We start from the raw sequence: 72,089 nt of genomic DNA on the forward strand, positions 1-72,089 counted from the left end.
AACGAATTTAGCAGTATTTCACTGTCAGGACATATAAAACACATTACTATATGTCCTACCTTAACCATACACTGCATCCTGCCCTTGGGGCTACCTAGGGCCTACCTTGGGGGTGTCTTAGATGTAAGAAAAGGGAAGGTTTAGGCCTGGCAAGTGGGTACACTTGCCAAGTCCAATTTACAGTTTAAAACTGCACACACAGACACTGCAGTGGCAGGTCTGAGACAAGATTACAGAGCTACTTATGTGGGTGGCACAACCAGTGCTGCAGGCCCACTAGTAGCATTTGATTTACAGGTCCTGGGCACCTCTAGTGCACTTTACTAGGGACTTACTAGTAAATAAAATATGCCAATCATGGAGAAACCAATCAACAATACAATTTATACAGAGAGCATATGCACGTAAGCACTAGTTAGCAGTGGTAAAGTGCTCAGAGTTCTAGAGCTAACACCAACATGTTTCTACATCTGTGGTTCCTCCATCTGCTTGGCAGTCTCAGCATTCGATCGTCGCCTCCACATTCTTCCCCGGGGCCTGATCCTCCTACTCTCCTCTAGCCTTCCGGGCAGTCCCATGCTGCCTCCGGCATAGTGAAATAAAAGGTCTTCCCTTGCGCAACCACACGCAGTTTTGCAGGAAGAGCAATGAGTACTTCACCTCCTCCTCTCTCAGGAGAAAGGAACAAGGTTCTCTTTGACCTTTGAGAGTGATGTCCAGAAAGAATGTTATGCTGTTGTTATCACACTTAACTGGTGGGGCTCTATGAGCAGTCTGCAAGATGACATCCATGTCCCGATAGTTGAAGCTGCGTGCTATAATTGGGTCGCAGAGGGGCTCCCAGCTTTGGTGGCATGGCGGGTACTCTGTGAGCATGCTCAAGTGAGAAGTAGTTCAAGAGGCCATGGGGCTGAAGATGTTTGAGTATGAGATCTTTCACGAACAGATCAATTAATGGGTCCTCGGAGCATTCATGTACCCTATTTATACAGATTTTGTTTCTTCTTGATCGTCCTTCGTAGTCTTCCAGGCAGTCTTCCAAGGCTCCCGTACTTGCACACCGGACAGCCACTCGAACTTTCAATGGCTTCATCTCTGCCTGAAGAGTAACAATGGAGTTCTCCGCCTCCTTTACTCGCATACCCATGTTATGGAGAGCCACTCTTTACAGGGTAACGTCTGTGGACACCACATCTATTTTTACCTCCAGGGCTGTGCGGACTCCCTGTCTCACTGCCACAATGTCTGTCAGAGGGGGGGTCTCAGTGGTGGCCGGTGGTTGCACCATAGGTGGTTGCTATTCCTCTGTTGGCATTTTACTGGTGGTCTCCTTGGTTAGGGCAAACTTATCCAATTTGGTCTGGTGCACTCCGTAGGTACTCTTCCCACCAGTCATCATGGGGCACACAGCTTCACCCTTTTCTCCAGGAGGCCTCAGCGATGTGGCAGCGGGAGGATTGGAGGGGAGAAGGGTGAGTCAGTAGTTGCTGCCACCTGCCAAGGGGCAGCAGTTGAGTCCCAAGTGGCCAGTCAGGTTTTTCTCCTCAATCCTCGTGCCCTTGAGAAGAGTAGTCACTGGGAGTTTGGTATGTTAAGGTGGGATTCCTACAGAGGTGATTAGGCCCAATATAGAGTCTGTGCTCCTACAAAGTGTGGCCCCAGTCAGCGGGGGGGGGGCATCCAGTACCAGCGGCACCACTGTGCAAGATGAACATTTACTAGGGCTCCTACTGGACCACTGGCTCTATATAGGATAGGCAGCAAACATTCATGTGCAGTGTAAGGTAGTAATCCATATAACTACTTGTCCTTTACACTCCCAATGAGGAATCAGTCAGTCTCAGAGAGTTACATCAGGCCTGATAGTGGCACTGGTAGTGCTGGGCACAGGCAGGAGGGGCCAGGTGGCATCTTGGGGCTGCAAATCTGGTGGACTGTGATTGACCAAAGTCTCCCACAGTGCCACCGGATCAAACAGTAATGCGCCGGTATTTCTTTATCCCCCAGAGGCCCCTATCAGGGGCTGACTGCCCTCACCCCGGTCACTGTGGCTCACTGCCACTGAGTGCAGTGAGTTTCTGAGCTTCTCTGGTAGTCGGGGGCTGCCACTTGTTACTCGTCACCGCTCTTGCCAGCTGATACGGGGCAGTCTGACTTAAGTGTGCACACCTGGGAACACGGTGCAGCCGCAGCTCGATCAGGCGCAGCAGGGCCTCTCTTTTCACAGGATCCGCTCCTGGCCCATAGGTAGGGGGTTCCATGCAAATATTACACAATGTGGCCTCCTCACCTGCTGTACATGCTGTTCACTGGTAGTGACTTTAGTATTCTGCCTCCTCCTGATAAATCGAGTACTGACCGTTCCGTAGTCTCCTCTTGTATGGTCCAAAGTTGTCCATCTGAGCACTTTTGCAGCTCACTCTCCGCAACTCCTCATAACTTCAGGTTGTTGCTTTGTACCTTCGCACAAGCCACATTCTGTATCTTAGTGGGGGAAGCATCTTGGGGGGGCACAAACAATACGGCGGGGTCTCTGCGGGATGCAGGGTGTAATGAGCAAGTCCTGCGCTGGCAGCAGATGGATAATATTGTGGATGTTAGCCGATTACTGTGGCTTTGTTTGGGAGCTACTTCAGAAAGTGGCCATTTTCCCTGGCAGTTGGCCTATGTCAGTTATTCTTGTTATTCTCATTTTGCTAAGAGGTTTTATTTTGCTCATTTTTTTGGAGTGGAAACATATGTATATGGTGACTGGTTTACAGAAAAAGATTAAATCTTCACTCATAGAAGTACTCCGTAAGTGTGTGCAAATTGACTACTTTTTGGAATTCACAAACATTGGCTGTAGTAGGCTTGGAAAGCTGCTCCTGGCCCCAGACCACTAGCAATCAAACACCCAAAAAGTGATTGTATAAATGCCTGCAAATAGTTTAACAAGTGTCAATCGCTCAAGTACCATTCCAACCCATAATTTGCTACTCTAGATAGAGGCCCATCTAAAACAGTTCAGCACTGATCCTGTTCCTCAAGAAAAAAACTCCATCCTGAACCTTGGTCATCTCACCCTTCAGCCCGGGGTTTTTTTAGTTTGGAAATTTGAGGTTCACATACCCTAAATCTCACTGTCAAAGTCCCCTAGAAAAAAATACTACTCTATGAGTTACTCTGTCACAAACAGAAGTACCCTATCTCTTCAATCTATATTGTATCTGCACTGAAGCTCAACACAGAGTGCAGGGAAGGTTTCTCCATCCAGGATCCCTTCTTCCCAGTTTGCATAAATTAATGCATGATAAAGTATTGTTTGCTAGACATAAGTGCAAATTATTTAAACTATTCAAAAAGGAAAAAAACTTGCCATATTTCTTGGACGCTACCTTCATTTAGCTTATTCATGCAGTTTTCAAAACCACATGTATAATTTCTCATCATGGCCTTGAAGTCTCACAACCAAATTTACTTACAAGCCTATAACAAGTTTTCACAGTTCCAAGATAACATGCTTTGTTTTGTTTTATTTGTAAGTACTACCCATATTTCAAACCTATATTCTGCTTTTATTAAGCAATCACACAAAAGGTAGAACATCAGTGGATAATGAATGCATATTTTAGCGAGGCTATAAAATATTCACCATTATGAAAAGCACACTGTCACCTAGAAACCCCTTTTCCTAAAGTGTTGAGTATCATTCATGTAGAATGGCTTCATTTTGAAAACAATGTGGCATTCACACTCAGGTGTGGGCCGTGTGACCAGCAGTACCTGTGCGGCATTCCATGTAAACAGCAGACTGAATTAAGAGGCATCGATTTTGGATCATACCATTGTAAGCGGTCAGCATGAAAACGGAAAAAAGCAAACTAACAGAAAGCAGAGACAATATTTCAAATAATATAGAGAAGAATAACTTTATTAATTAAGAATTGTAACACATTGCTTTTCAAAAATAAAATCATCCATTTTCTTAGCTGAAATAAAATTCCCAAAGGGGGAATGCTGTGTCCCAAGAAATCTTTTTTCCACTGATCTTTCAAATGCCAGGGCAGCAAAGTTGAGGTAAACTTGAAACCTAGATGATGGAGATCAGATCGACAAGCCCAATAACTCTTCATCTATTGTAAAAAAAGAAAGTAGAAAAAAGGAGTTTACGAATTCATTGAAATTGAAAGAACTTTTTAACTCAATGGCATACAAGCCAATATTTCAGAAAAGGAAAGTGACAGTTTTCAAAAAACGAATGTGGAGAATGTATTGTCCCCATTGACTTCTATAGAAGCAGTGGTAATTTCAGTTGGCAGACAGCCAAAATAAAACAATGTTTTGCATCCAAAAATTTGGAATCTCTCGCCTGAATCAAGTCGCTTGACATGTATGCAACAGGTCTGATTTGAAAATTCTCCAGGTTATGGAGGAAATTCCAACTCTGGAGGAGAATCGAGTAATAGGATGTAGCCAGTGCTTAATTTGAGAGAGTGGTCTTCAGTGCTTGGCACCGGCTCTAAATTGTCAACACCAGCAATTATCATAGTGCACCATATGGTGGCGCTGTTTGTCTAATTTAGAGAAGAGCCCAGGCACAGTTTTGTGTTAATTCAATACACCTTAAAATGATTGATACCTGCCACCTAAGCCATTCATGTAGCTTTGGGGACCTGGAATTGTCTGAATAGTCACACTGATAGCAGTGTGATGGTTAGAGCTTGTTTCAGTACTGTCACTGGCAGCGCTGGCAGGGGCAATATGTGGTGCACGCTGTAGTGGCCTACTGATGAGGGCCCTGGCGCTTAATTTTTTACAAGCTAAGCACTGGATGTAGCCCACTAAATCATTAGGGGTTGGTGAACTTGGCCACACGAGGCTGTGTGGAGCAAAAAATATAGTGTCATTGTGTCACACTTTAGTTTCATAGTTCCTGTGATCAATTTTCAGTCCAAACCAACTTCTACAGATGGAGGTTTAAAAAAATGTAACCAAGAAGAAAATAAAAATTTCATGAAACATAATCAGGAAGTGCCCAAGGTTTCACTCACATAAAGAATAAGCATTGGCAGAGCCAATAGGTCTCACCTGTGCAAGAGCAATAGGCTTTGTCAGTGTTTTTCTAATTTTAAAGATGCTGCCCAGTGTGTGTCCTTATGCTGTAAAGTCCTGCAAAAAGCAACTGTCAGAGCCAGTAGGTCCCAAAGGCAAGAACTATCGGCTTAGCCAATGCTTGTTTACTTTAAGGCATGTTGAAGAGCACCCATGTTCCTGTGCAATATGCTTTAAAACAGCGCAGTGGGTTGGAGTTGTCAAGCAACCCTCTCTGGGGAGAGGATGTGGTGTTACGGCCAGTGCTGCTGACTGGGGAACCAGGTTTGATTGTCAGTGTCAGCTCCAAATCCTGTGATTCTTGTCAAATCACTAAATCTTCCCGTGCCGAAAAAACAAAAATAAATGCGTCTAATGTAATGTAACGGTGCACATGTAGAGAGCTCCAATGCTTTTGGGTCGAGTTTGTACTGTATAAATGTTGAGAAAGGAAAAAGAAACTTGTTTTGCATGGGTTTCCTGGCCTTTCTTCTTGCATAACTTGTTTTATTAGTAATGTTCTTTTAAAAAAAATAAAAATAAAAATATGTTGCTTCACAATTGAGATCATCTCAAAACAGCCTTTTCTCAGTGAAGTTGTTTAATATTAGGAGGGCTCAATGAGAAACACAAAGCATACGATTGTAGCGTGTGCAAACTAAAGAACATGCTAGAAGTCGTGGTTTTCTGCTGGACAGTTAACTCCTTCTAGTGGGCCATCTCATTACTGTGCTTGAATTCTCATCTTTTGTTCTGAGAAAGGAAAAACAAATTGTGTCCTGTTGGCAGAAAACCCTTTCTTACATGTTAAATGACGATACATACATATTGAGGTGGTTTGGGGGCATTGAAAGGGGGGTTCATACAATGGCCAGAGACGGAGATTGTGAAAACATGAGCACTCGTGTGAAGTGCTCATGCACAAAGATTTAAAAAAATAATGAAACCATTTGGATTCATTTTTTCAGAGTAGGCAGTGGTCCATTGGACCACTGCCTGCTCTGAAAAAATATTTTCAGCGACATTCACAAAGGGGAAGGGGTCCTATGGGGACCCCTTCCCGTTTGCGAATGTGTTGGTTTGCGACCGCTTTCGCGGTCAGAAAGCAACTCAGCATCGCGGTGCGGTCACAAATAGGAAGGGAACACCCCTTCCTATTTGCGAGTCGGAATCCCATTTTGCGAGTCGGTACCGACTCACAAAATTTGACTCTGCATCGCGATGGCCGTTTTGCATGTCGCAAACTGCGTTTTTCGCAGTTTGCGACATGCAAACCAGTTGCTACATCTGGCTCTTAATCTCTAACTTGAAGAGAGCTAGGTGTGTTAAATCTAATCTGCCAGTACCATGCCTATGAGAAGAGCCCCCCCAACCCTCATAACCTTGGAATGAGGCCTCTAGATCAGACTCTGTGGGGAAACGAAGGCAGGGTCTGCATCAAGGCGACATGTAACATAGATATCGTTGATATAATCTGGTAGGAATCCTTCTGATAACCTTGTCTGTGTGAGATGTATTTATGCAAATCTTGTAGGACCCCTGAAGCAGGTATGTACCCAAACAATAGATAAGAAGGCATGCTTGGGGTGGCAATTACATAAACAATTCCCTCCAAAAGTACATTATGTTCCTGTCACACGTAAGTGGGAAAGAACATGATGTGAATCCCTACGTCTATCACTTGTCTTTGACGCTGAGAGTGACGCCTTCACAGATTGACACTGATAATGTGAAATCAAAGCATCTTCCTAACTGTAAACATAGCAGCCACCTTGGAAGAAATAATTAAATAAATGCACTAAAACAGAGCAGGCTAAGTAGGTTAAAAGTCACTAGGTGATAGGGGCACAGGCCTGAAAGCCAGAAGGCTAAGCTAAGCTCCTCATTCCCATTAAAACTAAATAGGATCCACTACAGGGCTCCCACTGTCCTGTGTGCTTGAAAATACAATGGACTGTTCTACTAAATAGCCATTGGAGGGTGAGGAATTTAACCAAAATTGAGTTTTTAGTATGCTGATAACTCTAAGACATGATATTTCTAGATGTGGTGTATAAAAGGATTTAGAGGTGGTCATCTCCAAAATTGGTTGTCTAGAGGATTGGTAAATGAATGCAGTACCTAAAATCTCTAAACCAAGATTTGCAGGGGATTAAGAACCGGACTCAAAGACAAGCACACTAAGATTAAAAGGGATAAACTGTGGGATATAGAACCCTCCACTACAGCTGGATTTATGAAGGTTCTGGTACATGGACACTAATCTTGTCATCTCTTGAATAGGGTATATGTGTTCAGCCAGAGTTATGAAAGTATACATAAGACTGCCTAGTTCAATAAACTAGCCCAGAAATATAAAGGATGCTAGTCCTGAGATAAGGTGTCTCATGCCGTTGATATCAGGAGGTGAGCCTTCAATCTCATTTACTGTTGTACTGACAGTCCCAAGGTGTAACAAAGGGACAGAGATTTGGAATTTATTAATAATATCAACCTGTTTTGTAGCATATTCCTCAAACTGACCTGTCCCTTCCTTTATAAATAGGGGTCCCTGTGAATCTAATTGTATTTATTTTAGCACATTTGGAAGGATTTCTGTGCAAGATCACATGTTTGGATCTCAGTATTGAGAAATTTGAGATCCAAATATATAACCTTTCCCAGAAAAGCCAGCTGCACATTAAGAGGCAGGGAGGGTGTAAGAGACACAGCACTTAAGAGACCCAGTTACTATGCCCACTCTTGACATTGCTCCATCTAACCACCTGAAGTTGAACCTTCCCATTGCAGAGCCATCAGACCTACAACGGGTTGAGCCTTTTGAAGTAAGCTATAGAAAAACAGTTAAGCATCAGGATATTCTACCCCTGTGTATGGCTGCCAGCTAGCTCCATTGTTCATGTGGCTGCTTTTATTTTCTGTGCTTGGGTTAGTGCTTTGCTCTCATTGTTAATATTGCAAGTTTTGGGGTGCCTCATTATGTGATGATTTGGTGGAGTGTATCTTTAGATTTTGATGCGGTCTGGTGTATTCTTATGTGTTAGTGAAACATATAATTGAAATCAAATCAATAGTAAGATGTTCGGTATTAACTAGTGCCATGTTGAGCCAACCTATGTCAGTTGTTAATGACTGGGACAAAGTCACTGCAAGCAGTGCCAAACCACAGCACTTTTGTGGTACAATGACGCAACTGTGGTGCATGTTACATACCTAGTCCCGGGACTCCGCAGTACTCCTTGCACTCCTTCTCACTGTAGAACCTATTCCCATTGCCTTGGCAGCCTCCATAATTAAAGGTGACACATTTTCCCTGGGTTGAGTCAAAGGCCCAGAGTTGCATTAGTTTCTTGCAAGGTCCTGGAACCAGGGGCAATCTGCAGGCAGCTGGAGAGAAAGTGAAACATATGTGTTTATATAAATGCACTTACATTGATGAAAAATGATCATGCTAGAGGACTACTTAATTGAAAGAAGTTAAGATGTTTACTGTTATATAGGTGCACTTATGGAGACCTCTGTGAAATTTAGATCTCTCAGATTAAAATTCTTTAAAGCTTTGCCTTCAGCCATCTTCGTCAGACTGGGTTCAGGCAAGAGAGACCCTGTGCCAACTGGAAGGATGATGTGTAAGTCCATCTCAGCTGGCACACATGGGCCTCCGGAGTCCCAAGGAGCCAGAGTTCTGCAGAACCACCTCGTGAGTACTGTAGGGCATATTTATGAGGGGGTTTGCATTGTGTTTGGACCATTCAAAGTGGTACATGTGCGAAACAAACCCCAAATGCAAATCATGAAGCCACACAACGTCACTTTGCGTGGACCTGTGTGGTTTCATAAATCTGGAGTAACATAAATCAACAGTAAATTGCTGCATTGCAATAATCTGCCCTTGGAAGGTGTTGCATGGGCATTGTGTGGGTTTTTCCAAGGAACTCCCATGGATTTTGATGCATTCCCAGATTTATCAGAACTAGTAAACCTGGGACTGCGCCAAAATGCAATGCCAAGGGAGGCAAAATGAGGAGAAATATATTTATTTCCCCTTGTTACTTCCTCTTTCTATATGTGCTGGACTCAGCAGCACACATAGATAGGGGAATATACCTTAGGGGATTGCTTTTGTGCAGTCAGGATTTAAGGTACTTTGTTCAGAGGTCCTGACATTGTCCTTGTCGGCATAACCAAATAACCACAGATGTCGCTTTGTGCTTCTAGGCACTATTTTTACTTAATACTTTGAAATTGCACATCTCGTTCCTACTCATTAGCTTTTTCTAGTTTTGATCAGAAATAATTTATTACATTTTCCTGTACTTTTCTAATTTGGTGTGGGACTTTTCTTGTGTTGTATTTTCACTTTCTTACTGTGTGAGTGCCTCAGAAATACTTTACACATTGCCTCTAAGTTAAGCCTGACAGCTTTTGTACAAAGCTTCCTGATGGTTCAGCACAGGATAATTTGGAGTTTGCTTGTCTTTCACCATGACAGAAACAGTAGTTGTTGCTTAAGTAGAGTCCCCCCCTTAACCAGTAAATCAATTTCTAAAAATGATCACGCTTTGTGTGGCAGGTGTCTGAAGCTGTCTGTAGTGAGACCACAATATCAGATAACTTTTAAATGTAGCTCATACAAGATATTTGAGTTGTAATTTATCCCTGGCTGTAATCGATTAGTTCAGTGATGACCAACCTGTGGTCCGGGGACCCCTGGGTGTCTGTTAAGCCTCTTCAGGGTGTCCGCGACTACTTAGAAAATTTAATAATATTAAAAGATTAATAAAGTGTATATAAATAAGATGGTGAAATGTACAATTGTAAATTGTAAAACATACAGTAAATGTCAAGGAGTTTTGAAACTGGAGGCTAAAAATGTAATTAGAGTCCTCAGATTGATTCGTGAGAGCAGCGCAGGTGCATCAAACAGAATATGGTATGATAGCACGGACAATGTGTGGCTTCAATTGAATTTAGAAAAGCTCTAGCCTTCCTATTAAAATTAAACATGTTTATTATTTAAATGTGTTATCCTTCATGTGTTTGATGAATGCCTGTTTCTGTATTTTGTATGCATTGTTTTGCAGTTCAAATCATCAACAATATTTAGGACGGGGTCCCCTGCTTGCAGTAATGACTGAGTGGTGGGGGGGTCCCTGGATTTCTATAATGATTCAGTGGGGATCCCCAGGTTCCAGTAATGATTAAGTGGGGGTCCACATAAATCAAAAGGTTGAGAACCACTAGACATTTTGGATCCTTTGCTGTTTAGCATCAACTATTGTAGTTCTTTAGAAAGCATTTGCCAAACACGATCCGCCACCAATAAAATAGGTCTGTTTAAAAATATTGCATGAGCACTTTATGAGACAATCTTTTTAAAGAGAGAATTAGTGAATTTGCTGTTTCGTTACAGATGCCCTCAGTTCTAGTTGGAGATCAGTCGAAAACCAGAAATGAGAACTGAGTTCCTCAATTAACACATATGGTACCTCCTATTTAGATAAAACTATTTTCAGAATAAAATGACTGAGAGGGAATCCAAAAAGAAAATTTCACAGCTTACTAGTAACCCGACAGTGCTGTTCATGAGCCATGCACTTTCTTCATAATTAAAACGAGTGTGTGTTAACACGAAGAGGTCTTGTAAACAAATTACTAACCTGATGCAATTTTAAGTAAAAATGGTAACAGACCAAAAGGCGTAGGTGTCAAACTGTAAGAAGATATTTTGCGTGTATAATTTAAATATATTAAATCGGGATCTACAGTGTTAATTGACAAAGAAGGACAGTACCAAAACAATGCCAGATTTTCAGGTCTGGGCTCACGAAGCGGCCTTATAGTAAAAGTTTGCAAGGGTTCTAAGATATTGAGAATGAAGAAGTGTGTTCGAAATATACATATCATTAATTTCAGCAGGGATTTTTTATGTATATTTGTTGACTGATATAATGAGTCAATTTGATTTGACTATTCAGTGGTTTGTCAACCTCAGCCCTACAGATTTTCAGTGCAACCAAAAATTATTTTATGCAACTTCATTCCATGCAGATACCCTGAAAATGTGCCTACTATAAATTGAATTCTGCCTCCAGTGAAATTCTTCATGGCTATTTAGTTTCTCATTCATCTTCCGTTCAACCCATTTTCAGAGTATACAGCTGACAGCCAAATCTCCACCAGTGTCTTCACCCTCAAAGAGTCCCTTTTCGCTTTCTTAATCACTCATTTTGGATGTGTTTCCCTTACCTTCCGTCCTGCAGGTCTGCAGACAGTCCCTCTCTGAGTGAAAGTTGTTGCCGTTCCCAAGGCAGCCTCCATAGAAAAAGCTATCACAGGTCATGGATGAGGAATTGTAGAAAAATCTGCGGTTCAAACCCAAGCACGGCCCAATATCCATGGCTTGTTTGCAGGCATCTGTGTGAGAGGAAGAGGGAGGGGGTGTACACACGTGAGACGCGTCACTGGACAAAGAGACATCATTAACCTCTCACTTCAACAGCAGTCTCATACACATTGAATAGAGTCTTGTTCTACAGGCTTGTCCTTTTACACCCATTCTAAAAGCCTGTCCATGTGCACATCAGTGGAATGTCACTCACTTCACACCCGTGGCCTCAGACGCCTCTACTGAGTCTCATTTCCCACACCAGTACCACCTACTTTAGTGAAGAATCATTCTTTCATGTCTCAGTCTCAATCTTTTGTGGTGTCTTATACATACACTTCATTGGACCCTATACACTTTCGGTAATGCTGGTCGCATACATATCAATGTCTTGTTCATCACAACAGCTTTGTCAAAGTATGAGCACACATTCCCACAATCCCATGCTCCATATTATCTAGGTAGCTGAAGTCAATTTTTGACGTCACAACCATTGTGGATATTCCATCCATCTCAGAATCCATTAAGAACCCTCAAACGTGGTACTTAGTCAAAGTGACCCATTGACTCCTGATGGAGTACTCTTTCCTTAAAATTAGATTGTGCAGCACAGTTATATCTATGGGGCGACCCTGAGAGACATTGCCGAATGGCTCAATGTTGTTTGGACAATTGAGAGTGAGAGTTTTTCCTGACACACACACAGAGGTCATGTCACTGTTACATTTGGTCATTGAAGAGCTATATGATCAGAATATGCAGGAGATTCATTGGAGCTATCAGATAAACAGTCAAAGCTGATGGAGAGACCCCAAACCAAGATAATGATGTGAACTACGTTCAAGAGGAAGGTCTCCCAGAAGTGATGTCACACTTATCCAACAATAAAAGGGCAATAGATTAAAGACAAACAGATTCATTTCCAATTTTGCTCCTCATTGTGAGAAACGGCCTCCTCGGTGCCAGACACTTATCCAGTAAGAAGGTTCAAGCATGCGTTTCAGTAGGCACTTAAGGGAATACAAGCTGTGATGGCTCCTCTGGCATGCTGGCATGGCAGAACTGTTGTCACTTAAGTGATTCCTGAAAATATACTTTGAAGCAGAGGTCCATGTCCAGAAAATGACATAACCAGTGGCTCAATTGCTATCTTCGGCTTGTCATATAGGACTACATGTAAAAAAAAATTGGAATTGGGACTTTTTAATTACTTTTCCTACCGAATCACAATTAAATCACAATTTGTAATTTAACGAAACATAAAAGTTTTCAATAGAAATTCCTAGTGGATCACAAGCCGACCTACCTCATGAATATTAATGAGGTATGTTGCAATTTGCAACCCCCTAGGAATGATAGCCATCAAAGGGATGGTGGCATGCTGGGGTCAGCAGACCACCATGTCTGTGATTACTTTTAAATAAAGCAATCTTTTTTGTAAATGCAGTCTGTTTTCCTTAAAGGAAAATGGAATGCATTTAAAAACTGAAAATGAAACTTTGAAGAGAAGGCAGTACTCAGTGGGATCGTTGCCTGCTCTTCGAAAATATTTGTTTTCCATCCTCCAAGGGGTTCCTTGGGGACACTTTCCCGTTTACAAATGGGTTACCACCTCCTTCAAGGTATCAGTAAAATATGAATGTCTTGCTACCGTAATTCAGTTGCAAAACTTTCATATATCCCATTCAGATTTGGTATTTGGAAGGGATGCCTTAAACATGGCCCTTCCAAATACTGAATCGCGAACACAAATTGCTATTCAGTAACATGTTAGCAAATCACAATTTGTGTTTTCTACATACGTAAAAGCTTGTTTGTGGTTGGAAATGGCATGATCGCCCATTTCCGACTGCATCAGAGAGTTTGTACATGTGACCCCTTGTTCGTTATTTAAGTGATGTCTTATTCCTTGTTCCAATAACTTCTTTTGCCTTGTTCTAGTAATAGTCAAGTTTACGGAAATTTCAAGTTATTTTGGCATACTAGGTGGTGTTTTTGGCCATCCCCATATGCTTTTAGCCCACCCTATGGCAAAGTTCAAGAGGTTTAAGAATGGTTCCCCCAACAGCTGGCACCATACCATATGCGGCCTATACAGGACAATGATTAATCAGTCTGATGCAAGGTTTATGCAAGTTATGGTGAACTTCTTGGCAACGTGTTGTGGTGTTTATTTGGGTCTCTGGGGAAAGGAGTGGCTCATCACCTGCAGCACAGTGATTTTTATTTTAGTTTACTTGCAAGGGCACCTATTTGTTGGGGCCACCATTTATGGCAAGGACAAGTGTGCCCTATTTAAAGTGCTACAGTGAGTGAAAAATTATGGGTTAGAATGCTACCCACTGTGAGTGCCAGTGATTTACACTATGTGCAATTATTCCTCCCATTAATTTGATATAATACCTCAAGTGGCCACGAGATTGCCCAGAACTGGGTCCATTGCACTCTCTATCACAGGATCCAAGCAGTATCACACTGATGAGGCCTAACATTGCCAAAACTGGACTGTTGTTACTTGTGTTTTCTTCTGGAGGGGCCCCAATTGGAAGTTCAGGTTTGACTGTTCCTGTAAGGATTTACATAGGGAGGGCCTCTGTCTATAGCAGCACGGTGGGTGAAACATGACTGTTTGGAATGTTATCTAGAGTGATTGCCAGTGGTTTAGACTATTTGAAAGTATCCCCCCTCATTAACATTTGTGTGTTTTATGTAACACATCAGCATTTGTGGTGGTCGACTGTCCTACTTTTGCAGGTTTTCCCTTTGTGATGGGGGTGATAATGTTATTCCTGATTTTTGAGTGGTCTGTTCTCAAGTGTTTTATGAGTCTCATTACATAAATGTATGCTCTGGAATGATGGGGCACTAATTATTGCTGTTGCATCAAGAAGTAACAGAATTGGAGTTTGATTAATGGAAGCATTTTAATGTTATACTGAGGATTACCATAAGCACTCTGCTGAAGTGCAAGGCAATACTCTTATGCTGCAAGGCCTATTGTCATCTGTGAAACATCTACCTTAATCCATTGGCTTGGTGCTCAAGTTGAATGATTCCATTGCACAATAGGAATATTTAAGATGCTGGCGTGACTGGACCCTTCTGGCTCAATGGCCTAGTTGTCTCTCCTTTCGTCAGCAAGAACACGGAAGGACCTTTCACACCTGACTAGGACATGCAGTGGTCCAAGAACACTACCACACTGGCAGCAAGGGTAGCTTGCGAGCGATTAAAGTAATCCATCAATACATTTTGATGGCACCAGACATTGAATGAATGTCGTCATTTGCAAGGGGTGGCCTTGCAGAAATGAGCCTGGTGACAGGCCCACATGGTGGGTGTGGTGAGAACTAGTTTACATTCTTATCCTTCTGCAGTTTTAATGGGCCAAATATGTCATTCAGTGGTGTTGGGAACTCCCACTTGAGCAGCTACTGTGTAGGCTGGCAATGGGCCGGATGGCTATAGGCGGGTCCCAGTGAGTTTAATGGCTGCTTTATGGGCCTTGTCCTCTCTCTAATGGAAGCTGGGGAATACAGCAAAGAGAAAGAGACACAGAGAGAAAGAGTGAGAAAGAGAAGGGCAAACCAAGAGCGAAGGCAAGACAGAAAGGAATTATAGTATGAAGGTCAGAAAAGGAAAAAAACGGGGAAGAAATACAAACTGAAAGGTAGAAAAGGTGAGAGGGTAGGAGGACGCCCACTATCTGTTTCGGTGTAGGTCAGCCTCAGCACATTGACAGTTCTTTTCTGTATTTGTTTTATAAGTGCCCTGACAGAAACACAGAAAAAACAGTTTGCTTTTTGCTCACATTGTTTGCACTTTAAAATGCAGTATTTGGGCTTTAAAAAAATCTTAGAATGTTTACACCTCTTCCTGAAAACCTGAAGTGGCGATCAGACCCACTTTCATCTTAGTGGTTGATCAAAGTGACGGACATTTTGTACGTATTTGTGTATGTATGTAGTATAGCTATAACGCAAACCTTGTCAAAATGCAGCAGAGACTAAACAGGGCTGAAGGTATGCATGAAGTCAACGAGCGGCGGAAGAGGTAGCTGAATGTTAATGCCTTGTGATGTAGTGTTATTTAAAAAACAACTGTTTCCTAAATTGGATCAGCATTGGTGCTGAGCTAGGGGGGGTGGTCAACAGTGGATATATGGATATTGTTCTAGATCCAGATTCTGGTCAGTATCCCTACACCTACATGTGACCAGTACAAGTTCTAGATCTCAGAACGGGGAATGCCGATCAAAAAGCACCAGGAGAAAATCTGCATGTTTGCTGAGATACCAGGAACGATTCTTCTAGTATTCACCACGTGCTCAATGCAGATAGTAAATATCAGGGAAGGTGAGTGTGTGTGGGTGGGGGGTGGAGTAGGTATGGTATGTTGGGCTGAGATTGGGGAGGGTGTATCTTCAGCCATGGTAGAGTTGTCTGCTCCCCCTGTGATGCTGGAGGGGGCAGGCAGGGACCTTGCTGCACCTGTGCCCCCAGCACCTGTCCCCGCTTAACCTTTGGTTTTACCAGGTGCAGATCTACATCCAATAATAGCCGATCTGATGTTTTCACTTTGGCTTTATTACGACCTTGATGGAGGCGTTTCCTCCATCACAAATGTGGCGGATATCCCGTCTGCCGTATTATGATCCTATTATAGTCAATGAGGATTGTAATACGATGGACGGGACATCCGTCACATTTGTGATGGAGGAAACTCGTCCGTCAAGGTCGTAATGAGGCCCATTATGTCTAAGAGCATCGGACGTCTCATAGTTGACCAGAGCGGAATGTCTACCCACATCTCCAGGCACACAACCCTGACCAGCTTGCAATGATTAGATTGATAAGATTGAGCAACATGCATTCCTAAACTAACATATTACAACTCACTAGAACCTTCCCCATTGCCACACAACATCTTACACATCAATGGAGACGTACTAGTCAGCACATTGGTGACATGCCAAGGGATACTAATCTAGAGTGACATTCACACATCAGGGATTCACAGTTTGGTTGAACTATGAACCTCATTCCCAATGCACCTAATGCGTCCACTACATTTTAGTTGAGGGATGGATATATCACTTGCTTGTCCCACAATGCCACTCACCTGTTTTACAACTTATCAGTGCTGTCAATATTATTTCCTGACATTTTCCTTTACAGTAATTCTCATTGTAAAGAGTCTTAAGAATGTCATTCCAAGCATTCCAATTCAGGTGGTCAGCTCAAAAATATGCCTCATCCCATGTGAAGATGTGCTAGTAGACACAGAATACTCACCTCCATTACCATTGAATTTAATGGAGACGCCATCACCAGAGCCCTCTTCTTCCAGTACAGCCGCTCTCTGGAGTCTCTGCAAATACAAGATATGGATAAAAATGGATTGCTTTTCACAGGAATCTAGGCTTCTTATCGTTTGTCAAGTAACATCTGAGTTGTTGTGGTCACGGGAGGTGGGGCTTGACAGTACTGCCATTATTAAAATGTGAAGCTGAGCTGTACCATTGGGGGTATTCACCATTGTTATGTTATATAGAGTTGTGTTTTTATGCTATATTAGTATTAGATCTTCTTGGTGTAGCACTTATGTGATCACAGGGCTTCTTCAAGGAGTTGCTGATCCTAATAACTAAGAAAGGTGAAAAGGACAATGGTTGCCGACTGTTGTTAGAGGTGAAAGAAGAGAGAATCTCTGGCTTCCATGCTAGTTTGATATTGAGAAGTAATCATTTACTGGATAACTGGAGAAGGCTTGCCTAAATATTAGATGGTTAGAAATGTATGTAGGGTCTGATAATGGCAATGCACAGCAGGAAACTTGATGAGGAATGTTGGAACCCCCTTCCTGAAGACCAGACACATCTTCCAGACACCTTCGCCTACTCTGAGCCACCTACTATCTGTTATTCAACTACTCTAGCACCCAGGTCGACTGGACCCTAACTTCCGTATACCTCATAAACCACGGTAGCTACCTAGAATTATTTGCTGCTGAATGATCAGTGGAATTAGTTTGAGGTACTTTTTCGGGTTTGTGTGGAATATGATATATTATCATTTTAATGAGACTTGTAAAGTGAGCTAACACCACAAGTGTTTTCTCTATGCAGGTTTGAGCTTCCAGAACTACAGACTGGGTAGTTAAAATGTACAAAATAACATGTTTAAGTGGCTTCCTGAAGATGTGCATGTAGAGGTAGCTCGGACGTGTGAAGGATGTGCGATTGCTGTACAAGATAAGATCCTAGCACCAGAACACGTCTTATATTTATGTAATCATTTTTAGACAGCACTAAGGCCCGTATTTATACTTTTTTTGCGCCGCATTTGTGTCGTTTTTTGACGCAAACTTGCAAAATACCATTGTATTTTGTAGGTTTGCGCTGTTTTGCGTCAACAAGCGACGCAAATGCGGCGCTAAAAAAAGTATAAATACGGCTAAGTGTCACTTTCAGGCTCCTTTCAGCCCTTTAAAAGATAAGTGCTACAGTTCAAGACATAAAACATGGGATGTTGGAAACATATAATTCTGACAGATGTCACAAGAGGTTCAACTTCCTAGGACAGAATAGAAAGATGTGTTCTTATTAAGTGACCGTGGTTATTTTTGTACATGTACAGAACCGTTAAAAAGTTGACCACGGAAGTTAACCATCTTGGAGTATAGTGTAGTCTTCTTTTGTAGGTCTGGGAGTATCACTATAACCTGCTCTCTGAGCCACCTATGGAACCTTGAACTTAATTTTCCGTATTATTGTAACATCGCAGATCATTTTTTTGTGGGAAGTTCAGAATATATGACAGCATTAAACCCTACTAAAAGGAATGGGTGCCAACTTAAGTTCCATACAGCTGCCTTTATATGAGTGTCATTGACAAGCAGTGACTGTGACAGATCTACCTGGACATGAGGGGCTTCATCACAGTCTTCTTCTCTGATAGGAAGCAGGGCTTGGGTAGAAGCAGTCGGGTGAACAAGTGAACAATTACTGGGCAGAACGAAGGAATGTTATCAAGAAATTAAATGCTAGAAACTATGAGCCCCAGAGTGGGGTATGGAACATGAGCCACCGTCAACTAGGGAGTGATCTGCATGATCTGATTTTCACTGGTGCTACCGTAAGGGTATAACTCAAAGCTTGTGTCAAAAGTGTGGAGTAGAAGTGGCACAGTATGATCTAGTCAGCAGTAGTGACATGTGAAACCTCTCAGTACTATGGGCCCATGTTGCCTTCCCACAGCTCAACTTTTCTCTGTGACTCACCCTGACTGGAGCTGCTTTCTCCCCTGGAGTACATTCGCCTGTATGAGAAATGAAACAGTTAGAACATGGTAAAAAATGGCTTCTGCAGTCATGCGCGCATGTCTACTTGGTATTGGGTATCGTCAGCAGCATTGTTAATCATTATTACTGCATTTATTGGATTGGGGGGAAGAGTGTGGCTTGCACCAAGGCTAATGGCTAGGAATGCATGGTCACCAGTACAGAATGGAATCCTCCTCAATGTTCAGAAACAAGCGAGGAATAGATATGCAACCTGCTACATCTAGACGTCATTTAACCTCAATGTGGACCCACCTCATTGTCCCCCAATTCTTCCAGAATCAGATTCATAATGGTGGACAGTTCATAAGGTAACTCATAAGAACTATACAAAGAGAAACACACGTCTACCCACACATCCAAGACAGGATTTGTGGATTGATGGTCAAGTGAGTTCTGAAAGCTTGACTTTAATAACAGCTACCAACAGATGAGACTGGAGGAATTTACTCCTGTTGTATTGCAGAATTTGCCACAAGCATTCGACTATACAAAAATAAGCGCCCGAGTGTTGACACTTCCGATGCAGCCTAGATATTTGAAGAAAAAATCTGAAATGGTTCAGTTCATACCCATATGAATTACAGAAATGTTAGCAAAGTAATTGACTAGACTTACATTTACGCAAATTACACGATACAATAATGCTCTGACTTTGCAAATATCTGGTAGAAGCTAATCTGTTTGCATAATTTGTAAAAAACAAAAACAAATAAGTGCCAGGGGCTTCGTCAGGAGGACACTGCAGCGTGCACCACTTATTGTTCCAGGCAGTGCTGCCAATGAAAGTACAAATACCTTACTAACCATCATACTTCTATAAGTGTGACAATTCAAACTATTCCACGCCTCTAGAGGTATAAGAATAGCTTGGGATGCATATATTAGTGATTTTAAACGTATATTGAATTAATAAATAATTGTTATTGTACTCATCTCTAAATAAGACAAACAGTGCCACCATGTGGCTTTCATACGTGCTGGTGTTGGCAAATAAGTGCAGGTGCAGAGCATCGGAACCCACCGGTTCAAATTAAGCACTGTAAGCTGATGCTCAACAGGTGTGAACCCATCCTGTCCTCTTTGAAGTTACAGACACATCTTCTCAAGCCAAGGCATGCTGCAGTATCCAGACTAGGAAAACGTCCTCACCACAATGTTTGTCCCAATGAATCTCACAACTCTTCATTATTCCCAGTGGATAACGTGCCATTGTGCCACCTACCCCAAGGGGTTACCTTTCTCAAGTACTCTGCTGTGGCCTCTCACCAACAGATCAAAGTTATTCTTCACAGAATAACACCATTAAATATTGCCTTGCCCGAGCATATCACCTAGCATAGTCCAGGACATCAGAACTTCAAAGAGAGCTTACAGTAAAAGCCAGTACAGTCGGCCCTAGGGCTGTTCAAGTTAAGCCGGGAGAGGACTCATCCAGGCAAATAATTACATGTAAGTCAGAGGCTGACCAGTGTATCAAGAACTTGGACTCATAGGAGGAGGGCAGTTTGGCCCTGGTACAGGCATGTGAACATTTTCATTTATTCCTCTATTGAACGGAAGTACGCTTTCACCAATCAATGAGGCACCCATTTGCTTTTTTAGGAATCCCAAATTCATGATGCCACCTCAACTTGAAAGGCAGGGTCCACCCTCACGGGCGTGACATGCATGTCCTGTCTGACCTAAAACCAAAACTTCATGGGAAGTTACCAAATGTGCCCGTCATTCTCCAATTCACACGTCTACACCAGCTTACTAAGGTAGACAAGAACTGGGAAACCTTGCCCCAATATATTCCTTCGCCTGCAGTCACTTACTGGTCTTCTCCTGAATGAGAATCAAGACCACAAGTCAAGCAGTGCACTGAGGCAGGACTACAAGTAAAACTATGCACCAGCACAGGCCTGCAAGTAAAGGCATACTCAATGACAGCACTACAAGTAAAGTTATTCATCAGTACATGACTACAAGTAAAGCTATGCACATGAAAAATGACCACAGGTAAAGTTATGCACCCAGGCAGGACTACAAGCACAGATATTCAGCAGGTCTGGACTATGAGTAAAGACATGATGGTAGAGGACTGGAAGTAAAGCTATGTACAGGGACAGGACTACAAGAACATCTATGCACATGGACATGACCACAAGAAAGCTGTGCTCTGGCACAGGACTACAAGAAAAGGTATGCACCAGGACAGACTGCAAATAAAGATATGCAGTGAGACATGACTATAAGGAGTGGTATGCCCAGGGACAGGACTGCATGTAAAGCTATGGCCCAGTACAGGGTGACAAGTAAAGTTATGCACTCAGACAGGACTACAAATAAAGATTTGGACCACATGTGAGTACAAGTAAAGCCATGCACTTGGGCAAGACTACAAGTAAAGCTTCACAACGGGACCGAACTTCAAGTAAAACTATGCACCTGTAGGTAAAGCTATCCCCTGGGCAGGACCACAAGTAAGACTATGCACTTGTACAGGACTAAAAGTAAAGTAATGCACTAGGACAGGACTACATGTAAAGGTATGCGCTGGGGCATGACTAAAGTAAAGCTTTTTACTAGGGACACAAATGCAAGTAAGGCTATGCACCGGTACAGGACTGCAGTAAAAGGTATGTACTGGGTTTGGACTACAAGTAAACGTGGACATGATTACACATAAAGGTATACACTGGGACAGGACTAAAATAAAGCTTTGCAATGGGCATACAAATAAAGCTAAGCCCTTGTGGAGCCCTACCAAGTAATGCTATGACTGGGCAGAGAAGATTAAGTGAAGCATGCAGAAACGGCTCCTTCGCCATGGCGAAGGAGCGTCACCCCCCTGGCTAAGCCAGGAGATGAAAAAATGATATTTCATTATTGTTTTAATTTTCAGTTGCTGGCTCAGCCATCAGCATGTGCAGGGAGGCGCTGGGCGGGGCCACGGGAGGGGGGAATGGAATCTGTGCACTAAGTGACCATGTGTTTCTGTCCGGCTGTCTCAAGCCTGCCAAGCACGCATGCGCACTTGGTGTTTTTCCAACCCGACTGTGCTACACAGCTGGGCTGGAGAAACTGCACAGACCCCGGGGCAGTGCCTGAGTGGCAGTCCAAGCTGCTCAAACCAATCCTGATGGTGCTCTCATGCTAGGTTTAACATGAGAGCAGCACCAGAATTGCTGGGGAGCCTGTGCTGGTGCCCCAGTGAATGCTGGGACACCAGAAAAAGAGCAGAGGAGCAACACGGCAGGTGGCAGCGACAGGAACAGGTACGTTTGTTTTTTAATATCCCCGCCATCCATCCATCCCCCCTCCTGCCACTCCCCTTGGGATTTGTGGCAGCCGCCGCTGGAAGCATGGGCTGGTCTAATTTAATGCAACAAGAAATTAACAACTAGTTTCAGTCAATTTAGTTTAACCCACAAAGAGGCACAGTAATCATGTCAGAAACACTAAAAGTAATATTACATCTGAATTCGAAAGTAAAGTATACGGAGACAAATGCCTCATTACCTTCGTTTTTCATCCTAAAAATTGAGTCACTGGGTATTCCTTGTTCCAAAGAAAACTGTGTGAACTCTTCAATCAAACTTTCCCGCAGCTCTGGAGTCCTGCCTGAAGGTTGAACAAGCAGAGGGTAAGAAGAAGAGTATTAAAATAGAGAAGGAGAGAAGGGAAGAGTAAGAGACAATGTAGTGAATCAGAGAGAGGGAAAGGTTCAAAAGAGAGAACTTCTGGAAAATTATGACATACAGAGAGAAGAGTAAGGTATAAAAGAGAGCTAGACAAATATATTAGCAAAGTGGAGACAATTACTGCAGGATCTACTACTGTGATTGGCAGAATGTTATCAATGACCTAAAAATCCACCTAAATGGGCAAGCATTTGTACAAAGTTGGTAGATTTTTTCAGAACCTAGACAGGGAACTTTTGAAAATAAAAATGAACTTGTGCAAAGTCTTGAGAACGTCATAAAATGTGTGCAAAAAATGTAGGCGCTGATATGATCTTTAGAATGAACATGTTTAGGGTTTCACAGAAAGTGAACAAATCTTTATAGTCCATGGGTAAAGCTTTCTAGAAAGTAGACATACTCACACAGATTATACATTAATTCCTGGAATGAAGTATGTCATGCCACCTCTCAGTGTCTGCTTTTGGTGAAGGAAGCCTGCACTAATCCAACATGTATGCTGCTGATGTGGTACGAGGGCCCTTCAGGCTGAGAGTAACAAGCCAACGCATAATGTAACTTTTCAAAGAAACCGGTTGCTCATCAGTGTTCTTCTCCTAGAGAGCTCAAGGCCGTCTCAGCTGCCTCAAAACTCTGTAAGATTGTGAGTGCAGTCACCCATGCACATTCTACGCCTTGAATGCTTGAACTATTCTATCAACACTTTTCACCATCATAACTTCTGTGAAACCCTTATTAGTGATTTTAGCTTGGGGGGTTCCTTGTTACCTCTATGAATCTTCCTGAACATTCCCAATTCAACCAAGTGTGTCCTCACATGGGTTCTGCAAACATCTACTCTTCACTGTGAACCAATTTCTTACCAATGATTATTTGGTGCCTCTGCTGTTTTACCAAGCTGGAAGGGACCAATCTCCATTGTTTTTGGCCATTTTTAGGTTGAGTGCACAAGCGCTCTGATGCGTTGTAATCTATCTATGGGCTTTTAACCACACCCACTGCACGCCCATCACTATCACTCGTTCATTGGCTTGCCTTTCAAAAATCCTTTATCATCATTGATAAATGCTTTACATTTGTCCCTCCTTGGGGCGGTTTCATTACCGCCTTGGCCACTGACTCTGTTACATAGATAATTGCACATTTTCCGATATGTTGACTGTGAGCGATCTTCCTTTTGTGCCTTTCCTTCACGCTCATGGCAGCCATGGTGCTTTGAATTGACTTGCTTATGTCAACTGTTTTACTTTTCATTTTCAATTTATGTGGTAAGAAAAGTCTAATTACCAATTTACAATGTTAATAGCCCTAACTCGAGCAAATGTGATACCCATTGCATTGCTGGTGCTTGTTTGGTTCAGCCCTTGGGCTTAGAGCAGAGCTCTGCTCATAAATGCTGTCCTCATTTAACTACTGTCCGGGATCTACTGGTGTATCCCTTCAAACGAAACTTTGGGGACGGTCACAAGCTCTGAATGCTATTCTTCTGCATTTCATTGTTTTTAGATTCCTATTCAGCCCTGCTGCTATGCTCAGTTATCAGTAAGTGACTCTCAATGGTCTTTCTCCAAGGACTGAAATTAGCGATTGCCTGGGGCAGCAGCTGGAAACCCCTGGATTAGTCTTTGGGAATCCTGGCACTTCCCTTGCTCCCCTTGGTCTCAGGCAAAACAAAGGCAGTGTCAGGAACTGAAAGTTAACAGGGCTATTATTTCAGCAACTGCACATTATGTAGCTAAACCATCTTGCTCTTTTCATACCGCCTCGTGGAAAATCAGGCTCCCAGTGTCATTGATTATAAGAGTGGGTAATCTAATTTCCAAAACTCCTGACGCTTTCCACAATTGACTTGGAATATCATATTGGTGCATTCCCAGGATTGCAGATTCTGAGAACGGGTCAACATCCATGGATGTTGCGTGGGAGCACCCAGGCAGCACCCATAGAAATGCCTCCCTGGTGCAGAGTAATTTAACGCAGCGATTTGCGCTGTGTTACATTACTCGAGATTTATGGAGCTACGTAGGGTGTAAATCTCACTTAAGGTTTGCTTCCGTTGTGTGGTGCAAGAGCCACGCAAACTAGGCCATAATATGGCCCCAAGTCTTTCACCTAACTGTTACATGGTTACATCGGACATAGCAGTATTGGTAGTTCAAAGTGTCCTGCAGCAGTCTAGGGAGTGTCTAAATAAAGTCACCATAGTGGGAATGATTTATAAAAAGGGATTACGGCTTTTAAAAAGTAGGCAGGACTGCTTTTGTCTTTGCAGAATACCATCTTGAATTTGTAAACGTAAAGTGACTTATAGGCACTTTCAAATGCTTCTTAGAAAGTAAGTAGGGAGGGTTCTAGGAGAAAGCTAGGAGGACTATGTGGAATGTGTGGTAGAGGAACAGAATCTGGATACACTTTGCAGAAATTTGACAAAAGTTTGCAGACAGAATGTAGTGAATTATATTGTAGAATGTGTGCACATGTTTTCGCTGAAAGTGGACCGAGGTCTCAGTTCCTTGTTTATAAAGGTATCTCATACCATAAAGTTTCACAGTTGTGGTAGTCTCCCCTCCTTTGGTTTTTCGCATGAGAACGATGGCATACTCATCGTAGTTGGTGAACACAACGTAGGATTCGATTCTCATTTCCCACTCTGTGAAAAAAAGGACATTTTAGCAAATGAATAAAGCACCCGCTCTGAAGAGGAGAAAAGAGCTCTAGAACATATACCTGACTTTTGTAATTTAAACACCTCTGCATGGCCTCTGTATTTTGATAGAAGTGTCCCTGACAAGTTTATAGCAACTGGCCATATGTTGAGAGGCTCAAAAAGGCTGTTTTGTCAGAACCGTTTTGGAGCTTTTAGTGTTGTGGCCGCCACTCCATTTTCATCCAGTGGCTTTGGCCACGACAGTCTGTCGAAAGCCCTTCACGAAAACCTGACTGAGCCTTATGTAATATCATGTGTGACTCCAGGTGATTAGACAGGTGATTCTGACCTGCAATCACCATTATTTAGCAAAAAGTGGGAGGAGAGAGATTGGTAACAAATTAGCCGAGATTCTTGCATCAAGGGATGGTTTCTTGAGCAAGGGAGAAACAATAGCTTCCTTCCACTTATGCAGGAACAAGCCAGGGAGGAGAGATGCATTGGTTAAGTAGAGCAAGATAGTCAAGCTAACTTTTTTGAGTTGATGAATTGGGCATATGTCAGCTTGTGAAGAAGAGAGAATGACACCACAAGTTTTTAAGGTAAGCAATTCTGTGATTGGCATAAAAGGTGATCATGTACATTAAAAGAAGACCCAGTTATTTACATCTGTGGCCCAAAATGACAATGGGATATAAGTGAGTAAGTCATAGATCTTCTTGTGAAAGAAAACAGTTAGGTTGTCACAAAGAGTTTGAGACAGCTTAGGGGAAATACTATCTGCTTCTGGGGAGATATTACCTTTCCTCAACTCAAAGGCTTCCCAGGCTGGATTCTTAAATCCTAATATTTGCTTATGGAAAAGCAACCAGTGAGTGATGGTTTCAGTACAGTTGTGTGTAGACAGGTTAAGAGGGATTGATTGGTCTAATAATGTAGAACCCATGTATCAAGTTAGAATTGGAGGTGGGGTCGCCTATGAGGGTAGGGCAGGATGAAGTTAACAATTTTTCTGATGCCTCAGGGGCCAGCTGTTTCCAATGTCGGGCCAATGACCAGTGACTTAACCTTTTGCACTGCAAGGTAGTTAGTCAGCATGATGGCTGTAAAGACTCAATTTGCAATTATTTCAATTGTAGTACTGCTTAGGCCTCCTGCAGCAGAGTAAGAAAAAACACACTTGTAAAAACTCAATAAGCAGTGGCTGAATATGTAGTTCTTCATGATGCAGAGCCTTAGATTGTCAGTTAATAAAGTTTAAATGAGCAGTGACTTAACCAGTAGTGCTGCATGAGCCTCTTGAAGGCAAAAAGAACAGATGATGGACGGAATGCTGAACAATGCAAACTTTCACCCCATTCACAGAGATCTGGGGTTAATCCATCATTTTGTTGCCCACCATGCCACCCCAGTTTGGACCCAGGTATAATCAAAGTAGTTTTGCCCTGCTCCCTATGGGAACAGTCCAGCCTGAGCTGCCAGGTCAGGTCCTCCCCAGATCGCAAACAAGCATCCTGGTATCTGTTTCGGGGTATCACCTCTCATCAGCCAGGCTAGTTTAAATCCAGGGTCACAGTAAGTAAGAGACACACGTCTGGGCATACCCTTCAACTTAGGGCAACAAAGGCAAAAAGAACAGATGATGGACGGAATGCTGAACAATGCAAACATCCACCCCCAGTCACAGAGATCTGGGTTTAAGCCATTGTTTTTTGCCCAACACGCCACCCCAGTTTAGGACGCAGCCACTTGCAAATCAGCCTCAACCCTGCTCCTTATGGGAACAGTCCAGCCCAAACTGCCAGGCCAGGTCCTTCCTGGACCAGAAACAAGCACCCTTGGACTAGTTTTGGCGGTATCACTCCTCATCACCCAGACTAGCTTGAATCCAGTGGTGCAGTGAGGATGAGACCCTCGCCTGGGCATACCCTTCCCACTTAGGGCGACAAAATAATAAAGTAATAAAAGAAGCTTACTAGGGCTGTAGTAAGTAAATTTCCCAGGAATGTTGGTTTTGTGATATATGCCGATGACTCTAGAACATACACCTTGCCTGAGGAGAAAAACAGAAATAAATAAATTTTACATTTGCACCTAACATGCCTGCTTCAGTGTGACAGTAGTTGTATATGATATGAATTACACAACAATAATTTTGCAGGAGTTATATGTTTTGCAGCACTTGAAATTCCCAAATCATGGAATCTCTTTCTGATAAAAGCAGAGTCTAGCTGGTTTTGTGTATGCAAATATGTCAGGCAACCAGGACTTAAGCAATGCACTAGAACAGGACATTCGACATTGGTCCAGGATTGCTAATTCCTTGCCAGTTTGTTAGGATATCCATAGATGACACATTTTCACACAATATATTTAAATGGAACTCATTTACACAGTCAGTATTTAACCTAAAAATCTGTCATGACTCCAGATAAATTATGGAATTCCCTGCACTTGAACATAGGTGGAGCATAGTATATGTTAGAGCCATACTGGTTGATGTTTACACAGATTCTGGTAGTTACTTTCTGGGCATAAACATACCCATATCTCATTATTGGGGCAGAGTTAACTGTACATGTCCATTTTCAAGCGATCAGGCAACCTGTTACCCTAATGCAGGGGACTGCCCCTTTAGAGGGGCCTCAAGTGATCCTAGGCGGGCGCCAGATTCTGGCCAAAAGAAGGATTATGCAGATAATAGTGCTTTGTTTTAAGCAGAAAAATGTTTATTTCATGTTTAAAACGGTAACAGAACTTAACTGCAATGATTAAATAAGTCTAGACATTTTTAAACATTGCCAACTTAATAGAATAGGTATGGAAAATTCTGAGGGGGGCACGAAGATTTATTTTCTCCCACTGGGGGGCGCACCATTAACAGGTTTGAAAACCCCTGCCCTAATGCCCTAATGTGTTGTCCTCAAACCCTATACACACAGGGCCCAATTAACAAAGGTAAAAGTTTAGACCTGACGTCTAAGTTGAGACATGAAGTTTAAGGTCCCAATTCATAAATGGCTCGATTCACAAAGGTAAACGTAGATTTCAGGTCTAAGTTTACCTTTGTGAATTAGGCGCTTAGACTTCAGGTCTAAATCTAAGTTTAACTTTGTGAATCGGGCCCTTAGACTTCAGGTCTAAGTTTACCTTAGTGAATTGGACCCAGAGGCCGCTGACCTGGTAATTATTTTTCCTTCATCTGATCATTGAAAAGTTCCAGAGCTGGTGTCAAGGAGCAAGGGAGGTACAATGAAGGTACTGCTGCTGCTCAGTTGATGGAGGGCAGAAGGTGTAATCTGGATTTATGTTTGGGAATGATGTTTTGGGCTGCCAGTCATATATGCCCTGCCTTTGTGCCCTCGTTTTACCATAGCTTACCTTATTCTGGTGCTGGCTGTGCTAAGCTCGTCACTGGTCTCACCAACACCCATTACCAGCGTACCCATGACAGACTTATTCTTGTATTCTTTTAAGCACTTGCATGTTGAGCCTATGGCAACATCGTACCATTTGCCATAAATCTGTGAAGGCAAGTGAAACATGTTAGGGTAGCTGTCCATATTTACATACAACCTTTAGATGCCATGAACCAAAAACTGAGACTCATAATCTCACATGCCTTTGATAGATGTAAGTGTTTGGTTCTGAAGAGCACACCTCTAGCCCAAAGTAGCCCTATAAAGTTATTTTCAGGTGCTGTGACATTGAATTAGTGAAGAAAAACATGAAATTAAAGCTTTCTAATACCGCTAAAGTTTAAGGAGCAGTGGAGAACTACATGTTGACTTCAATCCCTCTACGAGGATTTACTGGGATTGCAGTATACTTCACTTAACCCATCTTTTTGGTTGGAAATTATGTGGCTAGTTGAACATGAATAACTGCTGGTAAATGCATCCACTCCTTTGTCTCACTTCTACATTGTGCAAGCTGGCAACAACTCACACCACCTAGGAAGTTGTGGGGGGTGTTGGGAGATGAGAAGACTACCAGCCAAAAGTAGGTAGAAGTATTATGGTAATATATAAGTGACACCGTGCCTATACTACCTTCACATAATTTTCTTTGTTGCATTCCATGAAAAGAGACCTGGTGATCACTGGATAAATAAAGAAGAAATTTGCATGGGTTGAAAAGTAGAAGACACACAGCTTGTACTTCCAAGACTAGAGAGACCTTGTACTTATTGTGGCTGCCCAATAACCTCATAGATCACTTGGCTATTGCTCTTACTGTCACCGGGGCACTAGAATGACATCCCTGTTTGGTGTAGCTTATGAGGAAGGACTCTTGATCTCGTGTGTGGGTTTCTTCTGGTGTACTTTCCTCACTGTCACTTTGCCCCTGTTGTGCTGCTTGGGTTTTATGGCCCTGTGACGTGAGGGCCCAGTGTCTTGTGGTTTACTGTCAATCAGCAAATTAGATTCATTGGCTTAGATCTATAAAGACTTCATTCACTCTTCTTTTGAGTAGGAATCGTCATGGTGGCTAAACATCTCTGAGCTACACTGTAGTAAATGACCATTATTTTCTGTTTTCCACCTCTTTCTCTCATTCACTGTTTGGGAAGAAGGTATCAGAGAGAGACTAGTTTATTTTTGCCAACTTTTACTTAATAATCCAAAGTGAGAGCCTTGCATTATAGAATCTGCATCTACATGATCTGGAGGTAAAGATGATCTTCCTGCTGACGTGTCAGATTCTGACAATGCTACTGACAACCCATAACAGACAAAAATCTAGATCCATTTTGGTTGTCCTTTGCAAATACGCAGATTTTTTTCTATTACAAGTTACAGATTCAGTGTAGGAAGCTGGCTCATTATATAGTGGACCAAAAGTAGGTACACTGTGAAAAGAGTACAAACAATCCCGCCAGAGGTATCCCAGAGGCACAAATGACATCCCAAATGCTCTCTTTTGTGGTAGAGAGGTCGAACAATTAGGCATATCAGAAGGTAGTGCTAGGAATGTACGCCACACACTCATACAGTAAATGAGACCCACACTGAATATAGAAATCCAACACCAATTTATAAAAAATAACACATACTTTTATATAAACTTTCATACCAAGATCACTGGAATCAGGTGAGTACTTTTCGAGTTAGGAATTTTTAGAGTTACTAAAAGCTGACAGTGCATTTTCCAGATGCTGTAATGTTATCCTATGGAGGATGAACAAGCCCTGCATAAAGGTGTAGTGCAGCGACTTACTGGAGCAATCTCCTGTACTTAGGGTAACTATGAGGCAAGGTCCAATACCATACCATTAAGTCACTTCAGGTGGCACTGGGGCGGATGGGTGCAGGGGTGCAGTTCAGCATTGACTGCCCCATGTAAGTCTATGGGGATTGGTCCAGTAACAAAGGTGCTGCAGGGATGGACTGGAAGGTCATTCAGGGGAACCCACAGCAGGTCCACCTCTACTCAGGCTGAGGGGCTTGGATTCAGTGGTGTTTTGTGGGCGGTCTGCAGAAGCAGGCTGAAGACTCGGTTGTTAAGTCCATAGTAGACAAACTCAAGGTAGGCTTTGTATCTGGAGGGCTTTGGACTACACTGACACCGTTGGCCCACTTCTTCCTGGGCTAGGCGGCTCGGGTGCAGTGATGCTTGGTGTCTGGTATTTGGCGGTCTTGGTCCTCCCAGTTCTTTCTTTGGGTGCCTGCAGATTCAGGGAAGCAGCTCATCTGCTCCAACGGAGTTTGTCTTGGCGATTTGTGAAGCACTGGCACCTCTCCCTGTTTCTTGGAGGCTGCAGCAGCAGTACAGGTAAGTTGCTCCTCGAAGGTCAGTGCAGCAGGCATGCTGGCAGGGTTGGCGCCAAGTCATCTGCGCGCCTCATTTCTTGGACTCAGCAGGCTTCTTGTTCACTCCTTGTTTTGTGGCCAGCGAAGATCTGGAGGTCTAGTACTAGGGGGCCTCCTAAATACTCAATTTAGGGGGTGTTAAGGGGAGTGAAGGGTAGCAGCCAATGGGCTACTTACCCTAGGGGTCACTACATCCCCCTAGATGACCATTTCCTGTGGAAAGTGGGCATTACCCTGTCCAGAAGTCCTAAATTCCAAACCAGGCAAGATGGTGTAATTTCCTAGGCTGTGTCCACTTCAGGCTGGTCACCCTACAGGTGTGTCTACTCTGGAAATGTAATATGCTTCCCACATATCTAATTTTCCTGCTTGTCCAGGTACCAGATGGGCCCTGGGGTATGGGGTTCGGCATTCTCCTCCTTGCAAGGCCAGTTCTGCATACCAAAGACGGTGGGCTTCTTTGAAGCTCCTGCCTTGGAATGCAGGTCATCCTGTGGGGAGGGGTGTGTAAAACCCCTGCCCAAGCAGGCTTTGTTTCTGATCTCCAGAGAGCAAGGCCTCTCTTCCTTGGGGATCAGATTCTCATCTGTTGGTGGCAGACTGGTTAGAACTAGTCAGTAAACTTACCAGCAGTCTGTAGGTTTTTAGGGGGCACTTTGAAGGTGCCCTCTGGGTGCATTTATTAATACAGCCGTCACTGGAATCAGTGAATGTTTATTAATACGAGATGCTTGATATCAAACATCCCTATTTTCAGTGAAGCCATCATGTACCTCGGGAACTCGTACTGACCAGTGTCCAGCACTTGTGTTTAAAAATGCCTTCCATGTTCACTTACTATGTCTATGAATTGACTAAGATATAGGAGGGGCATATCTGCTCTTGCAGATATGTTGACAGATGTAATATAATGCACCCTGCCTTAGGGTTGTAAAGCCTGTTGTAGGGGTGACCTACAAATATTACATGCAGTGTTTAGGGGACAGTCTGTGTACCATGTCGCGTTTTCACTTTCGGGTAGTACCTTGTCACGCAGTCTGCAATGGTGGTCTGAATTGAGGTTGGTACTGGGTCCCTCAGAGTGGCACAAGTTGTGCTGCCGCTCATAGGGACCCTCTGCAGTACCTAGGCCCTAGGTACTAGAGGTACCACTTCTAGGGACTTACAGAGGTGTTACAAAGACTGGTCACTTGGGGATCAAATTACCAGATGTCTTGTTTTGGAGAAGGAACACTGGCATTTTGGACCTGGTTAGCAGGAACCCAGTGCACTTCAGTCCAAGCTGCATGAAAAAACAGGCAAAAAGTGGGGGAGGTGAGTACTATAATCAGATCCCAGTTTCCTACATTGAGTAGTTGGAAAAAAGAAGGAAATATGTACCTTTTGTGCCACTGCAGTACTGAGATAAATCCAAGGTATTTCAGTCTTTAAGACAACATCATGATTGCCAAAAATGGTGGTGGGAGACCTGAATCAGTAGAATGTTATGCCTCAGTAGAATTGCTGATCTGAAGAGGCATGATAAATAAGGGCCACCGAGCAGGGGAGAGACAGAGTGAAATGAAATAAAACTGCAGTGACCCACAGTCCTGGAAGGCTTGCGGTCACAATGGACCATCTCCTGAGAAGAGAAACCAATAATGTGCAAAAGAGTTGTCTCAGCTAGGCAGCTGGTTCAGCAATTACTCCTGAATCATCTTGCCCTTTTGGAACTGCACTTCAAGTGAGCCATTATACTCTACCGATTCAGATCTCCAACATATATGTGCTGATGTTGGTACATGTTCTCAACATCTTCTCAGGCTCATATATATTAGGAGTCCTGATGATGATCCCACTATCAATAAGGATTGAACAGTTATCAACTAATGGGACAACTCCAATTAAATATGCATCTACATTTATTCTCTGGGTTGTCCACTAGGAAAGCTTTGTGATACAGAACTATTTCTCTGTACCACTTGAGTGTGTCACTCTTCTGAGCATGAACACTTTTGCAACTCACTGTACATTGCGATTTATTGTTGGATAACATTTATAAATAAACAATTATTTAATCATAAAAACTCAGTGATGTCCATGACATTTGTTGTCATTAGGGATCATTGTTCTCTTTTCCTTAAAGGACACCCCAGGTCCCTGGCCATCATTCCTCTTGTTTTTTGAATAGGCTATGTTCTTTTTTATATCAGCACATCATTCTATAATTTGTCCTTGGGAAAGGTTCTTAAGGCTCAGCCTTTAAATCATTATGGATTCTTCAGTTACAATGTCCTTCCTAGTTTTAAAAGACTCTCAGGTGAATGAGCACTTAAGAAAATTTATTTAACATAACATGCACCCTTAGTCAAGGTGAAATTGGTACCTTACATCAGATGGATATTCTTTGCTGTGATTTTTAAACTTGTGACTATTTAGTCTTTGATTGGGCTCCCTTGGTAAGACATTATATAATGCCTTTTAAATTTTTTAAAGATGGAGCGCCAATGAAACTAAATAATCAGAAGAGGGGAAACAATATCAGAAGTAATTGGGGAAAATGTGATACGTGGGAACTTTAAATTAAGTAGATATAAAGTTCTGCCTAGACAGGAGCAATCCAAAGCATCATATGATCTGGTGAAAAGATATAATCAAACATAAACGATATCCTGAAAAGTGTATTGGATGAGTTAGTACTTTGCTGTAATCATCCACTTAGTTCTAAATATATTGGATGTAAATGAGAAAAATTGCTTTGAAAACTTTGGTAAAAAGGTGGCAAACAATATGATCATATTTGTTATGAGCCAAATGAGAAAATGTAATCACAGAATCAGAACAGCAGAAATAAACACAATATTCTTGGAAATTACACTTGCAGAAGATGTACAAAGTAAGTTTCAACTCCCTTGTTTCATTAGCAAAATCTAGTGTTCTGTATTATGAAGTTTTGCCCGCTCATATTACAGTCAAGAGTCAGAGTTTTCTTTTCCATGAGATTGGTGAACTTTAAAAAAAGTCACCAGGGAGCAAACTGCAACACAGAGCAATAAATCCCCCTATGTTAAGTGTTATTACACTAGGCCAGAGCTCATTGCATTTTGAGAAAGGTCTCTCACAAAACAGTGAGAACAAGAAAATCCTGATGTCTAACTGCAGTTCCATAGGTTCTCCCACTGCAACTGTGCCCCTGTAGATCATGAACATCAGCCAGAGAAATAGTGGGCCCAATGTTGCTGGATATAATTAACTCCTTTTGTGTAGTTCCTGTTGCGCTAAAAAATAGCAGTACTACAACCAGTTATAAAAATATCCATTTAGGATGAGAAGGACTTGGCCAATGTTAGTCCTATCTCAAATTTTCCTACTCAGCAAATGCACTTGCTATCTTCTGAAACCTCTGAGCAGGAATGTTTTGTGGAAATACCATCACTACGTGGTGATTTCGAAGAAGGGTTTGGATCTGGATTGGGGAATTACATGATTATTTAAGTGGTGGATAATGTAAAAATGAGAGCACATGGCTGTGGTTCCCAGATGGCTGAGTTTAACCATTAGTAAATACTCTATCTGCTTCATTTTCAAGAGAGCGCAGCTGACTGGGGGTGAGGGCTCACTGCGGTCCACAGTCATTGTAACGGATGGTTTGGCAGCACCATCAAACTCCCAGGAAGTGGGATCAGGGGGCTAAGTCTTATCCACCATTTCTTCTCCTCACAAAGTGGGGGGTGTGGTGGGTGGAGGCTGTTTGGAGGGATGGTTGACGTAGTGTCAGTGCAAATGAAAATGGAAATGTACCACTGCTTAGACCGGACACCCAGGAGAATTTTTATCAACTAAAAAATAAAGTTATGCACTGGTTAGACTCAAACACCACCTTGTGGGCCAGTGTAGGTGCCTGGATCAATATGGTTCATAGCGGTAGCTGGGTGGGGAAAAGAGCTAGGTCCTTGGAGTGTGATTGTGTGGTTGTTAACTTTGATAGACTTCATGCTGCTGGAGCGGTATTGGATTCTCTTAGAGGCTCCCCTCCTAATGACCTGGTGCCTTCTATCAGAATGTTCCCTCTGGGTTTTTTCTATAAGCCTCCACGATTTGCCCCCACATTTAGTACTTGATACATCTCAGGAAAACAGAGAGTGACGAGGGTAGGTCAACCCTTGAATCACACAGGCTTGGTTTTAGCTAATAGGTTTGCCTCCCTGTCTAACTTAGATGTCTGTGATTGACTGGGGGAGGACGGCATGAGGGAGCATGTACAGACTAGCTGCGTTCTCAGGCAGCTATGTTGGAGACGGGAGTTAGGATCTAACGCAGAATTTACACTCGGAAGCCCGAGTTGGGTGCATGCCAAAGAGCTCATGTAGAACTGTTAGCTGAAATGTGGCAGAGATTGTGGGGAAATATTGTGACACTCATTGGTTAGAATTTGTTAGAGGGTTTGAGATAATCTGTATGCAAGAAATATGGGCAGTAGAGAATATCTATTTTTTACAAGGCTACAACACCTTCTTCACTCTGGCCACGGGTTCAAGGGTGGGACGAGCCAAGTGTGGTTTGATTACATTTGTCTCGTATGGTGTCAAGGTGAAGTTAGAGGTTTTACCCTTGGGTACCCCGATGCTGCAGGCTTTGTTGTTCTCATCAGGAGGTAGCAAACTTGTAGTAATTAACTTTTATAATGTTAAAGCATCTTTGCAGGAGGGGTGTAATGTGCAGTTGCTGCATTCTTTGGTTAGTGACACAGTGACATCTGGGTTATGGTCAGCATTCCTTATGGTGGTAGGGGATTTCAACGTCCATGTGTGTAATGAGGGGAGTACTGGATGGCCACCTGGGGGGTTGCCCCCTCTTGTCTGGGGCATATGTAGAACACAGTCAACTGGGCTCTAGCTTGAGTTGCCTATTGAGTCAGCATAATTTAGCTCTATCCTTGGAAATGCTAACTCGGTCAAAGGGATATTTTAATGCCATGTTTAAAGGAAGAGTCTGTGAATCTATTAAAGATTTTATATTTTTATCTACCCCTTCGTTATTGTGTGTCCTGAGTCTTGAATTCTGCTACGCCCATTTAGTGATCACAATCCTGTGTGTCTCTCCCTCTTCTGGTTGCCTATAACTGCTAGGCCCAGGATGGAGGCTAGGAGCTCATCAAGCTCACTAGCTAGGGGAGGAGACTTAAGTTGACACAGATCTCCCAGGAGGATTGGTATAAAACCTGGCATCATAGCTGCGAGGTAGAGCTCGCTACCTGTGTGTCACCAGATAGCGGTCTTGAGGCTATTTTGAGCTCTTTTTTTGACAATTTCTAACTTAGCCTCTAACCTTCTAGTAGCACCCAAGAGAGGATAGTGTAAAAGGGGCCCCAGATGTCTTGACTCTGGTTGCTCTAAGGCACTGAGGGAGCTTAAGCAGGCCCTGTGTGTTAAGCTTAGAAACCTGATCCTGGATAAGTATTGTCGAGGAATGTACAAAATGGAACATGCCAGGTGAAAGCAGAAGGTAAGTAAAGAGATTTGGGGAGATTTGATCAACCCAAGCATTCTGAATGGTTCTTCCAAATTATGGGACATTATTGATAGATTCTTTTGTGCTCCAGAATTGGCAGATTCCCTGGAGTCCAACATAACGGAGGATTCTTGGGTGGCCCACTTTGAGGAAATTTATGGACCTGTTTCTGTTGGTAATGAGGAGGGGGCTTTTGTTTCGCCCCCGCAGTCCTGGGCTCAGTCCACTATTGTGCCTATTTTTAAAGAGGTGGATAGGTATAGTCCGTCGTGTAATAGGCCTATCTCCCTCCTAAATTCAGTGGCCAAGGTGGTGGGTTGTATCCTCTTAGAGAGACTACCAGCCTGGGCTGAAATAATAACGTGTTGTCGGAGGCCCCATATGGCTTTCGCGCTGGGAGGTTAACAGTGGACCAATGTATGAATCTATATTTGGTCTTGAGAAAATACACTGTGTCTCATTATGGATTCATACATTTGGGTTTTATGGACCTCTCCTCTGCATTTGACCGGGTTACCCTATCCAAACTGTGGCAGATTATGGTGTTGTTAGGGGTGGAAAAGGATATTGTTTTTTTCTTGTGAGATCTTCATAGGGACACCATGGCCTCAATACTCTATACTAAAGATCAGAAGTGTACCTGGAGTTTTTATATTGAGAGAGCCGTGTGGCAGAGCTGCATTCTGGCCCCCTTTTTGTTTAATTTATACATTAATCAGCTAGAGCAATTATTAAGGGATGGGAAGGTGTACTGCCCAGGTGTGGGTGCTCGCAAGTTTCTGGTGTGATTATATGCAGATGACTCAGTACTCCTGGCTAAAACAGTCAGAGGCATGCAGCCTCTGTTAGACTCTTTTTCTACCTTTATGGAGGGGCTAGATTTGTCTATCAATGATAAGAAATAATTTGTGATGGTAGTAGGTTCCAGAACTACAAAAACGACAAAATCTACCTTAGGTGTGTGTTCTCTACCCAAGAGAGTATTCCTTTTTGGGCCTCCTTTTTAATTCGGCCTTAAGCTGACTCCCGTTTATGCATAAGAAGTGTGAGGACTTGGGGCGAGCTAATGCTGCAATTTTTAGCTTCGCTACAAGACTGGGTAATAGACCAGTTTGGGCCTTGCTGCAGATTTACAGGGCTAAATGTGTTTCTCAGGCCGTTTATGGCAGCGAGGAATGGGGGCATACCAACCTTTCCAAATTGCAAGTGGTGGAAAACAGGTTTTTACACCGGCTCCTTTGTCTTTCCCAATGTATCTCAGCAACGTCAGAGCAAGAGGAACTAGGCATTGGCTTTCTTTCTGATCTGGTAGCTTTTCGTCCCCTTGCCTTTTGTTTGAAGGTTTGGCTTAGGCTGGGCTTAAACTTTACTAAGGATATTCTGAGAGACTGCTTGTCATTGGACCATGCTTTCCGCATCCCCCGGTTTAAGTACATTAGGGACATTTTACAGAGTTTGGGGAGAGGTGATCTTTTTAGTTTTCCAGAGGGTATATCGAAAGCAGACTTTTTTGGGTTAAAGGTTTTTTTTTTTGGAATAGGCAAGTGGAAAGAGAGGTTCTAGGACTCACTAAACCATACGCTTGGCAACTTACTTAGTGTGGGTAAAGAATAGACATGATTGTTTTTCACTATCGAGATTTAGAATGGATTTATTTAATTTTCTGTTGGCCTTTCCTCTGGCTATGAACAGAGGGCAGAAATTAGTCCCCTGTGACTGCGATAATAATTCTCCACAGGACACCTTGCACTTTACTATGTTCTGCCCATTTTACAAGCTGTCCTGTAGGACTTACTTAGACGCTATCCTAAAAAGAGCTAATTTTGCACAAGTCAAACCAGCTCTTATATACCTACAGATGCCGGAGGGAGACTTGGTTTTGAGAGTTCCTAATTTCCTAAAGGTGGCAGTGACCTTAGGATGTGGGTGCTGTACTGTATTGCTGTGTTTGCACATTTGTAGCAGTTTTAGACCTGGTTGTGGTCGTTTTTATATTTTTAGTAATGTTTGACATTCTTAACCATCAGCTTCTGGTCTAAAGTTTGAACAGTTTCACCTTTCAGGGATTTGCTCTTAGATGGATTGAATCCTTCATAGGAGAAAGAAGGCAGAGAGTGCACATGAAATCTTGAGGTCTGAGCTTAAACTGGTGAGCTGGGGAGTTACACAGGGCTCTCTGTGATCCTCTTCCCCTTTTTAATCTGTATCTCCATCCACTAGACCATCTTGTATCTCACTTTCAGCTGATATTTTACATGTATGCAAGTAAAACTCAGATCACCCTCAACCTAAACACAAAACAAAAAAAATTCGGTGGTGGCTCCGCACAAAATATGGAGGGGCTCCCACCACTGTGGCCCAGCAGTCCTGTGGTAGATGACCTATGGATTAAAGGTTTTTAATGAGGAAGCCAGGTGAGATTCTGTGATGGAAACCCAGTGATTCCTCCAACTCGAAATGAGTAGGAACCACAACTTTTGTGGGTCAAGAGCTCCGCCAATTTATGCCAGAACTCCTTCTGTGTCAAACTTTATTAAACCCCCTAAATCCTTCCTTAGTCCCCCTAATCATTTATAGTTGTGTATTCTTCTAAATTTTAGACAATGGCCAACACAAAACAAATCTTATTTAAAGACGGTCTGCAATAGCACGAACAATACCCACAGATAAAGGGACAATTAAATACTTTGTAGAGTAATAAGCATACCTGGCTGCAAATAACTGAACAACACCATATAGTTACATTCTGAGGTAAACATCACCCAGTTTACAAGTGTTCACGATGAGTGTTGGAAGACATGATTAAATGCAAACATTCAAATAGAGTCCAAAGGGAGAGCAAATGCTGGTAGCACAGAATCTACTGAAAGAAAGTATACAACTGATGTAGGGTACGAATTATTAGGAGAGGCGAGAATATACTTGCATACCTTGATTCGTCATAGCTTAGGTTTTGAGTTTTTTTCCGAATACGTTTTGGCATTTATGGTTTTCACACTGTGGCTTAGTGGAAAAACGAAGTTGCAGCTACTAAATTTCTAAACTTTTCACACATAAATCTGCGCTCACACTTGGATGCCTGATGGGTTTTACTGATTTGATTAGTCCTCTACACTAATATGAAAAATGTAGCAGTGTTGTACGAGCAAATGTGGACATCTACAGCTATTTGAACTTCATGAGGCTATTTTATCCCTTTTGTATAAATCCCCTTGCACATAATCTTTACAGCTATTGGTCTGATGGCAGTGATTGACTGCATAAAGAACCATTCAAATGTAGACCTAAATTCCATACTTCTCTAGGTTTAAAAATAAACACAGGTAGGGAAAGGCATTGTTTTTCATTTGACCCATGTGTCAAAATAAGCAAACATGGAAAAGTAAGGGTTCTTTTTATAATGAATAGTGTGAGTTGCAGACATAACTTGAAGTGTGGCTTCCAAAACTTCATATGCTGGTCATTTTCCTGAATCACAATGGCTACTGCTGTCTCAAGTTATTTTGATGCCTTAGGTGAGGCTCATCATGTATACCCCTTTTATTGGCATGCCCCCGTGACTAGTGGGATCATTAGGTGTCGCCTCCAGCACAGAATGCCTTCGGCGACTGCCTATGTGCTGTATGATTTCCCAAGTTGCGCAGGCCCATGTGATAATTGGGCAGTTGGTAAATGCCATTACCATTGAGTGCGGTATTTACCAGATGTGCACTTGGCTTTCTATACCAAGTTTTGGACCACTCGATGGGTGACAACTAGAGTCGGGCTAGCCTATGGAGCAATCTGGCAGTGACAGAGGGGCTGGTCTGACAGATCAATTTGTGGGCCGGTGCTCTTGCAGTTTTGCATCTGTTTTTATATCATGATAGGCCGGGTTTTACTGTTTTGCTGTTGATTTTCCTGACATCTACCACAGGCGTTGCTTGCAGCAACCACAAGTGTATGCAGTCTTACATACCTTGCACATATAAAGCGTGTTGTTGCAAGTTCAAAATTGCCCCAATCTGCAAATGACGGCCACTTTTTTATTCAGCTACATGATTCGCTAATGGGAGCCTGGGCCTATGCTGTGTTCCAGTCCAACCCTGGTGACAACTATTGTGGTTTCGCGTGTTCAAAGGTACCCCGGCTCGGAAGGTGTACAGTTACCCACACGATTTGCGCCAGGGTTTTCTGATGAAAGGTGTGCGGACCAACACCCAAGGAGTACCAGTTAACATGCCACTTCTAACCACGGTTCAGGCATGAAGTCCCATTTCAGCTCAAAGTTGGATTTTAATTCTGGAATGAGATGCTAAATTGTGCGGTTGAGGTGAGGTTACAGGGCACAAGAGTGAGCTAGTGGATTTTAATTTACAACTCACAAGCTTTTCATAAATATGTTGTGCCACTGATGTCTTTATTTATACTTTTCCAAATGTGATTTATTTATATAATGGCTCTCGAGTGCTCTCTGAATGTGTAATTATTACCACTATCCACGTCAGCAGGTTGCCACCGTATACCAATCGTTCATATCATGGCTTATTGATCGGTAGGCCTCTTCACATTAGTGCACTCTACTGTGCACTAAGCCTAACAAAGCCAAGGGGCAATCTTACTTTAAAAAAAAGTACACCCCGGTATGCTACTCTCAGATATTAGAGATCATCAACTGAACTCCTCATCTCCAAAAGAATTACAAATGGCTGCAACATGGGGGGAAGTTACTTAGAATGCAGAGACTGGAATCAGATTATGGGCCAACGGTTCTAATTCTGTGTTTTCGATTGCAAAATAATCTCTGGCTATTTACAAACCCTATTTTAGGAATTGGTAATGTATTACCACTCCTAAAGTCGGTTTGTGAATGAATACCACATCGATATTTGTTGTGGGCGTGAATTCAGGATGTCCATTGTAACCAAAAACTATTGTGTTCCATTTACTAGTCTATGATGTTGCTCCAGCTATGATAAGAGTCTCGGCCACGCATAGGGTACACGTGAACCCTGACTTGCCTCTTTGTTCATTAATAACATTGTTTTTGTGGGGAGGGCAAGAATGTCTCTCAGTGAATGTTAAAAATCTCTAACTTTAAATAAATACTTTTCCAATAATCTGGTTTACTACAGTGAAAGGAGTCTGTGTGTTAAAAAAATTCAATTTCTTGAATTTTGAAGACACCATGTCATATTTTACATATTCTAAATTATGTTTGTTGCATGATTTACTTGCAAGATATTTTTGGGGCTCGGCTCGTGAATGGGCTGTTAGAACCAGAGCCCCCCTTGGCTCACCTTTTGCTGTTAACTTGTTCACTCACCCACCTCTATTGAAACGATACTGACTCACAAGGGGACCAGGGGACCATTGCCAAGTCTCAGTGAAACTTACAAAAATATAAAAGCAGCCCTGTTTCCTTTAAACTAAAAAGGCTGCTTTAATCACCAACATGGTGGAATGCTGACCCTTGCAAGCCACCATCCATGTGATTGGACCAAATTACTGAGTCATAATGTGCAGCCTACCTCATGAATATTTATTAATGAGGCAGTTAGGATTGTGACCCACTCTGAATCTGAATTTTGTGAAATGACCTATTGATGCATAGATCGGTTTGCAAAATTCAACACTGGCAACCAGTTTTTGCAACTAGTGCATTAATACATCTAGCCCTGTGTGCACTTAAGGAATAATCTGAAATCTGAGGCCCATATTTATGAGGCCCTTGTACCACTGTTGCACACTGTTTGTGGCACAACAGCGGCACAAACTACTAAATCATATTCATAAGGCCATGCAAAGCCACTTTGCATGGCTTTGCATGGCCTTCTAAATATGGAGTAAGGCAAGGCAGCGCAAATCGCTGCGTTGCCTTACTCTGTGTTAGGGAGGAGTGTTGCAGGGAAGCAACCGAGGAGCGAGAAGAGGAGGTCATTCCCCCGATCGCAGCAATATCGAGGGAGAAGCCATGGACTGTTGGGAGTGCCCCGGGGGAACATCCTGGAAGCTGCCGACAGCTATAGTGCCATCAACCAGCAAGAACTTCCGGGTTATTGGTGGGGAAGAAGAGAACATCGGGATGCTAAGGGAAAGCGACGTTGGAGAATCTGAGAGGGGCTAGAAGGATGCTGATATGAGGAGAGCATAGAAGACGACAGTGGAGACCGCATTTGTGGTTGGTGGGGAAGGGTTTGCACATACCTTCCCACTCACGGGAAATCAGGGAAGCACTTTTCTTTGGTCTCAGAAACAGTATGCTTGCCACAACAGGACCACAATTTTGGGCACAGACCTTGTGGTGCTTCTGTCCTCTTGCCTCTCTCTTACACCCCTCCTTTACAATTGTAATTTCCCCATAAACCAAGAGATATATTGTTCTCTGAATAGCTGTTCTGTCCCGTCCTCCCGAGGTCCACAAGGTCCCTGAGACAATCAGAAAGCACGACAGGTGACCAACTGCAGGACAAGCAACAAAAGGAGGAAAACTAGTGAACTGATTAAAAATGGGGTGGTGACTCAACAGCTCCTATATCTGGAGTCAAGAGACTTAGGACCATATTTATACTTTTGTAGCACTGCATTTGCATCATTTTTTGACGCAAAAGCGGCACAAACTTACAAAATATAATTGTATTTTGTAAGTTTGCGCCGCTTTTGCATAAAAAAATGATGCAAATGCTGCTCTACAAAAGTATAAATATGGACCTTAATTTTATGACAAGACCGGAGGCTCTATTATGCGTTCTTTTCTTACTTTATTTTAAACAACAGCAGTCAAGAACTACAGCTCCCAAGGGGATTAGCGCCAGACTAACCAATGGGAGTAAAACAGGAACTAAAACTGTGCCAATCAGCATAAGCCATCAACCATAGAGAGTACCCTTGACTGCAAACAGCCCTCTTTTCTTGCTGCTCGCAGTCAAGATAAGTACTCTCTTTTGGTTGTTCGTATATTCTAATGTTCGTTTTTCTAATGTGTTTCCATGTGATGATTTGATATTGTTTATAATCGATTATTTTCCTTGTGGTTTGCTATTTTTACTGTTTCTGTATATTTATTTACCGCCCCCCCCCCTCCCCTTTGTGCAGCCGTTAATCTTCAACGCGTGCTAACCGCCGCGTTCTAATTGCTCCTCTCTTCTGCGTTGAGCCAGTGCGCGCAGTAAAGCAGACGCGCGTCTGTCAGAGCTTGTTTACTTTACCTCGCGTCTTCGGCAGCCGGCTTCCAGCAACTTTGCGGGTCTCCGGCCTCCCGCGGATACAAAACGGCTTTTCTTCTCGACGCGCCGCTCATTACTGAATTCCTCCCAACCGGCTCTTTCTTTTGTCCCTGCCTCTTGGGAGGAGCCATATCGTGCCCCAGGGAGCGTGCTGCTCTCTCATTAACCCTTGCTTTCCAAAACATTTTATTGATACTCCGGTGTATAGTTTTTCTGGTGTTTCCCTTTTATAAAAATTTTTTTTTTTTTTTTTTTTTTCATTATGGATTGTAGTTCACCTCTCAGGTCAGACTCCGGGGAGGATGAGGAATCCTTCAAACAAGATTTAAACAATTTTATTCAATCCTCAGTGAAAAATGCTTTAAAAGCATCAATGGATAAAATGTCCAAGAACATTGAGAACTCAGTCATGTCCATGGTGTCCAATTCTATGGCCCATTCTGCGGGGGAAAGCAGAAAACAACAATTATTTTCACTTAAATCACGTAAAGGCGCACAGACAGAGAGTGAGCTTGCCTCACACCAGACTGAGGACTTGATTCCTCCAAGGTCTCCTTCCAAGGAGGGGACTTCTGCAAAAAATTTGACACCTCTTTCAAAATGTAAAGCAAAATCAAAGCATATCCCTGCGCCAAAAAAGATTGTGATTTCGAAAATATTGGACACAGACGATGAAGACATGGACAACTCATCCCAGTCTGATAATCCTGACGATACGTTTTCCCCTTCCTCTCCACCCCATAAACGTATCAAACTATCTTCAGGTGGCCCCTCCACCAGTGTGGTGGACTCTGAGGGCGTTCCCATGTTCGATCCGTCCCTCATTCATCACCCTAACTCAACAGAGTGGCTCCCGTTGGACCATGTAGGCGAATATATCTCTTCCCGCCTACGTCTACCTCTAGACAAACAAACGCGGTCCAAACTGAAATCAGAATGCCCTAGACTGTCGTTGGATTCCAATATTACAGTAACACCGACTATTGATGAGAGCCTCATCACTTTCTTTACCAAATTCGTCAAGGACCCCCGCAAAGGGGTGGACAAGGCTTGGACCACGTGCCAGGACAAACTCTTGGACGTAGTCGGTCCACTAGCAAGAATTTTTGATCTGGCCGAATCAGCCACACTAGAGGACTCTCCTATTGATAACTTAGATCTTTTTCTTTGGACTCAAAGAGCCTTCTGTCTTCTGGGCAACGCGAATTCCGCCATTATCCATGAGAGACGCAAAGGCCTTCTTCTCAGGATGGACCCTAAGCTGGCTAATTTAGCCACTCGGGATCCCGGCATCCAGGCCGACGGTAACCTTTTCGGTGCTTCATTCATTAAGGACCTTAACCGTTTTGTTTCGACCTTCTCATCCCTGGACAAAGCCCAACAATCAATAAAAAAGGTCTTCAACCAACATGTTTTTGCCCGGGCCGGTAGAGGTAGGAGCCGCTTTACCGGCCGCTCATACAGAAATCAAGGCTCAAGAGGATACTCAAACTCATACAACCCCTATCCCCAGGAATTCAAACCCCCCTTTTACCCACAAAGATCAAGGGGCTTCCACAATCGTGGCCAACGCTTCTCCAGATCGTCCAATAATCAAGGTAAGCCAACTTTCTGGCCCTCCCGTAGGAGGTCGTCTTCGCTTCTTTCTCCAAAAATGGAAGTCAATTTCAACAGACCCATGGGTCCTTTCCACTATTCGGGGATACCATATCAAACTTCTTTTCCCCCCCCCCTTCCAATCCTATCTTCCTCCCCTCGCAAGGTTTTCTCTCGAAATGTCCTCTCTAATCTCTTCAGAGATCCCATCCCTTCTAGAAAAAGAGGCTATCCACTATTGCACTCCAGACCCTTCAGGCTTCATCAGCTCTATCTTCCTCGTTCACAAAAAGAACAAAAAGTTAAGACCAGTAATCAACCTAAAATCTTTCAATTAATTTGTCGTCTATCGCCATTTCAAGATGGAAACCATTATCCATCTCAGGGATATTTTACTCCAATCCGATTGGCTAGTCAGACTAGATTTGCAGGACGCATATCTAACCATTCCTATCCATCCTTCTCACAGGAAGTTTTTACAATTTCATTGGAATTCAAAAACATTTCATTTTTCCTCTCTCCCTTTTGGCCTATCTTCCGCTCCCTGGTGCTTTACAAAACTATTGAAACCTGTTGTGACCTATCTCCGATCTTTGGGCATCAGACTTATTATCTACCTTGACGATATACTGATCATGCACCAGAGCAAGTCTTCCCTGCTGAACCATCTTCACATAACATCCACCCTTCTCACAGAACTCGGTTTCCTTATAAATCACGAAAAATCTGTGGTCCTTCCTTCGCAACAGATAGAGTTTCTAGGCTTCCAAATAGATTCGGTGTCGGCCTCTCTGCTTCTTCCTCATTCCAAGATTTCTGCAATCAAAAAAGAGTTGATTCTAACTCTTCAAAAAGACACTATCTCACTCAGAGCGCTCGCAAGGGTCGTCGGTCTTCTCTCTTCTTCGATCCAGGCCATCTTTCCAGGACCCCTTCATTACCGCGCTCTCCAGCGCCTCAAAATTCTTCATCTCTGGCGAGGATTGGCCTTCTCTGACCTCGTGTCCCTAGATCAAGAATCCCAAATGGAAATCCAACGGTGGATATCCCATTTAGAGGCTTGGAACGGCAGATCCATCTTCCCCTCTGTGCCCGATCTTGTGTTAGAATCAGATGCAAGTCTCACAGGTTGGGGCGCCCACTGTGGTTCGATATCGACTGGCGGTACATGGTCCGCAGAGGAGTCCAGATTGCACATAAATTGTTTAGAGCTTCTTGAAGGCTCCTTTGTGATCAGAAGCTTTACGAAAAACAGAGCACGATGCTCTATCCTGCTCCGCATGGACAACATTTCAGCGGTACGTTACATCAACCACTTAGGAGGCACCAGATCCAAGCCTCTTGCTCTACTGGCCAAGAGCCTCTGGGAATGTTGCCTGTCCCACAAATTTTCCCTCATAGCCGAATATCTCCCAGGCTCTTTGAATTCCAATGCAGACTGGCATTCACGCCACTTATCGGACTCCAGCGACTGGAAATTACACCATTCAGTCTTTCGCCAAATAGAAAGAAAATGGGGTCCTTTCCAGGTAGATCTCTTTGCGTCCAGACTCAACGCCCAACTTCTTCACTTTTTCAGTTGGCGCCCGGATCCTCTTGCCATAGCTACACACGCTTTCCTCCAAGACTGGTCCCGAACTCTCAATTATGCCTTCCCTCCATTTATTCTAATCAACAGAGTCTTAAATCAGGTCAGATGTCAGAAGGCGTCCCTTGTCCTGTTTGTCCCCTTTTGGCAATCACAGGTTTGGTTTCCACCCCTACTCGAACTCGCAGTGGACTTCCCAATCCTACTCCCGATTTTTCCCTCACTCCTTCTAGACCCTTTCGGTTGTCCCCACAACCTGATTCTCAACAAGTCATTAACCCTGTCAGCCTGGCACATTTCTGCATTTCCGGTCTACCCAACAGTCCTTCGCTATTTCGTCAGAGGCTTCAGAGTTCATCAATAACGCATGGGCACCCAGCACAAGGCGAGCATACACATCAGCTTGGACTCTTTGGTCAAGCTGGTGTGTGGGAAAATGTGCCAATCCCTTTTCAACAGATCTAAATTTAATTATCAATTTTCTAGCCGCCCAGGCGGGTCTAGGCAAGTCCTATCGGACAATAAACCTTTACAGATTCGCTATATCCATGAACCACTCACATATTGATGGCAACCCTATCGGGATCCATCCTTTGATTTGTCGCCTCTTAAAAGGCGTGAAACTCTCCAGACCCTCTTCTGCCAAATATTCTCATGTCTGGGACGTTTCCCTAGTGTTGAATCTACTTCTTTCTTGGCCAGATAATTCAAGCCTTTCACTTAAAATGCTTTCGGCCAAGCTTACTATGTTGCTATGCTTAATTTCTATCAAAAGGACTTCGGATGTTAAGTCCTTAGACGTCTCTGCCCGCCAATTCTTACCTTCTGGGGTTTTGTTTCACATTTCCAAACGTACGAAAACTAATTTACATTCTGTCTTTTACCCTTTCTTCCCCGACAAGCCAAAACTAAGTGTGGGGCTTTGTTTTAAAAGAATATGAAAAGAGAACTGTTAACCTGAGAACGTCCTCTTCTAATCAATTGTTGATCTCCTTTCGTAAACCTCACAAACAGGTGTCTTCGGCAACTCTAGCCCGTTGGGTTAAATGGATCATGTCCTTAACGGGGGATTGACATCTCAGTTTTTGGAGCTCATTCTTCCAGGGGAGCCATGGCCTCCAAGGCGTTTGGCCTGGGGTCCAGTTTAGAGGACATTCTCAGGTCGGCAGATTGGTCCAATGACAATGTGTTTAAAACTTTCTATTGTAAACCTGTTAGATCTGCTTCTTCAATTGTTATTGACAAGCTTTAAACTCGCATAGTAGAGCCTCCGGTCTTGTCATAAAATGTAGATTTTCCTAGTAATTTATGACGGAAAGTCTTAATTTTATTAAAGACACGGAGGCGAATATTATCCCACCACAGTACTACTTTTAATATTTACTTTTTTCTCCCTCCCAGCGACTCCAGCACTTCCTCCAGCTTCCGGATAACGCCACTGGCTCCTCACTCTCCCTCTTCAAAAAGAAACCTCCGGATCCATCATCGCAACCTTCTCAGGATCTCCTGCCACCTTCATCTGCCTCTCGATTCATCTCTGTGGTCCAAGAGTTTTGTTCCGTTTCCTTGGCATTCGCAATTGTTGGACTTATTTACCCTTTGTTTTATGACTCTATCTAACTTACTCGCTCAAGAAAAGAGGGCTGTTTGCAGTCAAGGGTACTCTCTATGGTTGATGGCTTATGCTGATTGGCTCAGTTTTATTTCCTGTTTTACTCCCATTGGTTAGTCTGGAGCTAATCCCCTTGGGAGCTGTAGTTCTTCACTGCTGCTGTTTAAAATAAAGTAAGAAAAGAACGCATAATATTCGCCTCCGTGTCTTTAATAAAATTAAGACTTTCCGTCATAAATTACTAGGAAAATCTACATTAGAGACTGATCACCATATATATAAAAGTCAAGGAGAAAATAAATGCACAGTGACCCAGAGACTTATGTGGGTGTAACTTCTTTAATCAGCACGGTATCCACCTAGTGCCTGGTAACAGTGGTGGCAGAAGTGGGATAAAGAAGCAATTATACCAGCAGAGATGGAACCTACCATTACACTGGGTGACATGATAAAACAGATGGTGGAAGGACAGAGCCATTTACAATTGGTGGTTGAGGACTAGGCCAAGACTGCCTGGCAGGACTGGGAGAACCTACAAGATGCCCTAAAGTCACAGGCCACCCATATAGCAAATAACTAGCTAGTACAAAAGACTGCCATTCAGAAACTGACAGAGACCATCGCCATTAATAGGGTACACCCCAATGTACCAAGTTCAGTACTCCAGAAGAAAAAAGTAGGGAGGACACCTATGCCTTTTTTTACCAATTTTGAATGGGTGGCCGCTTCAGCCTATTGGCCACAGGAGCGATGGGGGCAATATGTGGCTTCTCTGCTTAGGGGGGATCTACATACAGCATACCAGGTGGCAAACCCTGTTGGGGACACTCTGTATGCAGAAGTGAAAAAGGTGATCCTAGAATGCCTTGGATACAACAGTGAACATTGTAAAACCAAGTTCCGGAAAGAGAAATGGAATGCCCACGATAACCCCAGGGCCTTATTCTATGGTGTCCAGAACTTAGGGCTCCAATTGCTAAAACCGCATGAATCCACCAAGGGCCCACCAGATCATACAACACCCTGAGGTTACAGTTTCCTTAGCCATTGATTTGGCATGCACCTATCATGGATCACAAAACTTTAAGGGCTCACAGACAAAGGGACCGATCACACCCACCCCGAGCTGGAAACCCATTAACCCAACCAAACCCCTCCCTAGAGCATCACAGGGAGTCTACACCCTAACACGGCCCATAGGAAAAGAAATTGGGCAAGGCCATCAGTGTTTTCAATGTGCTGAATGGGGGCATATTGCCTGGAAGTGCTCCCAGAAAGGACAACCCGCTGAACCCATGGAAATAGGCCTCTCCCAAGGACGAGTTCTATATGCAGGCGATAGCTCCCCAAAATACTTAAAAGAAAATTACAGTCAATAGTCAACCAACCCTACTTTTAATAGACTCTGGGTGTAGACACTTGCTGGTTAACGCCGATCTGGTACTCCCCCACCAATGGAAGGAGGGAGAACAGGTCGGTGATTATGTGTGTTTATGGAGAGTCCAGACATACCCCATTGCGGAGGTGGGTATTGACAGGAAGGAACATAATGAAAAGGTAAGGGTTGGAGGGATTCCTCATCTGATAGAGGACATGATGATTGGTACAGATTACCAGGACTTTCCACAACTGCTCGACGTTACCGGTCCCAGTGGGGCTGACCAGTCGTATTTGGGAGAAGCCCCATTTCAATCAGTTCTCATTATGGGAGGTAAGGAGAAAAAAAAAAGAAAATGAGCCGTAAGGAAAAAAGAGAAAAAAAGAAAACGTTTCTAAATGTGTGTGAAACTAATAAAACTCCCATTTCCTTTGCAGTGGCCCAGGTAAAGGTAACCCTGGGGAGATGTTGTGCTAATAAAGGGGAGGACCCGATACTCTAAAACACATGGGCCCAAGTCGTTCCTGGTGAACCAGAGCAGGTAGGAATCTATTTTTCTGATAAGTCGGGTCTGCTCCACAGTCATGTGAAACTAAGTGGGGAAACAAGTACACAGTTGTACCTTGCTCTTATCACTCACAGGTCCTTCATCTGGCCGGTAGCCAAGCTGGGGGGAAGCACTATGGTTGAGAGAAGACTGTGGAATATTTATCAAGGTGATTTTACTGGCCTGGGGTCTTCTCAGATATTCAGAGATTTTGTAATACCTGCCTGCGATGTAAATTGGTCAATACACCTCAGGTGGCCAAAGCACCCCTAAGACCCATCCCTATAATTGATATACACTTTACTCCAGTAAGTGTGGACCTATCAGCACATGCCAGTACTGGTTGAATACCCAGAGGTGATACTTCTTATCAGCATTACTACAAGGTCGGTTTCTCAGGCCATGATAGAACTCTTCTCACAGGTGAGTTTTCCTAAACAACTAGGACCAAGTCACCCCTTTTATGTCCCGGCTAATGACCCAGACATCAAATCATATCAAATCATTAGCATTTATAAAGCGCGCTACTCACCCGTGCGGGTCTCAAGGCGCTAGGGACAAAGGGGGTGGTTATCGCTGCTCGAACAGCCAGGTCTTTAGGAGTCTCCGGAAAGCGGAGTGGTCCTGGGTGGTCCTGAGGCTGGTGGGGAGGGAGTTCCAGGTCTTGGCCGCCAGGAAGGAGAAAGATCTCCCACCCGCCGTGGAGCATCGGATGCGAGGGACGGCGGCGAGTGCGAGGCCAGAGGAGCGGAGGGGGCGGGTGGGGACGTAGAAGTTGAGCCGTCTGTTGAGGTATTCCGGTCCCTTGTCGTGGAGGGCTTTGTGTGCGTGGGTGAGAAGTCGGAAGGTGATCCTTTTGCTGACTGGGAGCCAATGCAGGTGTCTCAGGTGTGCGGAGATGTGGCTGTTGCGGGGTACGTCGAGGATGAGGCGGGCTGAGGCGTTTTGAATGCGTTGCAGGCGATTTTGGAGTTTGGCGGTGGTCCCAGCGTAGAGGGTGTTGCCGTAGTCCAGGCGGCTCGTGACGAGGGCGTGGGTCACGGTTTTTCTGGTGTCGGCAGGGATCCAGCGGAAGATCTTGCGGAGCATGCGGAGGGTGAGGAAGCAGGCGGAGGACACGGCGTTGACTTGCTTGGTCATGGTGAGAAGGGGGTCCAAGATGAAGCCGAGGTTGCGGGCGTGGTCTGCGGGGGTCGGTGCGGTGCCGAGGGCCGTGGGCCACCAGGAGTCGTCCCAGGCGGACGGGGTGTTGCCGAGGATGAGGACTTCAGTTTTTTCAGAGTTCAGCTTTAGGCGGCTGAGCCTCATCCAATCTGCGACGTCCTTCATACCCTCTTGTAGGTTGGTCTTGGCGCTGGCGGGGTCCTTGGTGAGGGAGAGTATAAGTTGGGTGTCGTCGGCGTAGGAGGTGATGATGATGTCGTGCTTGCGTACGATGTTAGCGAGGGGGCTCATGTAGACATTGAAGAGTGTCGGGCTGAGTGATGAGCCTTGAGGTACGCCGCAGATGATCTCAGTGGGTTCTGAGCGAAACGGAGGGAGGTAGACTCTTTGGGAGCGGTTTACGAGGAAGGAGGCGATCCAGTCCAGGGCCTGGTCTTGGATCCCGGTGGAGCGGAGGCGGGTGATTAGGGTGCGGTGACAGACGGTGTCAAAGGCAGCCGAGAGGTCGAGAAGAATGAGGGCGACTGTTTCACCGTTGTCCATCAGGGTTCTGATGTCGTCTGTGACTGAGATGAGGGCGGTTTCAGTGCTGTGGTTGGTTCGGAATCCGGTCTGTGAGGGGTCGAGCAGGTTGTTGTCTTCCAGGAAGGTGGTCAGCTGTTTGTTGACGGTCTTCTCTATTACTTTGGCTGGGAAAGGCAGAAGGGAGATGGGGCGGAAGTTTTTCAGGTCGCTCGGGTCAGCCGTAGGTTTCTTTAGTAGGGCGTTGACTTCGGCGTGTTTCCAGCATTCGGGGAAGGTAGCAGAAGAAAAAGAAGACATGCCAGATTTTGGGGACAAAGCACTTAAGAACCTTTATTTATATCACTCACAGACCGATGGCCTCATCAAGAGGTATAACTGAACCATCAGAATAGTTCTAGAGAAAACAATCTCTGATGCTGGCCAGGACTAGAATTAAAAAACTATATTTAGTCATCTATGCCATTCACACATATGCCCAATCCTCCACAGGACATAGTCCCTTTGAATTAGTATTTAAAAAAGATTTATTTTCTCCAAACCTTTCTATCTTTTTATGTGTCCTGTACATTGGTAAAGTGTCAAACTTTGCTAAAGCTTAACATTTTGTGCTGGAAGGGTACCCTTCTAGTATAAAACCTATGCGCAACATCATGCACATACCCCTGCACTACGGTGCATGAGTTTGTGTATTGGCACAAGGCAGCCTAAGGTACGCCAGCACTGGAGGAAAGAATAACAGCACCATATCATAGTGAATATGGCGATGTTGTGCTTTTTCGTTTCCACACGACGCATGAAAGTGTGAAAGTTAATGCACTCCCTAAAAATGTAGTAAATCTGTCCCTTCGTTTCTCCAAACCAAGCACTCTTAACATATAATGCCTACCACTGTGGATCACTTGTGACTCCTATACCACATAGTCCTCGTTGTCTTAAGTAACACTTACCATGCATTGAGTCACACACTTGGATCATTTATTGTCGCTCTATGTCTCTGTATAAAGTTTGGGATGTAAAGTACTCTGACTCTACATTAGGATGAGTAGCGCTATAAAAAGAGGGGGCTGCGAGATGAAGGGCTTCAGTTGCGGGTGGTAGTGAGGGAATCCGTGAAAAAGTCATGGGTGGGTGCCAAGAACATGTGTTGCACTGGGCGCCACCAACCCTAAAGCCCGCCCTGCTGTCATTGTTCAATGCCCGACATAGCTACCCACATAATGTATCCGCTACTGGAAAACGGGCCAGACCCGGCCTAAAATAAGCAATGCGTTTATACATAAACCTTACTTGATATGGTGGCAGAACAATAGGAAGGAGAAGATGAGGGTAAAGTGGTGCTTGAGTACACTTGCCAGCTCAAGGAAAGAGTACACAGGTTATGGGAAGAGGTTAGAGCCCAGATGGAGAAGGCACAGGAGAAAAAGAAGGTGGATATGATCGGGGAAGTAAGATGAGAAAGCTGAGAGTAGGGAGCAAGGCACTAATTCTCCTCCCCTCCTCTGACTAGAAGCTGCTTGCTAAATGGCAGGGCCCCTATGAGGTCGTAGCTCAGGTCACTCCTGTTACTTATAGACTGGCTGCACCCCATGCCCAAGAGAAAGGACAGATATACTGCATCAATATATTGAAGGAATTGGAAGACAGGACGGAAACACCCACTTTGTCCCCGACTTCTCTCTTGATAACCCCTGAACAACCCCTAGAAATCGCATTGCCCCCTCAACTCGAAATATAAATAAGACTGACACCCAGTATAGAAGATAACTTGACAGAACTACAAAAGAGACAGCTAGAGGATCTTATGGACTGAAATACGGATGTCTTTTCCCCAATCCCAGCACAGACCACTTTGACTGAACACAATATCCAAACAGAGCCCTTGAAGATAATCCAGCTGCCGCCTCATCAGACCCCTGAAGCCAGAGGCCAAGCAGTAGAAGACTAGGTCAACAGTAGGTTGTCAGGGAACACAATCGAACCCTCAAAAAGCCCTTGGTGTTCTCCTGTCACACTGGTGCCAAAACCAAATGGCACCATTTCCTTTTGTATTGTTTTCTGCCAGTTAAATGCTATATCCAAAATTGATACATATCGCATGCCCCGAGTGGACGAACTTATTGAAAGATTAGGAACTGCCTGCTACCTCACCACTTTAGACTTAACAAAAGGATACTGGCAGATACCCTTGCAAAAAAAAGCTAGAGAAAAAACTGCATTTGCTACACTGTCAGCCCTGTATCAGTTCAAGGTGATGCCCTGAGGACCGCACAGGGCCCTGGACACATTCAAACCACTCATGGATAATCTGTTGAAACCTCGTCACACACACAAAGCTGCATACCTCGTTGATATGGTGATTTTTAGTCCTACCTGAGAAAGACATCTAGGACACCTAGAGTCAGTACTTTCAACCCTCATAAATGCAGGTTTTACCGCTAATCCAGACATATGTTAGTTGACCAGAGGCTCCACAAGGTACTTGGGGTATACCATAGAGAAAGGCTCCATAAAACTTTAAGTAGACAATGTAAGGGCCATCCAAGGACTACTGTATCCAAAGACTAAATGGGACATATGGTCTTACCTGGGCTTGTTTGGCTAAGTTGGCTATTATTGATGTTCATACTGAATTTCTCTGAAAAGGTTACCACTTTAACCGAGCTCCAAAGAAACAAGATGTCCCAACAAGATAACCAAAATCACCTCCCCGCAACTCAATAGTTTTGAGTGGCTCAAGTCTGCTTTGTGCTCTGATCCCATATTAAAATGTCAGGACTTTTCACGGTCCTTTAGACTGATGCTTCCAATCAGGGTCTGGGCGCTGTGCTGCCTCAACCTGACCGGAAGGGACTACTTCACCCAATAGTCTATATAAGCCATAAATTGCTGCCTCGAGAAACACACTACCCCACGATTGAAAAATAATGTCTCTCTATTAAATGGGCTATTGGATCTCTTCAATATTACCTGTTGGGATGCACCTTGTCTCTGCTCACAGACAACGCCCCTTTGACATGGTTGTCACAACATAAGGATACCAACCTACGTATCCTGCTGTGGTTTTTAGCATTGCAACCCTTTTCCTTGCAGACTGTCCAGCTCCCAGGATGATGTGAGACGCCGGTTTCCTCTCCTGGACACCAATGTCCTGATGGTCCGATCGGCAATGTCTGGAAGGGGGGCACTGTCATGGGGAACCAACCAAGGAGCCGGAAGAGGTGGTCATTCCCCCCGATCATAGCAATACTGAGGGAGAAGCCATGACTTAGGAGTGCCCCGAGGAGCCAGGAAGGGGCCGACAGCTCTAGTGCCAACAAGACCTTCCAGATTATCGGTGGGGAAGAGAGTGCTGGGATGCCGAGGGAAAGCGACGTCAGAGAATAGAAGAGGGCTGAGAAGGATGCTGATATGAGGGGAGCAGGGAAGACGACAGCAGAGACTGCAGTTGGCGGCGACGACTGGCAGGGAGGGAAGCAGCAGGACACACCTTCCCACCACATCCCAGGAGGGGTGTGGCTTTCAAAGGTACAGTCCTGATTGAGGGAGCGTTGGGCTCTATAGCCGGGGGGGGTGGTAGGAGGCTAGGGAGATTTGCAGACACTGGTGTATGTGGTTGGTGGAGGAAGGGTTTGCATATATCTGTGGGAAATCAGGGGAGCAATTTTGTTTGGTCTCAGAAACAGTATGCTTGTGACTTCAAGGGCCACAGTTTGGGGCTCAGACCTCCTGGTGCTCCTGTACTCTGTCCCCTCAATTACATCCCCCTTCGTTTATAATTTCCCTATAAACCCTGAGATATACAATTCCCTGAATATCCATTTTGTCCCTTTTCCAGAGGTCCACGGGGTCCTGAGATGATCAGAAAGGACGACAGGTGACCAACAGCAGGAAGAGGAAAATGACGAAAGGAGGAAAAACTAGTGACCTGATGAAAAAGGGGTGGTGACTCAATAACTCCTATACCTGGCATCAGGAGACTTAGAAACTGATCACCATTCATATAGAATTGAAGGATAAAATAAACACACATTGACTCGGAGACTTGTGTAGGTATAACTTCTTTATTCAGCACGGTATCCACCTCTTGCCTGGTTACAAGGATTTCCATGGGCATTGCTGTGGATGTCCCCTTGCAAAATCCATGGATTTTGATGCATTCTCAGATTTACAAAACCCTGTAACCCTGGGGATGTGCCAAAACCTTACACCTCCCCAGGAGAGGAGGAACAAAGAGAAATACCACTATTTCACCTCATTTTTTCAAGCTATAACTGAAATGTACTTTCATGGGGTTGCATCACACAAATGAAAGATTAGGGCATCCCCTTCACTGACTGCACCTAATCCCCTCTTCACCAGTGCATATATGGGGCTTTGAAGAAATCATAAGGCTAAATGCAACAGTCCACAAAACTCCTTAATAAATAAATAAATTGTGCCTGTCAGTCAGTGCACCTGCACCAGGTAGAAAGGTCAAGGGGATGCCTTTAGAATGCAAAAAAAGCTTTAAAGATCTTTGTGTGCCCTATTGTTTAAGGGACTAATAACAGCCAATTAACTCTGGTGATTAACGCCCTTCATGGAGAGATATCTGATTTATCTCATAACAGTTTTGACTCATGATACAATAGCATTGATGGTTAATTTTCCTGCTACAAGGCACAATGTGCAACATGCGGAGCATAGTTTCTTTATTTTGTGTGAATAGCTCAGTAGGTTACTGCTTTTGTCACAGAGATCCTTTTGTAACATTGAGAACATAGTTACAATCCTTCTGAACAGGACTTTGCACTATTAAGTGGTATCAAATGGCTACATGCAAATTGAAAGACATAGGTTTGACACCATATTCTTTTTCCCTCAATCTAAGTTTGCTAAAAAGGGTTCCTTTCAGCAGTAATACAATTGTATTAGCAAGAAACCCTCAATACTCTGTTACGTTTCAAATCCTGAGTTTACAGGGTGGGCTTTACTAATAATTTTTTGCCTGGTTTGCATCACAAAAATGATACAAATCTAATGTATAGTGTTGTTTTGGGATTTACTTTCCAGTACCAATACTGAATTACTTTGGAAAGTAGCACTATGAGCTACTTTGCATCAAAGAGGCCTACTAGGGTAGATCATGGACATTCCCTAGCACCAGTCCAAGGGTTTCGACATTAATCCCTATCTACTAACTTTAGTACAAAAGGATTTACATCAAACAATTACGCCTCATTGAGATAGACGTCAAGTAGGTGAAAAGATTTGTTTTCTCCAAACCTTTCTATCTTTGTATGTGTCCTGTACATTGGTAAAGTGTCAAACTTTGCTAAAGCATAACATTTTGTGCTGGAAGGGTACCCTTCTAGTATAAAACCTATGCTCAACATCATGCACACACCCTTGCACTATGGTGCATGAGTTTGTGTATTGGCACAAGGCAGCCTAAGGTACGCCAGCACTGGAGGAAAGAATAACAGCACCATATCATAGTGAATATGGCGATGTTGTGCTCTTTCGTTTCCACACTACGCATGAAAGTGTGAAAGTTAATGCACTCCCTAAAAACGTAGTAAATCTGTCCCTTCGTTTCTCCAAACCAAGCACTCTTAACATATAATGCCTACCACTGTGGATCACTTGTGACTCCTACACCACGTAGTCCTCGTTGTCTTAAGTAACACTTACCATGCATTGAGTCACACACTTGGATCATTCATTGTCGCTTTATGTGTCTGTATAATGTTTGTGATATAAAGCACTCTGACTCTCTACATTGGGATGAGTAGCGCTATAAAAAGAGGGGGCTGGGAGATGAAGGGCTTCAGTTGCAGGTGGTAGTGAGGGAATCCGTGAAGAAGTCATGGGTGGGCGCCTAGAACATGTGTTGCACTGGGCGCCACCAACCCTAAAGCCGGCCCTGCTGTCATTGTTCAACGCCTGACATAGCTACCCACATAATGTATCCGCTACTGGAAAACGGGCCAGACGCGGCGTAAAATAAGCAATGCATTTATACTTTCAACTTTCAGGAAGGAATATCAAAAGGAGTGTTAGTATCAATTGTATCTTGCATTTATCATTATTCTATTTATACATCCTTTAGAGAAACATTTGTTATAATAAGAAATATTGAAACATTTAAGCCAAAACACCCAGGACCCAGTGAAACAGTAAAGCTGCTGGACCTGCATAAGGTGAATATGCTGAATATGCCCAGTGTGCAAAAGAGGGACAAAAAAGATTAGAAATTAATATGAAAATAATTCGACAGTTTAGCAAACTATTTAGGCAAAAATGTAATGGTACATAGGGATGTGTGAAATAATATAACATCCTACATTTGCATTTAGTGGGTTAACATTCAACTTGTTTCTATCTGTTTTACCTTTCGTAACATTTTAAATAACAGATTCATCTTTTTTTTAACTCCTAAATAATGTATTGCTTTTATAATGGTTTTCTTTGTACTGAAGGATTGAGCGGTTTGATTAAATGTTTGCTTAAAACTTTTTTCTTTTTTTAAAAGAAAAATAATAATTCCGTTGTTGATGAAGGCTTCTTGGCAAACAGATATATGCACAGTTCTAGCAGCCTTTACCTTGAGAATCATTTATAACTGTGAATACGGGAACTACGATATAGAGTTTTATGACGAAATATATATTTTCGGTGCATTTCTAGCTCCACAGAAGGGATGCAGAAGAACAGCTCTGATGTTTTAGGTCTGGCTTGGCAGTACAGCTGTCCGGCAACATTATTACCAAATCTGTAGAATATCTGTGGAGTTGGGTTGGGAGTTAATCCAGGGGAATATTTTTGTTTTACGCCATGCTGTTTGGTTATTTGACATATCAATCCGCCTCTGACAGTGTGTTTGCATTGCATTGCATGAGGATTTATTTTACTTCTCAAACCACACTGAATCATTACAAATTAAACACTTTGGCCCAGATTTAAGAAACTGTACTGCCAAATTAGCATAATTTGTTGATGCTAATTTGGAATTAGGCTTCAAAAATTGCAGTGCCAGATTTACAAAGTGACGCAATGCATGCATTGCGCCACTTTGTAAGCCACCCTTGCGCCACATTATGCCTGCATCAGGCATAATGTATGCAAGGGGGGCATTCCCCCATCAGGGGGGTCCAAAAAAATGGAGAAAGAAATCTAAAAGATGTCTTTGCACTATTTTTGCATCATTTTTAACGCCTGCACAGGGCAGGCGTTAAAAGGAGGCACGCCATTATTTATAATGGGCCTCAATGTCCTTTGCAGGATTAGTGTCAACATTTCTGATGCTACTCCTGCAAAGCGCCAAACTAGCCTCAACAATTTTTACGCTAGTTCCCTAACTACTGCCATGGTGCGCTGTATCTTAAATATGGCACACACATGATGGCGTTAGAGGGCACTAAGGGGTGCAAGAAAAGTGGCGCTGCACTGGATGGAGAGCCACTTTTCTTAAATCTGTCTTTCTATCTCATCTATACAGAAAGCAACTATTGTTTATTTTTAAATTGTTTAGTCATAATCCAAAATGCAAGCCTTATCTATTGGCTTAGACAATGCTAGTGTTTAAAAATTGGGATCTCTTCCAAGGTATCTGAAACTGACTTGGCGCATTTACGAAAGACAATTCCAATGATCCATTATAGCGTTGTCTCGATCCAGTCAACGCGAAATATGCCAGTCTCAGGCCTGTATGGCTGGTGAAGAATCAGTCACATGTAAAATGGCTCCTGCCTGACCTGCCCAAATGACCCCCATAGAAGAGTTACGTTTTAACTATTCGCTAGTATAAAAATCAAAAATCAAATCAATGTTACAGACCTAATGGACGGCTGACAGATTTTCCTGGAGATCAGTGCCCACCCGTCCTCATCCAGAAAACCTAGGTAATCTGAGTGGCCGCGAGTTTCCTGCCAATTGGGACAGTACACTACAGCGCCTTGTGTTTTTCTAATCACGTTCAGACTTCTGCCGTTTCTAAACTCCAGAAATAATAGGTGTCAGTATTATTGACTATAATGGTGCTAATCAATTTCTCGACGTTGGAAGGATGAAAGTAGTATCTGAACTGGGTTTGCAGATCACCGCCTTACTCAGCAACATGCGTCGATCACAGCTTTTATTAAACTGGTTCGCACTCCGGTTCGGAGATTCCCTCACACCCAAACCCGGCCAGTGCCAAGGAAACCATTCTAAATAGTAAATACCACTAAAGTTAATAGAGACTTCAAGGTTAAACATCCTTTCCTCACACATGCTCTGGTTGGGGGGGTTGGAGGGGGCAGTGAACACGAGTTGTCGGTACCGGGGGCACCTTCCGGGAAGGGTCTCCCGCTCACCTTGGGAAGGTCGAAGTTCTCCTGAGTCGGGATGTCTGGCAGGGCCTGGATGGGGTTGGCGCTGCCAGGCCTTAGCCCGAAGGCCCCCAGAAATAGGATCCAGTGAAGGAGCATGTCTTCTCAGGCACTAATGCTCGTCAGCCCGGGAATGAAGGTGGTGGTCAGTGATGTCAGTCTGCAGAGCCTCTCTACCTCAAGTGGAGTACAGGGGTCGTCAGGTGAGAGCACTGCGTGATGTCACCGCCTCCCCGTGACAGGCCGGGCTCGTTGGCCAATGCCACGGAGACAGCTCTATTGATCTGTTCTCCCATTAACTAGCTGAGCCCAGGTGGGCATGTGTGGAGGAGGGGTGGAGACAAGGGGGCATCAACACCATCCTGGCTATCTAACGAGTTACTGGCACCAAGTGATGTTTTTTGACTAACATCTGCCTGAGTTCTATATTACGATTTTAATAGTAGGTTTAGCCACTCATTACGAGTATAGGTGCGGTAAAGCGCACCTGATAAATATCAGTGCCACAGGGTACGTTAATTATTGGGTGCAATAAATAGATCATATTACAAGTTTGTGGTGAATAACATGTCTACACGTTTCCCCTGTTTTCTCTGTTAAATTTCGTCAGGTTTGACCTGACAAAATGTAAGGAAGCTTGAGGTATTTAACGTGTCCAGTAATTATCAGATGCATTAAATAACTATCAACACGTAATTCCCACGCCTGCATAAACAGGTGTTTACAAATGCGTCGGAATTAACCGAGCCACTCACAATCAGGCCTTTAGTCTTTATGTGCACCCGAGGTTGAAAAGACCAGGTTTGCAAGAGTCGGGAACGAGGCTTCTAGGCCTAGGCTGCTACCTAGGCCATGTTCAGCTCCTCATGACCGACCTCAAGTTCTATGTTTTTTATTAGTAAACTTAATTAATCTATAGTTAATGTTTTCATTAAATGTTTATGTTATGTTGCTATGTTCTGAAGTTCTTATTTGCTTCTTTGTTAACCCCTTGCTGCCAGGCCTTTTTCCCTTCAGGTGCAGAGCCTTTTTTTGGCTAGACCCTCATACCTTTTTGTCCACATAAGCTACCCATGCCAAATTGATGTCCTTTGTTTCCCAACTTCCTAGGGATTCTAGAGGTACACAGAGTTTGTGGGTTCCCCTGGAGAAGAGCAAGAAATTATCGAAAATGCAGCTACAATTTAGTTTTTTTCAGAAAAATGGGAAGAAAGGATTCAGAAGAAAGCATGTGTCTTTTCCCTGAAAATGGCATTAACAAAGTGTTTATGGTGCTAAAATCACCATCTTCCCATCTTTCATGAACAGGCAGATTTGAATCAGAAAACCACATTTTTCAACACAATTTTGTCATTTTACTGGGACATACCCCATTTTTACTATTTTTTGTGCTTTCAGCCTTTTTCCAGTTAGTGACAGGAATGGGTGTGAAACCAATGCTGGATCCCGGACAGCTAAACATTTATGAAAAGTAGACAAAATTCTGTATTCAGCACAGGGTCATTTGTGTAGATCCTTCAAGGTTTTCCTACAGAAAGTAACAGCTAAAATAAAAAAGTATTGAAATTGAGGTGAAACAAAGAGCCATTTCTGTCCACGTTGTCTTCTATAACTTTTTCCAGCTATGACAGATTTTTGAAAGCAATATACTGTTACGTCTACTGGACTCTTCTGGTTGTGGGGATATATAGGGCTTGTAGGTACATCAAGAACCCTAGGTACCCAGAGCCAATAAAGGAGCTGCATCTTGCAGTGGGTTTTCATTGTATACCGGGTACATAGCAATTCATTTGGTGAAATATAAAGAGTGAAAAATAGGTATGTAGGAAAGGTGTTGATAAGAAGTGGGTATTTGCACATCTCTGAATTCCGGGGTCCCCATACTACCATGTGAATTACAGGGCGTTTCTCAAATAGATGTCTTTTTTACACACTGTCTTACATTTGGAATGAAAAAATTTAGAGAAAGACAAGGGGCAATAACACTTGTTCTTCAATTCTGTGTTCCCCCATGTCTCCTGATAAAAAAGGTACTTCACTTGTGTGGGTAGGCCTAATGCCCGCAACAGGAAACGCAACATGGGCACAATACATGTTTACATTGAAATCTGACGTGTTTTTTGGAAAGTGCCTAGCTGTGGATTTTGGCCTCTAGCTTAGCTGGCACCTAGGGAAACCTCCCAAACCTGTGCATTTTAGAAAACTAGACACCTAGGGAAATCCAGGATGGGGTGACTTGTGGGGCTCTCACCAGGTTCTGTTACCCTGAACCCTTTGCAAACCTCAAAATTTGGCAAAAAAACTCCTTTTCCTCACATTTCGGTGATAGAAAGTTCTGGAATCTGAGAGGAGCCACACATTTCTTTCCACCCAGCATTCCCCCAAGTCTCCCAATAAAAATGGTACCTCACTTGTGTTGGTAGGCCTAGTGCCCGTCACAGGAAACGCCCCAAAACGCAACATGGACACCTCAACTTTTTACATTGACAAGTGACGTGTTTTTTGGAAAGTGCTTAGCTGTGGATTTTGGTCTGTAGCTCAGCTGGAAACAAGGAAAACCTACCAAACCTATGCATTTTTGAAAATTAGACACCCAGGGGAAACCAGGATGGGGTAACATGTGGCGCTCTTACCAGGGTCTGTTACCCAGAATCCTTTGCAAACCTCAAAATTTGGCAAAACAACACCTTTTCCTCCCATTTCAGTGATAGAAAGTTATGGAATCTGAGAGGAGCTACAAATGTCCTTCCACCCAGCCTTCCCCCAAGTCTCCCGATACAAATGCTACCTCACTTGTGTGGGTAGGCCTAGTGGCCGCGACAGGTAATGCTCCAAAACACAACATGGACACATCACATTTTCCCAAAGAAAACTGACCTGTTTTTGCAAAGTGTCTAGTTGTGGATTTTGGCCTCTGGCTCATCCAACACTAGGAAAACCTAGCAAACCTGGACATTTCTGAAAACTAGACACCTAGGGAAACCCAGAATGAGGTAACTAGTGGTGCGCTCACCAGGTTCTGTTACCCAGAATCTTTAGGAAACATTTGGCAAAAAAACTATTTTTCCTCACATTTTCGTGCTGCAAAAGTTCTGGAATCTGAGGGGAGCCACAAACTTCCTTCTACCCAGCATTCCCCAAAGTCGCCCGATAAAAATGGTACCTCACTTGTATGGGTAGACCTAGTGTCCGGGACAGAAAATGCCTGTGGACACATCAAAATAATCAAATACAAAACTACCTGTTTTTGCGGGGGGCACCTGCGTTTTTGGTCCTGGGCTCAGCAGCCTTCTATGGAAACCTACCAAACCTAGATATTTCTGAAAACTAGACACCTGAGGGAGTCCAGGGAGGTGTAACTTGCGTGGCTCCTCCAGTGTTTTCTTACCCAGAATCCTCAACAAACCTAAAATGTAGCTAAAAAATCAAATTTTCCCCACATTTCTGTGTGGGATCATTGCACCGGTGCAAATTTTCTACCACCCATCGTTCCCCTCAGTCTCTGATAAAAATTATACCTCACTTGTGTAGGTGGGCCAAGTGCCTGTGACAGGGAAGAGCCAAAAACATGTTGAAATTGAGGGAAAACCAAAGTGGGTCCAAAAGGGCAGTTTGAAAAAAAACATTTTTATGTTGACAAGTGGGGCAGGATTTGTATCGGTATAGATGCAACAATGCTGGGTGGTAGGAATTTTGTGGATTCCATCACAAAAATGTGGGAATAATGTGTGATTTCAAGCAAAGTTGGAGGCTTGCAGGGCATTGTGGGTAAGAAAATGGTGTGAAGCACACCACCCTGGACTCACCCAGATGTTTAGTTTTCAGATGTGTCTAGGACTCATAGAGTTTTTTACATGGCAGCGTCTCAAAGTCCAAAAAATGCAGCCCCCACCATTCCAAGTGGGACGATTTTGAGAGTTAGACAAGCTCTCATGGCCCAAATGTAAAACCAAAACCCAAAATAATCAAATGTCCTCTTGCTTGCCGTTGGGATAAAATCTTTTAGTGTGCGAGGGGAGAGATGAAAGACTGTTACCCACTTCAGTTGGGGTGAAGGCAAAACTATGCCCATACTGGTTGGTAGCCACAACCCCACTATTTTTGTATTTTTTAAAATTCCCTGGCATCTAATAGGCTTTTTGCCCCCCCCGGGGAGTGGATCGGGTGTAATTGCCCCATCTGCCTTCCGGTGGGCAGAACAAAATTGTCCCCTTTATTTGGGGTGGAGGTATGGCCATACCCCACCCTCTTTTTTTGAAAAACATTCTTCCCTGGTATCCATTGGGCTTTCTGTCCCCCTTGGGGGAAGATGGGCCTTACAAAAATAGGGCAATCTGCCTCCAAGGGGGGCAGAAATGGCCTAAAATAAATTCCCCCCCTGGGAGCAATCCTTGCCTAAGGGGTCGCTCCCCATCTTTAAAAAAAAATAAAAAAAATCCCTGGTGCCTAGTGGTTTTGCCCCCATCTTCCTAATTAAAATAGGCCGTTCTGGCCCCAAAGGGGCTAAAATGGCCTAAAATAAATTTGCCCCCCTGAGGAGCGGCCCTTGCCTAAGGGGTCGCCCCCCCCCTTGTGTGAAATTGGTGCAAAAAATAAAAATCCCTGGTGTCTAGTAGTTTTTGCCCCCCATGGGGCAGATTGTCCTGAGAATATAGGCCGATCTGCCCCCAAGGTGCGCAGAGATGGCCTGAAATAAAATTTCTCTGCAGGGGAGCGACTCATGCCTAAGGGGGCGCTCCCCAACTGTAAACAAAATAAAAACAAAATAATCCCTGGTGCCTAGTGATTTCTGCCCCCACGCGGGGAAGATCGGCCTAATTAAAATAGGCCGATCTGCCCCCAAGGGGGCCCGAAATGGCCTAAAAACAATTTTCCACCCGGGGGAGCGCCCCTTGCCTAAGGGGGTGCTCCCCACATGTAAAAAATAAAAAAATAAAGATTCCTAGTATCTAGTGTCTTCTGCCGTACTGGGGGCAGAGCAGCCTAATTAAAATATGCCGATCTGCCCCGGGGGTGGGAAGAAAAGGCATAATAAAAAAATGGCCCCCAGGGGAGCAACCCTTGCCCAAGGGGCTTCTCCCCTCATGACAATTACAAACAAAACCCAAAAACTCCCTGGTGTCAAGTGATTATTTCTGCAGCTCATCGCTTTAAGATCGGGCTGCAGAAATGCTCAGAAAGACATGAAAGGAAAAGCCTTTCCCTTCCTTAAGATGTCCCACCCCCTGGTCAGAAGATAAGGCGCAATGGGAGCTCCTCTGATGAGATCAGCACGCGGGGAGGGGGTTGGAGGCCCGCGGGGAGCACTAGCGCTGCCCCCGTTGGCCAGGTGCAGGACAAGCTGGTCTCGTCCTTGGCTCATGGCAACCATGGCCGAGACCAGCTCGTCCTGGGCACCCAAGGGGTTTGATATCAAGTTTCAGTATTTTCTGTGATGCACTCTAATATATTGAACACGGAGGAAGGTAAAACAAAGTTTAATTTACCAATTTATGACCTGATGTGCTTGAGCTTTTCTGCAGTCTACACCCATGTTTTATGTTTTGTTTGTAGAAGTGAAGAGGTGGGCTACCCACTCCCCAAAACACTGATGATTCCATCTAGGAGACTTGTTAGTAATAGCAGAGAGGACGACATGGAAAATATGCTGCTTGACTCTGTAGTGTGACTCTGAGCCATTAGACAAAGCACAGGGTTGAAAATAAAAAAATCTACACTAGCTGCCCTTCAGTGATGTTTAACTGAATGTTTGTGGAACCAGTTTGCTTCGTTTTCAAGTATCCTTCTCAGGCTACCTGCCTTTGTAGGAGGAGATGCTTCTCACAGCATATAGCAGTAGGCCTGGCTCCAAGCAAAAGTACCCACAAGATGAGCACAATGAAATGTGACATCTCTGTACCTGGCTCTCATTAACCTTTCTGAAGCAACAATTAGGGACAGACAAAAGGGAGGCCTGGCTTAGAAATCCCCGCACCCTTAACTCATGAAACTACAGTCCTGCCCCTCACCTCTATATGCCCCTTTCCAAATACCAGTGCTCAGTAATCAGTAAAAGTAGCCCTGTCTTCAGATTCCTTATAGCATTGCATGGGTCTCCACCCTCCAGTCACAGGAATGCAGGTAACATACTTCCACAATCTGGGGAAGGTATCCTCACCTGCATCTTGTGCCATGCCACATCCAGCGTTATACAAAACGAACCCCACTTCGCTTTCATAATTAATAATTTAAGCTAAATCTTAACCTCAGGAGACATCCGTTTCAACATTCGTAGAATCTCCTATTCAGTGTTTGCAATACTTACCCTTTATATTCTTTTATGTTGCTATGATCATTATGTTACTGCTGCATTTGAGCGTAAAGCTCTTGCTAGTTCCTAATATACAGGTCCAGCCATTCCTTACATTTTTGAAACCTCAGAATTTCAAGAAGGTACATGTGTGCACCAATTAAAATTGACATTGACTTAAAACTTTCAATTGTTGCCTCTCCTTTTCTTTCAAATGAACCTCTTCCTACTTTCCATCCCATGTATGCCCCCTCTCTTTGAACACAACCTTATTTGTGTGCCTTAATCTCTGTTATTCTATTTCTGCTAATTGTGCACACCTCATTTCAGAGATCACAACATATCCTGTAAAAGTCAATAACTAACAATAATCACTGATTGTAAAATATAGATTTTAAAACCTATCATCTTGTCATATTCCCTCCATACTGTTCACGTACCTGGGGGGACATGGCTTAAAGAAAACAAAGTGAACAGACTGTCACAGTAATGTTCATTGTGTATTCCTAGGACACTACTGTGTTTTTGGCACACTATAATTCTGTATTTTTCTGATAAAGCTGTGTGTCGGGCATGCTAAAGAGCTGTTTTTGTTCTGTAATGTTGTATACTTGGCACAGTAGCAGTCTGTTTTACTATTACGAGTTCTACGCACTTGGCACACTACAGTGCTATAATATGGTGGTGTGGCATGATGGGGGAATAGTGCTGGTGTGAGCCACTGTGACTCTGCACCATCAATATGAGCACCATCTTTCACAGTAGCTAACAACAGACTCTGAGGGAGGAAGGTGGGACCTCAACTGTCTGGCAAAGGAGAGTATCAATATTGTGCCCACTGCACACTGCAAAGACCAGATTAGGTGGTGGAGATGAGGGGCAACTGCAGCGAGCAGCCACCATTATGCAGCCATGAGTCTCTATAGCAAAGAGGACTCAGGCAGAGAGAGTGAGATGTTGAGCAACAGAGTGGTGAAGCCAGGGGTCGAATGGGGAGCATGGAGAAGCAGATACACCGGTGACACTGGTGCACAGATAACTTCAGGTAGAGTGGCAGTGACACAGAATCCAGCTACAGACCTTCAGGAACATTGAGGCGTTAAGGCAGAGAGGTTACCAGCAGTCCCTGCCTCGCTGAGACCCCTTCAGGTACTGCTTGAGGAAGGGGACTGTGAAGAGATAAAGGGGGACATGACAGAGAGGCAAAATATGGCTGAGGCCTGAGGCAAGATGCATACAAGGGCCTACTTCAGCTCTGTGGCCCTAGAAAGATAGAGCATACAAAGCAGCAGGTGACAGCCCTCCAAGGACCCAATTAGAGACAGCATAGAGATGAGACTGATGTCAGCAGATGTGTGTTCGGGGCCTGAAATTCATCCTGCGGTCCACTTGATACTACTAGGGGCCTAGCTGTGATGTGTTTTGTTACTACTGCATATTAGCCCTTGTTGAATAGACAGTGGAGGTTTGTGCTTGGCAACTACTGGGAGGACATGAGCTATGCAGACAGGGACATCTGGTGAGGCTACTTTGGGCCTGGGTTGGGGTGCATTTGAGTCTGCTGGTGACCAAGAACTTTGGAGAGAAGAAAACCCATGTGAGTCACTGCAGAAGCTATGTGCCTGAATTGCACCACGAGATGGCCCAAGATCACTAACGCTGTGATTGTCAACATAACTTACTATGTACTGCAGAGAAAGTTACTGGTAGGCTGGGTCCCACAGGCACCCAGATGTGTGGCCATGCCAGACCATGGTTACCACTCTCCAGAGGGAGAGTCCTACATGCACCTGAGGAACCTCAGGTGGCAATGGGTGACAAATAGACTTGTTGGACTTGATGTGCTGCTTTGCCTATCTTCCCTGTTGGGACTCAGCATCCCAGGGCCCTCTGCTCCAGCTTAATCACCTGCCGCTGCTGTCAGGGGAAGGCGAATGGCATCTCACTTCATAGCGCTGCCCCTCCCCCACAGCTTGGGACTTGTGGGACTTGCTGTACTGCTTTACCTATTTGCCCTGGTTGAACTCAGTTTCCCAGGGCCCTCTGTTCCAGTTCAATCACCCGCAGCTGCTGTCAGGGGTAGGTGCTTGACAGCATCCTTAATAGTGCTGCTTCTCCCCCCGCAGTGCGGGACTTGTGCTACTTTCTGTGCTGCTTTGCCACTCTGCTCTAGTGGGACTCGGCGTAACAGGGCCCTCTACTCCAGCTCAGTCACCCTTACCTGGTGTCGGGGGAGGCACTTGACCTCACGCTTCACAATGCTGCCTCTTACCCCGCAGTGGGACTTGCTGTGCTGTTTTGCCTTTACTGCCCTGGTGGGACTCAGCATCACAGGGCCCTTTGCTCCAGCTCATTCGCCTGCAAATGGTGCCAGAGGGAGGTGTTTGATATTGCGCTTCATAGGGCTGCCTCTTCCCCGCAGTGCAGAACTTGTGAGACTTGCTGTGCTGATGTGCCACTTTTGTCCTGGTGGGACTTGGCATTCCATGGCTCTTTGCTCCAGCTCAATCACCCACAGCTGCTGTCAGGGGGAGGCACTTGACATTGTGCTTCATAGTGCTGCCCCTCCCCAAGCAGATCGGGACACGCCCAGGCGTGGCCCAGACGTAGACCGGGCCAAGAGCGGGCCAGTCTGTGCCCGTCCGTGTTCCGGAAGGAACCACTAATTTTTTTTGCGTGTGGTGGTCAACTTGCGGAAAAGAAGTCACACCAACCGCCATATTAACCATGGAGAAGCGTGAGATTGAAAGGGATAATGTAGCTACTTGACCATTAGTTTCTATTAACAGTATGCTGGAAAGTGTTTTTGAGATTGCTACTAATGAAATCGAGCTGACTGAGCACAGACTGTCGGTGGGTCTGGGGGCTCTGATGACTATTTTGATGGATGGCGATACTACAGTCACAAATCTTGTACCTATGTCTGGGGGAGACTAACAGCCTAATACAACGAGTCCTAATACCAGTACTGATGAAGGTCATGACCAATACATCTGACCAGGAAAGTTGGTCTGTGACTGTTCCCGCTACAACTGTTGAGCATAAAATAGAAGCGGGGTGGTCAGTACCTGGAAAAAGGAAACAACTCCTCTGCACACTCGCTGTTAACAACACCAACTACTTTCTTGGGTACAGCCTCCATCCGTATCTCAACCACAATCTCTTGCTACAACACAATAACCAGCTTGTCAGACTAATAACACTCTGCTCCTCGACCAGCCCTGTTCTCAACAATGTAAAATAAGGTCAGTTCCATTCTTGAGGAGAAACTCAAGCCCCTGCTTGAGTGCTTGGATCGCATTGAGGATCGTATTAGCAGTGCGCTCCAGTGGCGTAGCGTGGGGGGGTGCAGGGGGGGCCGGCCGCACCAGGTGCAACATCTTGGAAGAGACTCGAGTGCTAAAATCCACGGGTTAGGGGGCGCAAATTACTTGCTTTGCCCCGGGTGCTGACAACCCTTGCCCCGGGTGCTGACAACCCACGCTACGCCACTGGTGCGCTCATACACATGCCCTCCACGCTTAGTTGCAAAGAATGTAGGGGCAGGGGCACCACAGATAAAGGACAGGCTCTGTCAATGTCCCTTTGTAAAGGGTTATCCCAAAAAGGATTTACACAAAGGGGGGACAAAGCAGTGCACACAAGTAGTTCAATGCAACAAAGGACATGGAATTCTGTTTTGCTCACTGAATCGGTTATTGAAGGTAAAGGAGCTTTAACCACTGCCTCCAACTATGCCCGGAGGGTCGCACACCCTAAAGCTCCTGAATCCTCAGGTTAATGAGTTCTTAACCATGCCCAGATGGAATTTGTTTTAAGCACACCAAAGACTCCCTGGATTTGCCCCCGGCTGCTTGCCCCTGTGTTACAGTACTTGCTGGAGTACCATCCCTGAGGGACTCCCAAAGTGAATCGTGGGAGAAGCTTCGAATAAATGTGGGGAATGGTTTCATGAACATAAATATTTTTATCCTCAAAGCCCTAGTGAAATCATAATGGTGCGAAGAGTGGGTGGCCAGTCAATAAAAGACATTGATGGCAATTGTATTCTAGTAAATTTCGGCAGGCCATCTAGCGTTAGAAATATCTTACGGAAGAAAGAAGTCTTTGGATATAATCACACTAAAATAAGCTCTATTGCTCTAGGCTATTTCTACAAACCCTCAACATTAAGTGCCCTTCCAAGTACCCCCACTTTTGCGCATCATAATAGGTTCTCCACTCTAGGGGCCAAATGTACCAAAGGATTTTACCCATTCTGTGTCTATGGGAAAATGCTTTAGTACATATGGCCCTAGGTAATCTCGATGGGCTGTATTGACTGAGGTCCAATCGAGTGAAAGGTCTCTAGAGGTTACCATCTCTCCAAATAGAGAGTCCACACCAGAGGATCCTTCATGTTTAAGTATTGCATCAGGTCACAATGTTTCTGTGCTGAAAATTCTGAGTTGGCATTTGGCTAACTTACAATCACAGATCCTACTACCAGATTGGCTATCCATTTTCAGAAAATATGATATTTTAATGTTCCAGGAAACCTGGATGATTGATAATTTAGCTATTGATGGATTTATGTGCCATAATATCTCAGCAATTCCCTCTAAATCAGGTCGTGTGTTGGGTGGATTGGCAACCTGGGTGAATATTTTGGCAGAGGGTTGTGTTCAGCCTATTGAATCACACAATGATAACTTTCCGGCAGTGAGGTTTAAAAGGAGTCTAACGTTATACTTATTTAATTTTTATAATAATGATTTTATTAACACCCCCAAAACCAGATTTCCTTTAGTATTTCATTATATTGCCCATTTACAAAATACTGTTGGGATAGATATGCATTTGGCAGGTTTTTGCCTAGGATGTGATATTGATACCAGGCTTATCCCACAGGCCAACTTTTTGCATATGCCAAGCAGAATTATTATAGATGACTGTACCTACGCCCAGAATAGCATTGTTGGTGGGGGATCCGAGCTGATGACCTACTTGGCGTTGCAGGACCTAAATAACTATATGGATATGGCTGCCCAAACTGAACAATTGCCACCTACCTTTAGAGGAAGAGGCTGCGCCTCCACAATCGATAATATTTTCATATCATCTAATTTGGCCGAAAGATTGTTGTATGGTAAAATCGTTGTTTCAAACTTCGGGGACCATAACCCCATTGAAGTTGTACTTTTATTTTCACCTAAGCTCAGATTTAGTAGTGAATGTGGAACAAGGAATCTCCAGCCCTCTAGCGACGGTCTGAGATTAAAGTGTAGGGCTGTGGGACCGAGCCAACTTTTTGATAGCGTTATTAAGGAGAATTTGTATCTGGTGCTAGCTTGTTTAACTGAGAATGGCATCGTAAACTCTGTGGTTACGACATATACTCAGCTCTGCTCCAA

The 72,089-nt window shown here is 43.9% G+C and overlaps 1 protein-coding gene across 1 annotated transcript; it reads right to left on the minus strand.

Annotated features, from left to right (window-relative positions):
- Nucleotides 1-3,897: 3,897 nt before the first annotated feature.
- On the minus strand, nt 3,898-60,610 carry AMBP (alpha-1-microglobulin/bikunin precursor). The gene is made up of 10 exons (XM_069241417.1): nt 60,393-60,610; nt 28,520-28,662; nt 27,115-27,191; nt 25,028-25,141; nt 22,310-22,411; nt 18,743-18,780; nt 16,756-16,831; nt 11,323-11,490; nt 8,287-8,460; nt 3,898-4,115 (listed from the first exon to the last, which is right to left on the minus strand). Exons 1-10 carry the CDS (start codon nt 60,504-60,506, stop codon nt 4,087-4,089), a joined length of 1,035 nt encoding a protein of 344 aa, XP_069097518.1. The 5' UTR covers nt 60,507-60,610; the 3' UTR covers nt 3,898-4,086.
- Between the last annotated feature and the right edge of the window lie 11,479 nt (nt 60,611-72,089).

The sequence above is a fragment of the Pleurodeles waltl genome, chromosome 6 (genome assembly GCF_031143425.1).
Source record: "Pleurodeles waltl isolate 20211129_DDA chromosome 6, aPleWal1.hap1.20221129, whole genome shotgun sequence".
Lineage (NCBI taxonomy): Eukaryota > Metazoa > Chordata > Amphibia > Caudata > Salamandridae > Pleurodeles > Pleurodeles waltl.

Coding starts and splice junctions, on each gene's coding strand:
- AMBP (XM_069241417.1), bottom strand. CDS start 60,506: ATGCTCCTTCACTGGATCCTATTTCTGGGGGCCTTCGGGCTAAGGCCT. Junction 16,832..18,742: donor AGAAAGCAGCTCCAGTCAGG/GTGAGTCACAGA, acceptor TTGTATTTGCAG/AGACTCCAGAGAGCGGCTGT. Junction 8,461..11,322: donor GCAGACCTGCAGGACGGAAG/GTAAGGGAAACA, acceptor CTTTCTCTCCAG/CTGCCTGCAGATTGCCCCTG.